The sequence below is a fragment of the Rattus norvegicus genome, chromosome 1 (genome assembly GCF_021556685.1).
Source record: "Rattus norvegicus strain SHRSP/BbbUtx chromosome 1, alternate assembly SHRSP_T2T, whole genome shotgun sequence".
NCBI classification, from domain to species: Eukaryota; Metazoa; Chordata; class Mammalia; order Rodentia; family Muridae; genus Rattus; species Rattus norvegicus.
The window spans coordinates 113,411,332-113,483,420 of record NC_141534.1 but is presented as its reverse complement, the minus strand read 5'-3'; the positions used below and the strand labels follow the sequence as shown (position 1 = coordinate 113,483,420).

Here is a 72,089-nt window from a genome sequence, read left to right as displayed (position 1 = left end):
TGGTGTGTGTGTGTGTGTGTGTGTGTGTGTGTGTGTGTGTGTGTGTGTGTGTTTCCCCAATTTTGATTTGCTGGTGTCTGATCATTTATTCCTGTGTTTTCTTAGGTATGCTCAAGCGCTATACTTTTGCTTCTAATACTTTTTGTAGGGCAGGTTTTATTGTTAGATATTAACAAAAAGTTGTTTTTATCACATAATATTTTATTTTCTCCATCTATTTTGATTAAACTTTTTTTCTGGATTTATTATTCTGGCTGGCATCTTCAGTTTCTTAAAGTCTGTGTAACATCTGTCCAGGCCCCTGGCTTATAGAATCACTGTTGAGCAATTGAGTGTAATTTTTTCTTTCTTTCTTATACTGCAGATTTTTATCCCCCCCAGTCCACTCTCCTATGACTATTCCACATCCCATACCTCTTCCCTGCCCTTTGTCTACGTGAGGATGTCCCTACCCCACTCACCCCACCAGACCTCTAATCTCCCTAGGGCTTCCAGTCTCTTCAGGGTTAGGTGCATCTTCTCTGACTGAACCCAGACCCAGCACTCTTCTGCTGTATATGTGTTGAGGGTCTCATATAAGCTGGTGTATGCTGCTAGGTTGGTGGTCCAGTGTCTGAGAAATCTCAGGGGTCCAGGTTAATTGAGACTGCTGGTTCTTTTAAAATGTTGCCCTCCTGGGGCTGGGGATTTAGCTCAGTGGTAGAGCACTTGCCTAGGAAGCGTAAGGCCCTGGGTTCGGTCCCCAGCTCCGAAAAAAAGACCAAAAAAAAAAAATGTTGCCCTCCTCCTGAACTTTTTCCAGCTTTTCCCAAATTCAACCACAGGGGTCAGCATCTCCTGTTTATTGATCAGGTGCTAATTCCTGCACCTGACTCTATCAGCTGCTTGCTGGGTCTTTCACAGGGCAGCCATGATAAGTACTTTTTTTGGGGAGTGCTCCAGAGCTTCAATAATAGTGTCAGGTCTTGGGGCCTCCCCTTGCACTGTATCCCACTTTGGGTGTCCCTGGACCTTCTTTTCCTCGGGCTCTTCTCTATTTTCATCCCTGCAGTCTTTCAGACAGGAACAATTATGGGTCATAGTTTTGATTGTCGGATATCAGCCCCGTCCCTCACTTTCTATTGGAGATGGGCTTTATAAGTTCCCTCTCCCCACTGTAGGGCATTTTTCATCTAGGGTCCCTTTTTTGAGACCTGAGAGTGTTTTACCTCTCAAGTCTCAGGTACATTCTGATGGGTAGTGTAATTCTAATAGTTATTACTTTATATATCACTTGTCGTTTTCTCCTTCAAACTTTAATATTATTTCTTTGTTCTGTCATTTAGTGTTTTGATGGTTATGGATGGTCACTTTCTTATCTGGTCTATTTAGTGTTCTGTATGCTTCCTGTACCTTTATAGGCATATTCTTTATGTTAGAAATTTTTTCTCTATGATTTTATAAATGTATTCTCTGTGCCTTTGAACTGGGATTCTTCTCCTTTTTCATTTCCTATTATTCTTAGTTTTGGTCTTTCCATACTGTCCCAGGTTTCCTGAGTGTTTTGTGCTAGGAGCTTTTAGATTTAACATTTCTTTGAAGTGTTCATTTATTTTATTATATCTTCTATACTCAGGATTCTCTTTTCCATAATTTGTATTCTCTTGATGAATATAGGCATTGATATCTGGTCTTATCTTTGTTGGATGTGTATTTTTTCCTCTGTTTTTGCTTTCTCTTTTGATTGTAGGAGAGTTCGTTTTGCTTGATCAAAAATTCTTCTAAGATCCTGTTAGGATCCATATGTGATTTTAGGTATTGATAGTTGACATTTAGGAATGGGGATGAACCAGGAGGAAGAGTGCCTGAGGGGCTCTACTGAGGGATGAGGAATTCAGAGTGTTCTTCGGGATCTATTTAGAAAGAATGTATACCACTGGCTGGGCAGGGGTTCCTGTGTCCCTTGGGTCCCAGGGGTCCAGGTATGCAGGGCACTGGTGCAGAGGTTGAGGCTTCACCTGAGATTCTACAGTCAGAGCTCCTGGAGTCAAGCTTCCTCTGGGTGCTGTAGGAGTGGGGAGCCAGAGCGCAGGGTTTGGTCTGGGCACAGGTTCAAACTGGTTCGTGTGTGGATTTTGAGTATAAACAGCTTCCTGGTGGTCAAATAAGGATCCACTAGCTGGGTAAAGGTTTCTAAATGGACTCTTCTATGTGTGTCAGTAACAGAAAAGCAATTGTCCTACTGAAAGTGAAATGTCTGGTAAAGATTCTGAACCAAACACTTGTAGAGGTATCTACCTTTTCCTTTCCAATATGTGTGTGTGTGTGTGTGTGTGTGAGAGAGAGAGAGAGAGAGAGAGAGAGAGAGAGAGAGAGAGAGAGAGAGAGAGAGGGAGACAGAGACAGTGAGAGAGAAACCGAGAGACACACAGATAGGGACAGAAAGACAGAGTCTCATGGCATTTAGTTAAGTTGTCCTACATGGTCATGAATGGGGGCTGGCTTATTTGATCATAGGTTAAGTTTAAATACTAGAATACAGTTTACTATCACACAGCAAATTCAAAATATGTAATAACATACTTTGTGTGATTTTCAGTTTGTTTTCATTGCCATTTTGGCCGAGAATGAGATCCCAAGATTGAATTCAAGGTTCTAACTCTGGCATAACTATCCAGATGGCAGTTTCCATCCACTATTGCTCAGAGTCTTAGTCTTGGGAAAATAATTCATCTGTCTTGGATCAATTCTTATTATCCTTGAAGTTTTAAATTATTAGTTTGTGAATTTTTCTCCATGGGCCATGGTCTACATTAGAATAAAAAGAGAATAATAAATAATTCAAAATGACAATTCAGGTGACAGAAGAAACTGGGCTATGAGAAAGCACTTTTATCAAAAACTTGCTGTGCAATCATTTCCATGATTTTTTTTCATGGTTCTTAAAGGCTAATGGTTATTATTAGCCTAGTACAAGCAACACCAATAACACAGTGGCATTGTGTGTGTATAGGACATAAATAGTTATTTCTCTTTACTTCAAGAAAATGAAAATTCCAGTAAAATGCACATTTTGAACTCTAGTTTAAATCTTATTATTACATTCTTCCTCCTGGAATGTGGACATCACTTATATAAACCCATCTCTATCTATTGTATTTCCAGAGGAATTCTTTTGTTTTAATTGTACTTTTGGAACATGCTTGCCTAGCCAAAAATTAGAGCAAATACAAGATCTTGTGATCTTTCTTATCTCAATTACTTTTTCTGACAATGCACCTTTTTTAAAGAAGAGATAACTATTTAATTTTATTTCTCCAGGCTATTTTGGTTTGAAATAATTTCACAAGTCTGAAAACTAGATCTCCTTCAGTGTTTACTCCTTATGTTGGATAAATATTACATTGTCAAAGACAATTACATGACAGTGTAAACTGAAGAAGGCAGAGAATGTGGAGTTGGTGATTGGAGTCCATGTTTACAGTAACTGGCAGTTGTCTCTAACGACAGTGGCAGGTAATTTACAGAGTCAACACTGGTAAGGCTGACAGGGGCAGAACATAATTCTCTCCGGCTGGTTTCTCTGTGATCCTTGAGAAACTCTGAACTCTTTTAAAGTCTTAAGGGCCTGGCAAGAAAGAAAGAAGAGAGACAGGAGGGAGGGAGGGAGGGAGGGAGGGAGGGAGGGAGGGAGGGATTAAGTTACCCATGCTGCACATCCAAATTTTGGTCATCCTTCTTCTTGAGCTTCATGTGGTCCATGGATTGCATCTTGGGTTACTCGAGCTTTTAGGGCTAATATTCAATTATCAGTGAGTGCATAACATGTGTGTTTTTCAGTCATTGGGTTACCTCACTCAGGATGATATTTTCTTGTTCCATAAATTTGCCTATGAATTTTATGAAGTAATTGTTTTTGATAGCTGAGTAGTACTCCATTGTGTACATGTACCACATTTTCTGTATACATTCCTCTGTTGAAGAACATCTGGGTTGTTTCCAGCTTCTGGGTATTATAAATAAGGGTGCTATGAACATAGTGGAGCATGTGTCTTTGTTATATGATGAATCATCCTTTGGGTATATGCCCAGGAGAGGTATAGCTGGATCCTCAGGCAGTTCAATGTCCAATTTTCTGAGGAACCTCCAGACTGATTTCCAGAATGGTTGTACCAGTCTGCAATCCCACCAACAATGGAGGAGTGTTCCTCTTTCTCCACATCCTTGCCAGCATCTGCTGTCACCTGAGTTTTTGATCTTAGCCATTCTCACTGGTGTGAGGTGAAATCTCAGGGTTGTTTTGATTTGCATTTCCCTTATGACTAAATATGTTCAACATTTCTTTAGGTGAGCCTCAGCCATTCAATATTCCTCAGCTGTGAATTCTTTGTTTAGCTCTGTACCCCATTTTTAAATAGGGTTATTTGGCTCTCTGGAGCCTAACTTCTTGAATTCCTTGGATATTTGGATATTAGCCCTCTATCAGATGTAGGATTGATTAAGCTCTTTTCCCAGTCTGTTGGTTGCCTTTTGTCCTAATGACAGTGTCCTTTGTCTTACAGAAGCTTTGCAGTTTTATGCGGTCCCTTTTGTCTATTCTTAATCTTAGAGAACAAACCATTGGTGTTTGGTTCAGGAAATTTTCCCCAGTGTCCATGTGTTCAAGACACTTCCCCATTTTTCTTCTATTAGTTTGAGTATAACTGATATGATATACAGGTCCTTGATCCACTTGGACTTAAGCTTTGTACAGATTGATAAAAATGGATCGATTTTCATTCTTCTACATGCCAACCTCCAGTTGAACCAGCACCCTTTGTTGAAAATGCTATCTTGTTTTCATTGGATGGTTTTAGATCCTTTGTCAAAGATTAAGGGACCATAGATGAGTGTGTTCATTTCTGTGTCTTCAGTTCTATTCCACTGATCTATCTGCCTGTCTCTGTACTAATACCATACAGTTTTTATCACTATTGATCTGCAATACTGCTTGAGGTCATTGACGGTGATTCCCAGAGACGTTCTTTTATTGTTGAGTATAGTTTTAGCTATCCTGGGTTTTTTGTTGTTCCAAATGAATTTGCAAATTTCTCTTTCTATCTCTGTGAAGAAATGAGTTGGAATTTTGATGGGGATTGCATTGAATCTGTAGATTGCTTTTGGCAAATGCCCATTTTTACTATATTAAACCTGCCAATACATGAGCATGTGAAATCTTTCTGTCTTCTGAGATCTTCTTCAATAGGTTCAGAGACTTGAAGTTCTTGTCATACAGATGTCTAACTTGCTTAGATAAAGTCACACGGAGGTATTTTATATTATTTGCAAGTATTGTGAAGGGTGTCATTTTCCTAATTTCTTTCTCATCCTGTTTATCCTTTGAGTAGAGGAAGGCTACTGATTTGTTTGAGTTAATTTTATACTTAGACACTTTGCTGAAGCTGTTTATCAGGCTTAGTAGTTCTTTGGCATAATTTTTGTGGTCTCTTTAGTATATTATCCTATCATCTGCAAATAGTGATATTTTGAGTACTTCCTTTCCAATTTGTATACCTTTGACCTCCTTTCGTTGTCTGATTGCTCTGGCTAGGACTCTGAGAACTATATTGAATAAGTAGGGAGAGAGTAGGCAGCCTTGTCTAGTCCCTGATTTTAGTGGGATTGCTTCAAATTTTTCTCCATTTATTTCGATGTTAGCTACTCATTTGTTTTATATTGCTTTTAATATTTTTAGGTATGGTCCTTGAATTCCTGATCTCTCCAGGAATTTCATCATGAAGGGGTGTTGAATTTTGTCAAATGCTTTCTACACATCTAATGAAATGACCATTTGTTTTTTCTCTTTGAGTTTGTTTATATAGTGGATTACTTTTATGGATTTTCATATATTTGAACCATCCCTTCATCCCTGAGATGAAGACTACTTGATCATGATGGATGATCATTTTGATGTGTTCTAGGATTTGGTTTGTAAGAATTTTATTAAGTATTTTTGTGTCAATATTCATAAGTGAAATTGGTCTGAAGTTTTATTTCTTTGTTGGTTCTTTGTGTGGTATAGGTATAAGAGTAATTGTGGGTTCATAGAAGGAACTTGATAGTGCTCTGTCTGTTTCTATTTTGTGGAATAGTTTGGACAGTACTAGTATGAGGTCTTCTATGAAGGCCTGATAGAATTCTGCAATAAACCCATCTAGTCCTCTGCTTTTTTTCATTGGAAGACTTTTAATGACTGCTTCTATTTCTTTAGGAGTTACAGGATTGTTCATATGTTTTATCTGTTCCTTGGTTAACTTTAGTCCCTGATATTTGTCTAGAGAATTTCCATTCCTCCAGATTTTCGAGTTTTGTTGAATATAGGCTTTTGTATTAGGATTTGATGATTACTTGAATTTCTCAGATTCTGTTGTTAAGTCGCCCTTTTCATTTCTGATTTAGTTAACTTTGATATACTCTCTGTGCCCTCTGGTTAATCAGGCTAAGTGTTTATCTATCTTGTTGATTTTCTCAAAGAACCAGTTCCTGGAATCAGAGAAAGAACTGGAAGAGCTTGAAGGGGCTCAAGACCCCATATGTACAACAATGCCAAGCAACCAGAGCTTCCAGGGACTAAGCCACTACCTAAAGACTATACATGGACTGACCCTGGACTCTGACCTCATAGGTAGCAATGAATAAGAGCACCAGTGGAAGGGGAAGCCCTGGGTCCTGCTAAGACTGAACCCCCAGTGAACTAGATTGTGGGGGGGAGGGCGGCAATGGGGGGAGGATGGGGAGGGGAACACCCATAAAGAAGGGGAGGGGGAGGGATTAGGGGGATGTTTGCCCAGAAACCGGGAAAGGGAATAACACTCGAAATGTATATAAGAAATACTCAAGTTAATAAAAAAAAAAAACAAACAAACAAAAAAAACAGTTCCTGGTTTTGTTGATTCTTTGAATAGTCCTTTTTGTTTCTACTTGGTTGATGTCAGCCCTGAGTTTGATTATTTCCTGTCTTCTACTCCTCTTGCCTGTATTTGCTTCCTTTTGTTCTAGAGATTTAAGGTGTGCTGTCAAGCTGCTGATATATACTCTCTCTTGTTTCTGCAGAGACTCAGAGCTATGAGATTTCCTCCTAGCACAGCTTTCATTGTGTCCCATAAGTTTGGATATGTTGTGCCTTCATTTTCATTAAATTCTAAGTATTCTTTCATTTCTTTCTTTATATTTTCCTTGACCAACTTATCATTGGGTAGGACATTGTTCAACTTCTATGCATATGTGGGCTTTCTGTCATTATTTTTGTTATTGAAGGCCAGACTTAGTCCGTGGTGATCTGATAGGATGCATGGGATTATTTCTATCTTCCTGTATCTGGTGAGGTCTGTTTGTGGTCAATTTGGTTAAGGTACCCTCAGGTTCTGAGAGGAAGGTATATCCTTTAGTTTTAGGAAGGAATATTCTATAAATATGTTAAGTCCATTTGGTTCACAACTTCTGTTAGTTTCTCTATGTCTCTGTTTAATTTATGTTTCCATGATCTGTCTATTGATTAGAGTATGGTGTTGAAACCTCCTACTATTATTTTGTGAGGTGCAATGTGTGCTTTGTTCTTTTGTAAGGTTTCTTTTATGAACGTAGATGTCCTTGCATTTGGGGCATATATATTTAGGATTGGGAGTTCCTCTTGGTGGATTTTTCCTTTGATGAATATGAAGTGTCCTTCCTTATCTTTTTTGATGACTTTTGGTTGAAAGATGATTTTATTCAATATTAGAATGGCCACTCCAGCTTCTTTCTGCTGACCATTTAATTGGAAAGTGTTTTTCCAGCCTCTTACTCTGAGGTAGTTTCTGTCTTTGTCTCTGAAGTATGTTTGCTGTGTGCATCAATATGCCAGGTCCTCTTTACATATGCAGTCTGTTAATCTATGTCTTTTTATTGGGTAATTGAGTCCATTGATGTTGAGAGATATTAAGCAATAGTGATTGTTGCTTCCTGTTTTTTCGTTGTTAGAGATGGAATTGTTTGTGTGTCTCTGTTTTTTAGTTTTGTTGCAAGGAGATTACTTTCTTGCTTTTTCTAGGGTGTAGATTCCTTCCTTTTTGGGGGGGGGGGCTTTTCCATCTATTGTCTTTTGTAAGGCTGGATTTGTAGAACTTTAGTGTATAAATTTGGTTTTGTCATGGAATGTCTTGGTGTCTCTCTCTATGTTAATTGAGAGTTTTGCTTCATATTGTAGCTTGGACTTGCATTTGTGTTCTCTGAAGGTCTGTATGACATCTACCCATGATCTTCTGGCTTTCATAGTTTCTGATGAGAAATCTGGTATAAGTCTGATAGGTCTCCCTTCACATGTTACTTGACCCTTTTCCCTTACTGCTTTTAATATTCTTTCTTTGTTTTGTGTATTTGATGTTTTGACTATAGTGTGACAGAGGGAATTTCTTTTTTGGTCCAATCTATTTGAAGTTCTGTATGCTTCTTGTATTTTAATAGGCATCTCTTTCTTTATGTTAGGAAAGTTTTCTTCTATAATTTTGTTGAAAATATTTACTGACCCTTTAAATTAGGAGTCTTCATTCTCTTCTATACATATTATCTTTATGTTTTATCTCACCGTGTCCTCGATTTCCTGTATGTTTTGGGCTAGGAGCTTTTTGCATTTTACATTATCTTTTATGGTTGTGTCAGTGTTTTCTATGGTATTTTCTGCCCCGAGATTCTTTCTTCTATCTCTTGTTTTCTGTTGGTGATGCCTACATCTATGACACCTGATCTTTCTCCTAGGTTTTCTGTCTCTAGGTTTGTCTCCCTTTGTGCTTTCTTTATTGTTTCTTTATCAATTTTTAAATCCTGGATGCTGTTGGTCAAGTCCTTCACTTGTTTGGTTGTGTTTTCCTGTCATTTATTAATGAGATTTTTGTGTTTACTCTTTAAGGGCTTTTATTTGTTTACTGTATTTCTTTAAGGTTGTTATTTATGTTTTTCTTAAAGCCCTCCATCATCATAAAATGTGATTTTACATCTAAATCTTGCTTTTCTGTTGTGTTTAGATATACAGTATTTGCTCTGGTGGGAGAACTGGGCTCTGATGATGCCAAGTAGTCTTGGTTTCTGTTGCTTAGGTCCCTGTGCTTGCCTCTTGCTACCAAGTTATCTCTGGTGTTAGTTGGTGTTGCTGATTCTTCAGTGGCTTTCCTCTCCTTTAGCCCTTAGTGTCAGCACTCCTGTAGACCCCTTTTCCTGTTTTCTTTCATCTCATTCTCGGAAGAGAGAGCTCTGCTCACAAGTGTGTAGGCACCCCTATTGACTGGGTTTCAGTTCTCTCTGTAGGCAGAAACCTGAAGGGCCCTGCCCCTGTCTGCTCCTAGGTTCCTGTGCCCAGGGGGCACAGATGGCACTAGGCAATTTTCTCTTGGGTTGGGAACGTGGGCTGAGAGTAGTGTCCTCTGCTTTATCAGGAGTGTCTGCACTTCTGAGGGTCCAGTTCTCCCTCCCATGGGATTTGGTTGCATGGAGCTCTTTGATCAGTTCAGTTCAGTTCCATTTGCAGACCTGGACTGTGGTTTCCTGCTGCTGACTGCTCCTATGTTCCTGTGTCCACAGGAACTTTCCTCTTGGGCCAAGGATGTGGGCAAAGGTGGGCAGAAGTGGCAATCTGTCCTGTGGCCTCAGGATTGTGTGCGCTTCTGAGTGTTCAGTTCTTTCCCCTACAGGATTTGGGTAGTATTTTTAATATAATAGAATTGTCCACTCCTTGTCCTGTCCTTATTTTATCATGATGCACACCTATGGTTTCATCCTCAGACCTGAATTAGAATGAATTTTCTTTTGATCACTAATTTATTTCAAACCGATTTTTCTTCCTAGTGCAATTTACCTGCTTGTAGTACATGAAAGCTCATTGAACTCCTTTTTTAACTATTCAGCCTTTGCTATTTTGGAGGAGCATGCACATTTCAATTTTTTAAACATTCTATCAACTATCTTAACCTCTTAAAATTATTTGAATTAAATTAAGAATTCTGTTAAAATCTTCGGCAGGAATTGTAAAATCATTCAGTTATCAAAACAACATCATTTCATAAAAATTCATATTCATGTTGATCTTCAGAAAATTTGCCCAATAGGATGGGCTAATATCCAATAATTGATCATAATAGACAGCAAGCAGAAAGAGTCTTTCTTTGCTCAATTGGATCATGTGAGAAAAATGAGGAATACAGGAATGACAAATACAAGATTTATCAGCAGCAAGAAGAAATACTGTAATGAAGCTTCTGAGGCCTTGCATTTTCAGGATTCAACTATTGCAACAATGCAAAGCAGTGGACCATTTCCAGGAAGCTCATCTGACCACTGCAGACCCTCCTGTATGGTATGTGCCATTATACAAAGCAATATTATTATTGCTGGTGTTTTGGGACTGATATTCCTTCTGAGATAGAGGGTCAAGTAACACAGGCTTTTCTTGGGCTCTCTATGTAGCTAATGATGGTCTTGAAGTCTTGATGATCTCTCTATCTCCCAGAGGCTTTTACTGCCATAGGTAAAGGGAATATAGGCCTGGGAAATTTTACTGAATGAACAAAATTGACTACTCTTAAATTCAGTTTTGTTTATGTGCCTGTTTCTTACTCTCAGTTCCTCTCTGTTTACATATATGTGTGTGCATGTGTGTGTGTGTGTATATATATATATATATATATATGTGTGTGTGCGTGTGTGTGTGTGTGTTGTGAATGTGTGCTTACATATATGTATGTTTTCACATAAACACACACACACACACACACACACACATGTCCCTTTGTCTCCACCATCATCTTACTCTCTGTATTTGTTTCTGTCTTCCTGTTTTATCTTTCCCTTTGCAATATTTTCTTTCTGTTTTGTTCTCTTTACTTTAAGAAATGATGGGAACCAACAAGAGAAAGGGTAGGTGAAAAATTAGAAGAGAGCAATGGTTAGAAGGAACCTGATTTGAATAAAAGGTTCGTGAGTGATCAGTGAGGTTAAGAGACAAAAATACCAATAATCATGAGAAGAGTCTTAGACTATTCCAATCTGACCTACCTGCACTTGGGTAGGTCCATTTCTCTATAATGAATCTGAGGTTGGCATAAGCTTTACTGAGCTGGTCAAGGTGGTGTGTCCAGTTCCAGATCATAGGGGGTGGAGGTGGAAGAAAGAAGGATCAGGAATTCAAGATGATTAGGGGTTTTGTCACAGTTTGAAGTCAGGAATGAAAATACAAGGGCCTGTCTCAAAAGCAAACCAAAGAAAGAATTAAACATTTTGCTAGTATCTTATGCTTTAGTAATGTAATGGCTGCATTTTTATAAATAAGTATGTAATCAAGTGTTAAATAGTGCCTGTGTACTTTGTCTGTATAGACGTAAATAGAGTGAGCCTTTCCCTGTGAGAACATAGAGGTTCTCTGTTCAGTATGTGCCCAAGGAAAGCTAGCAGGCCAATTAAAACAGGAAAGAAAACTGCTGACTTTGTTGGTTCTTTAAAATTCTCTTTAAAATTTGCATGAACTTTTCTTCATTTACAAATAAACAAGTTGTAAACACTAAAAACCATTATTATTAGTGGAAATTCACAATAAACATCCAAGGCAATGTCACTTTTCTTTTTTTTTTTTTTTTTATTTTTACAGATTTTTTTTTTTTATTAACTTGAGTATTTCTTATATACATTTCGAGTGTTATTCCCTTTCCCGGTTTCCGGGCAAACATCCCCCTCCCCCCTCCCCTTCCTTATGGGTGTTCCCCTCCCAACCCTCCCACCATTGCCGCCCTCCCCCCATAGACTAGTTCACTGGGGGTTCAGTCTTAGCAGGACCCAGGGCTTCCCCTTCCACTGGTGCTCTTACTAGGATATTCATTGCTACCTATGGGGTCAGAGTCCAGGGTCAGTCCATGTATAGTCTTTAGGTAGTGGCTTAGTCCCTGGAAGCTCTGGTTGCTTGGCATTGTTGTACTTTTGGGGTCTCGAGCCCCTTCAAGCTCTTCCAGTTCTTTCTCTGATTCCTTCAATAGGGGACCTATTCTCAGTTCAGTGGTTTGCAATGTCACTTTTCAAATGTGCATCCAGAACAATTCAACATGATGATGGTCAGATTTCAACTTTGTTTTTCAATGTTCGAGGATTCATTTGTCAAAAGTGAGATTTAATTAATCTGAGGTTCTATAAGAGTTTGATTTAATTCTTGTTTTGTATGAAGAATTTGTTATAGTTAAATTCCTTTATTTTAATTATACAGAAAAATAAATGCTGTTCTTTTGAGAAGGATTTTACAAATATATTGAGTATTTACATTTAGTATGTTTAATAGGTATTGGAATTCTAAACTAATAGTTTCTAAAACACAAATCTTTTTCAATTCAATGAGAACATTTTGTGGGCCTAACTATATGGATTCTTTTTTCAATACAAACCATGCTACTGTGCTTGTTAAACACCTAAATGATTATAATCTTGACAAATAGATATTTTTGTAATATTTTAATCATAGGGCTGATTAGGTCAAAGGGAAAGAGCTATCAATGAATAGACTTTTTCAATATGAGTGTTTCTCCAATACATGACTTAGATGAACTACAACCACTGCCTAAAATCTTAACCATAAAACATCACCAAGCACTACCTGAAACACTCATGGGACACCTTTCCTTTGAGCATGATTAACTGACTAGAGGTAGCATACTTAAAACAAAACTCCATCTCCCATCCAGATATTTATCAACTTTCCATAGCTCTTCAGGAAGGGTGAAGTGTCATAACCACTTCCTAACCCCCCTGGAATTTTGTTGGATTGAGTTTGTGTATGTCTTCTGCATTGGAGTTCATATGTTTAACTACCCTACTGTGTCAGGAAAACACTATTTGTATATAGTTATCAATTAACTATAGCACTGAAATTGTATCAATGTCCCTAATCTCAAACTGTAATACAGAGTGAAAGTAATAAAAACTCATGGTATTGATATGGGAACAGACAAGTTGACCAACGGCTTCGAATTGCAGACTCTGAATTAAACCCACAGCTACAGACTTGATTTTTGGCCAAGAAGGCAAAACCATATGATGGAAAAACAGAAAACATCTTCAAAATATGGTGCTGGTCTAACTGGATATCTGGATGTAGAAGAATGCAAATAGATTCATGTTTATCACCTTGCACAAAACTCAAGTCTAAGTGGAATAAGAAATCAACATAAAACCCAATACACTAAATCTCATGGGAAAGAAAGTAGAAAATAGTCTTGAACGCATTGTTATAGGAGACAACTTACTGAACTAACATCAATGGCTCAAGTTCCAAGAGCAACAACTGTTAAATAGGACCTCATGAAACTGAAAAGCATCTATAAGTCAAAGGACAATTTCAATAGGACAAAATAGGAGCCTACAAATTGGGAAAGGATCTTCATAAACCTTATATCTGACAGAGGATAATCTATAAAATGTATAAAGAACTCAAGAAATTAAACACCAAGAAACCCAATAACCCAATTAAAAATGGGGTAAAGAGGTAAACAACACATTTTCAACAGAGGGATTTTGAAAGACCCAGAATTACTTAAAGAAATGTTCACTGTCCTTAGTCATCAGAGAAATGCAATTCAAAATGACTCTGAGATTTCATCTTATACCTGTACAAATGGCTACTAGACACAAAGATGCCGCCAAAACATCTAAATACTGTGTTTATAGCTAGGTTCTCTTGCAAGTTTACTTCAAAAGCCTGTGAGTGCTCTACAAGAATAAAGGGTAGTTTTGTACCAGGAAATTTTCATTTATAATTATGTATTTCCCCATCCAGTCCTAAATATGAATATTATCTGTAGCATTTTTAGTGGAAATTGCTCTGTGGTTACAATCTTATGTCAACAGTTCTAAAGACAACTGCTGGGCAGGCACTCATTCCCCTATTTTCGTGATATCATCAGGCTGAGCGGATCTGCCTGCGTTGCACTTTCTGACTAGACTCTAACATTACTCTGCTCGATGGCTTTCATTTAGTTTTGTCAGATGCTTAACTGCTATGCTACAGTTTTCTTTAGGAAACTATTTCCCTCTTAAATTTACATCACAAAAGAAGATGCTAGCATGCCAGGTAAAAGTAAAACTTACCATATGAAGGCAGTGGATAGGCATATTTTATAACTGTTACTTTTTGATAAAAGATGATATGTCAGATGACATGTTAGTGTCATCTTTCAGAGGACCAAACATCCAACTGCAAACAGCACATATAGAGAATTGCTTGAGGGTAAAACTGCTTATGTAACATAAGCAGTAAGAGAATTTATTTACATATCTTGCAAAGGACCTGAGTTCAATTCCCAGGCTCCAGACAGCTCAAACTCCAGGGGATTCTGATCCCCTCTTCTAGCCTTCATGGGAAGAACACCCATGTTCAAAACTCCACAAAGAACACATACATAATATATACATACATTAGGAATGACACTGTCTGCCCCCAAAGGCTAGATGTTTCAGGATTTTATTGAAAGCTTCAACTTCTATATGGTTGTTAGTAATATTTATACTTTTAGTTTCTTATTAAGATCAGAAGCATGTGATGGATAGTGAATTATCTTTCAACTAATCTCAAGAGTTGAAGTCTTAATAACACATGTGACTCTATTTGGACATGAGTCTCCAAGGAACAAATTATACTTCCACAGGTGGGTAATCTAATAAAAAATAGATTTTTCTTAGGACAAAAAAAATACCAGGAAACCAGGAAGAGGGTGTTGGAAAAGCAACCCTGCTGAACTACCTGGCTTCCAGACAGTTCTCCCAAATCTGATACTGTTTTCTACCACCACCGTCACCACAACAACAAAGAAAGGAAAGGAAAGGAAAGGAAAGGAAAGGAAAGGAAAGGAAAGGAAAGGAAAGGAAAGGAAAGGAAAGGAAAGAACAGGAAAGGACAGGACAGGAAAGGAAAGGAAAGGAAAGGAAAGGAAAGGAAAGGAAAGGAAAGGAAAGGAAAGGGAAGGGAAGGAAAGGAAAATTAGAAACACTTTCTTCAATGTTTATTAGAAAAAAACTGGGCATAAAGATCTTCTTAACATTCTATTTACTTCACCTAAAATTTAGAGTTGTTTCTCCCCTAAATAATAATTGCGTTAGGGCGGTTACTAATAAGATTTCTTTCTCTGGATTTTTCAACCAAATACAAAGCCAAATCCATTCCTCAGAATTATCTGTGAAGAATATCCTGAAAATATAAACATCTAATTATCAGTCTTCTAGCTAGAGGGGAAACCCAATGGATGGACAGCAAGCAAACATGACACAATCATATCAAGAACAACAATAAGCAAATACACACAATCCTTCCCTTGGAAGAAGTTGGATGCGCTTCACTAGGTCCCGTGGGCACCCAGTGCTTTCTCCCCTGAAAGCTTTCCCTGTGCTTCACAGAGATGTGCTTAGACTTCTTCTCCTTGCTACTATCAAAAATAAAGGGATCCATTTTTGTTGAACCCCATCCTGTGCAATTTTATATGACAGAATTCAAGGGATCCAGACATGCAAATCCAGGAAGAAGAATTAGCAAGTTTGATTATGTTACAGTATTTGAAGAGGACAAAGACACAGTGAAAACAGCTATGGGTGGAGGAAGCTGCAGTTGTGATGGTTATAAGATATCAGAGAGATATCTGGATCATTGGAAAGCACAACAAAACCCACAGATGTTTGCACAGTAGATCTCTGAGCTTGTGTTCCCTGGAGATATTCCTGAGGGAAGGATTCAAAAGCAAGCAGCTCCTTTAGGAAGTGGATGAGAAGAAAAGATTATTATTTCATGCTACTTATTACTGTGAGTGACAGGAGTTCCCCATGAGGAACTTGAGAAGTTACTGATGCACACCTCCCAAATTGTGAAGGACCTGAAGTTTTTGTGGACTGGCTTCGCTGGATCTTGAGATTTGAGGATATTTATGCTCAGTAGTTGTATTCTACAAGTCAGATAGGCAGAGTCTTCTGTGTGAGTCATGTATAGGAAGATAATGAGGTTTTCAGGAGAAGGACTGTAAATGTCATAAGAGAACGTACCATACAGCACACAGCACACAGCACACAGCATATACACAGGATACCTTTAGAGTAAACTGTAGTGAGCTTCTTTATGTAACCTTATCAATAAGAAGGCTTACAGATCTTGGAAAGGACCAGTGTTCAGTTCCCAACATACAGACAACTTCATCTCCAAGGGAATCTGGAGTCTAGTTATTTCTTTTTTTCCCATGAGCACAATATGCATGTGCATAAACCCATGGAAAGAGCACATGATATACACATAATTAAATGCAATGTATGTTTAAAATCCAGTTATTATAAATAGAGGTTATTATGTCTATTTGTTTGTCTGCCTGTCTGTCTGCCTGTCTCCCTCCCTCTCTATCTCTCTCCATATATATTAGCACTTCAAAATCTTCCCCCTCTTGTTTTTTAATTTTTCATGAAGAGCAACAAATGGAGACATTTTCAACAATTTTTAAAACATTACACTGACAGTGAAGTGAGAGATTGACTCAGTTTTAAACTGCCAGGAGATATAAGGACTTTTCCCTTTGCAATCTACACAATGCTTCACACAAATCTCTTCCAGAACTGCTTTTCATGATGCTTCAATTGTATAGCAGAGCCCAGAGCTTTCTCTCCTAAGCTATGTGCAGTACTAAACAGGCTCACACTGAGATATGCAGTAGATCAGACCTGACCTGTGTTTGGCTATTTGACGATCATTTTGTCAAAGATATACTAACTTGTTAGTCATTTATCTTCAAAAGAGTTTTGATTTATTATATTAATAAACTGTCATAGAATTCAAGAAGAGCAGTCAGCAATGAGAGGAAATGTCATCTGTATTATTTGAAATGTTATAAAAACCAATAGACTATATCATATATTTCGAACTTAATTTTCTATGAGTCCAATATTACCACAGAAATTATTTTGTAACAAAGTTTCTTAAAATCTGATTCTTTCATATTTCAAAGATATGGTCAGTTTTAAAGTATAAAGCAAATAGCCTTTCATCTTTACAAAAATGCTTTTAGGTATTTCCTGTAGCTCTTTATTTCTGTTCATCATCAAAAGATGATAAACCTGCTTCCATGGTGCTTGAATTCTAGTGTGCCATAAACTGAGTAATGAAAACAAATAAAAGGCAGTCATGAGCTGTATAGTGCCATTTACCTTAATGACTCAGCACTCCTGTGATGCTGGTGTAGTAGATCGCATGCCCAGTGGCTCCAAAGCCATTCTGGATTGAAAACGTATACTCGGTGATGTCTTTGTCTAGGATAAAATTGCTTGTAATGCAGATCTCTGGGCATAGCCCAGTCATTTAATTACCTCAAGTAATATGAGAAGCTAAGGCAGAAAAGGAAGAGTGTTTGGTGTTTGTTTTGAGGAGATAGTTGGAACGTCTCAATTGGGGATCCAAAGAACTCATTGGATGCGGGGGAACAGTAACATTAGCAGTTATGAAGTTTTACCCTGGACAGAATAAACTGGCCTGGAGGGGCCTGCAGCAGAAATCTCAGTCCTGTACGAAGGAGTCAACACAGACAGAGACAAGACTGACTCAAGGAACAATAACGAAATTCCAGTTGTTATAGGAACCACAACAACTTGAACATTATACTAGTGATGCTGCCATCTGTGGAAAAGAAAGACATAGGGGCTGGGGTGTTTCTTTAAAGGAGCAGTGTGCTGTGACCTCTGAGAAGAGTGACTTCTGTGACTGTCTGAGAAATAATATGGAAACACAGTCAGATAGGAAGCAAAGTAGAAAACATGATAATTCCATCCAGAAGCATTACATCCAGAACCAGTTGAAATACATACAGATTTTCAGGACAGGTGGTGGAATTCAATCAGAGGCAATTTTATGTCTGAATAAAGGAGAGGCAGGAGAGTGACCTGAAAGTGACCTGAGCAATGAGGAACAAAGTTTCAGCAATAACTGAGGAACTGTAGGAAGAAATGAATATAAGTGACACCAGTCACTCAGAGTTTAATTTTGAGAAACCTATTGGCTGTCTGAGAATTATATTATCAGTTGCATATATGGGTGTGGGACAAGAAAGAGAACTGGGAGGAATTACATTTCATCAGCAGGGAGTGATGAGATTCATGGCTTAACCTCATGCAGCGTTTTTGGGGACCAGAGAGAATACTGGGTAACAAAACACAAATGCACATTTATGTGGAAGAGACTCTGGCTTTAGATGTATATTTGGTGGAGAATATAATGGTGAGATTCATGGTGATAGAGAATCACATCAGAAGGGAGGCTTACAAGAATAAACTGCTTTCCCCCTCAATTCCCTGTATCCTCTCTTAAGTTTATTGTTTGCCAGCACGGAGTGCGGTGAATACCTCCCACTGTGTCACACATCATTGAATAGGATTTTTACTTCACACCATAACCTGAAGCCATTTAGTGTTTGATCTTACCTAGAAAGTGGAGCTGAATAGCTTGTGTTTTAAAAAAAAATCTGTAAGCTTCTCTCAAAGAAGTCTGACCCATGTTGTGGGTGAAACACAGACCTAAAACCCTCAGGGCTGTGGAGACCCTTCTGGGAAATACACTTTTCTCCGTGTGCTCTGCCTGTGGTGTTAACACATTCTGATGCTGTGAATTTCACACCTGGGGGCCATACCTGGCTTCCTGATTCATCCCATGCTTTGTGTCCAAACACACATATTACCTACCAGTCTTTCTTATCATTTTTCCACTCAGTTCTTGTCTCTATCATCATAACCTGATTTACTATGAGTGTATGTCACATTTCCCCAGTGGCTCTTGGGATGAACTCATCAGATCCTTCCATTTCTTGCCATTTCTTACTCCATGATTGTACCCACATATCCAAACCTTCTCTGTCACTATCCCAAACACAAACTTTGCTGGGGCACACTTTTAAATCTCCAAAATCCTAGTTCTGGTCACCCATGTATTGCAAATGTGAAATCAACCTGCAATGCCTCTTCTTACAGGAGAGGCAACAGAGTGAAGGTGGCTGAAGGAATGGCTTTAGAATGAACATGCTTCTAAGTTCTGTCCTTTCCCATTTATGTAGATTGAGCCTTGTATCTTCATCACCTAGTAGAGGTAATATTAGCTACACTATAAAACAGTCGTAAAGGTTAAATGAGCCAGTTAATGCATTCTGAGCATTTCTATAACAAACCTTAAATTGCTCACTTTCTTCATATTCTTTATTTTCAAATTCCAGAAATCTACCTGCCTCTGCTTCATGAATGCTCAGATTAAAATTAAGTACATCCTAGCCAAACTTTTCTTGTCCATTGTATGAAAAGACTTATTGTATAGTCTAAGTAGGAGACTATACTTTGTCTACAATCACCAGATAATAGATTAGTATTATATGCATTTGATGTTATTATCTATTTACATAATCTGTATGAAAAATCACTTCTGAATACAGGCGTAGGCCTCTGTTATTTTGTAATTCCCATTTTAAGACATATTCCCCAAACTGAACATATGTTTCAGAAATGTGTACTGGGGAAAACACGAATGCACAGTCATGTTGCATCAGTTATGAAATATTTGAGAGGTTAAAAATGTGAATTTCTCATAAATGTGTCTAAGCAAATATTTAGTTGGATTAATACAGTGGACCGTTGTCATTATTATGATAATTTCATTTAAAAATAAATCTGGAGGCTGGAAAGATAGCACAAGACTGAGAATGCATACTGCTTCCGCAGAAGACATAGGTTGGTTCCTAGCAACCATGGAGTCTCATAAAAAATGTAACCCCAGTTCTAGAGGATCTGATGTGCTCTTTTGACCTCTGTGGTCTCTAGATACACTCGGGATGATGCACACACATAAACAAAACAAAATAAAATAATTTTAAAATACTTTTAATACCTTCAAATAAGTGAATGACAAAAAGCTCACAGAAGGAGTGTGGAGATTAATCAGTGGTTCACAGTAATTGTTACTTTTATGGAGAACCAGTGTTCAGGTCTCAGTATCCACAGGCAGTTCACATATGTTTATAACTCCAGTCTTAAATTACCTGATACCCTCTTTGAGCTTTCATAGTCATTATAAACATGAAGTAAACAGACATTCAAAATTACCCATAAAAATAAAAATAAGTTAATCTTTGAAAATCAGTGAAATATGCGACCTTTAGGTGATTGATGATAGAAAAGGACTCTCCTCTATTCTCAAAAATACAACTGTGCTTTTGCATCACATTTGTAAATAACTTTCTGGTAGGAAACATATTTTCTTTGCCTAAATTTTAATTTTTGAGAAATTTACTTTTTATTCTTTAGACACAAATCTAAAATGATTTGGCTTGATAAAAGTCCAAACTCTGGCAATAACTGTCTCAGGACAGAAAGACAGGAGAAATACAATATGATGTGGATGTGAAATAGTCCCCTCACCTTTCGTTGACCATTCTTGCTCGCTCAAGCCAGATTCTATACATACAGAGAGATTGTAGCAGCCTATCTATTTCCTATCCCATCTCCATCTTGATTATAAACATCTATGCTTACTCATGGCATTGAAAAATAAACAAACAGCAAAAAAGTAGAAAAATCAGTAAAATTATCAAAATAAAAAAAGAGCCTTTTCTCTCTCTTTCTCTCTTTCTCTCTTTCTCTCTCTCTCTCTCTCTCTCTCTCTCAAACACACACACACACACACACACACACACACACACACACACACACACACACACAGATGTGGAAGACGTATGTTTTGTTCTGTGCTGGCCAACAACTATGCATGTAGAGAAATGCAGATTCAGGATCATTTACTGCTGGCTTTTCATGTGAGTGTCGCTTCTGTCTCCGTCCAGCAGAAAGGAGTGACACCACGACATTCTTCTCAAAGCAGTTTATTCAGGAACCTTTCTTTCTGCATGCAAGCAGCAGTCTCTCTTTTCTTCCCTTCCTTCTTCTTGCCCAGCCCCCGAGCACACGCCGTTATATCCTCCCTCAACTCCACCTCATCTGTCCAGACTGTGTAATCTCAGTTCATAGATCCACGTCACATGGCCTGATCTTGCGTCATGGTGCACCTGCACAGCTCTCACCATGGACGTGGCTAGTTTCAGGTGTGTGAGGAAGTCAGGTGCTAGTCATGAGACTTAGCTGCAGTCCCGGGTGCCATCTTGGGACTGCCGCCACACCTGCTCCCCACATCTCCCTCTTCTTTATGTTTTTGGCAGAAAGAATGCCTGTCTTAGGTTGTCCTCTACAGCAATGCCCCTTACTCATCATCGGGAGACAATCAGCTTAGGTTTGATCCCTGTCTTAGGTTGGTGACACGCCCAGGAAGTCTTACCTATCATTGACTACTTCTCTAGCATGCCAAGCCACACTTGAGGAGACTGTCCCGTCTCCACCGCAGCAAAAGCCTGTATCATTAAGGCTTGAGTTCTGCACTGACAAAACTGTATACAGCACATGCACCAAAAGGCCAGGACACTAATAAGTATCAGGCATAGGGCAAGTCCAGCAAATCCAGCCCATTCTTTCAGCTGTGAGGCAACACTGGCAATCTAATTGGTCAGTTCTCCAGCTAAGGACATGGTCTGTGTCAGCTTGAATCATCCTTTGTGGTGTGCTGCTAAAGTTCTGCTCCACTGCCTTGCCGCCTGTGAGTCTGGAAGCTTCAGCTGTTAGGAACCAGAGGCTGGTTAACTTTGAAGCTGTGGAGGGCTCTTAGTGAGAATTCTTAATTGTACAAAAGATGAGGGGAATCCTCCTTCTTCCTCCAAGGGCACAGGAATGATTCCAGGAACCCGAACCACAAGAGCTGAATCTTCATGCTCCCAGGATCAGCAAGTCTCACCAGCCACTCTGGCAGCTGGCACATTCCTGGAGCATCCTGTGGCAAAAACACAAATATACCCTCTTCCCATAAAAATACCTGAACAGGATCATGCCAATATGTGGATCTTTCTATTTCACCTAGGCAGAAGTATGCCTAGTTGTAGGGTGCCATAAACACTCAGAGTGTTCCTTGGCATCTAAATTTTAAAATTGAAATAAAAAGAGTATTATTAAATAATTGTATAGCATGCAGGGATACAACTCCCCCTTTTACTTATTAAGATATTGTTAAGGTATTTTTTATTAAAGTAAGTCCTCAAGAATTAACACCATTATGTGACACAGGAAGAAATTGAGGACACTGAGCACTTGTATTTATAATTTGACTTGTATACCAAATTATTGTCTCCAGCATTATTATTTTAGTGATATAAAAAATGAGATTGTTTGACTAATTGTTCCTATGTAAGGCCTATAAACTGCCTGGTGATAAATTTATTGTGGCATTGCCCTTTCTAGAGGGTCCAGACAATCCACTTTGAGTTCTTAAATGGCCTATAAAGGAACAGTACTTAGGAACAGTACTTAGTGCTCTTAACCACTAAGCCAACTCTCCAGCCCCTCACAAGCTTTATTTATCTAAACATAAACATTAATTAGAAATGCCAAATCCTGTAAATATCATCCTGATTCAGCCTAGGAATCCGTGAGCCAGCAGGGTGAGGCTGGGAGTTGAGTGTAAGCAAATGTAGTCTTCCTCTTTTCGGGAGGGTGTGCTATCAATCCCATTACCATTTAAAAATACTTTTAAGACTCTAGCCTATAATTCTGTATTAAGCACCATTTTGACTTTTCTAGCTGTGATTTTAAGAGAAGCACCTTGTCACCTGCTAAGTCTAATAATCAGCTCATGCAGACGCTCACCCCCGACAGCTTCTCCAGCTGACCTAGGCTCCTAGCTACAGGTGCAGGGCTACAAGGGCCGATTGAAACTGTTTTTTATTGATTTGTTCCTTTTTTGAAACGAGGTAAAACCAAATCAAGGTGTGAACGACCAGCAGATAAAGTTTTTACCATTTTCTCTTTTGAACATGAAACATAAAGCATTTAAGCAACGGAGAAACAAAATCCACAGACATAAACTGACAGACATGGACAGCTTGGAGCACCAAGGACAGACAATAGACATAGAAGGGAAAAACTAGATGGTGCCCCACCGAAGGAACCCAGATATCCTACCTATAGAACCCAGAACCAGAAATAAGCATAGGAGCCAACAGAGAGGTAGGATTTCCCCTTTCCCACCACTTCCACGGTGACTGTCCACTCGAGTGAAGTTGATGTGGACGATGGATTATGTCAATTCTTGGACTAGTCCATCAAAGTGTTGAGACCAAATTCCTGTAAGATAATGAGATATATTACAGGATATCTGAGCAGCATGACTGACATTAACAAATGGTATGGAAGTGACACACAGTCCTGAGTATTTCCACTCACAACCCAATTGCATTAACTCTATCATAATTGCTGCTTGTTCCTGGAGCAAATCGACCCTTTGATACAGCTGCAAAATTTCTGCTTTCAACTGACTATTAATATTACCCTGAACATCTAAAGCTTCTGCAACACCTGCAGATAGATTACTTACAGCTGCCGCAGTCTGTTCTATGGAGGTAAGGGACACCACAGTACTGGTATTACCATCCCCGAACTACACAAAAAACAACTTAGACATAAAGTGGCCAAATGGCTACCCTCAGAAATTAATAAGAGCTACGATTTATATTACATGACCACAGCTATTAAATGCTATATTCTCATGCTGTTTGAAAAATAGAAAGAACCAACAGTCTGACAATATGAGCTTCTATTATAAATTTTCAATTATTAATTTTATTAATATTTAAAATTTATTAATTATCAAATTTTAAAATGAAAAAATTTCCATTGCTAGAATGGCACATAGTTATGACAAATACTAACAAATACTACTCAAACAAATTACCTGCATGGAGAAATGTTTGTATACTGTCTGCATGTATGGCCTTTAAATCTGTTAATATGACTGTCACATGCCTGGGAAATGCACACATGGTCTGTGTCATGCCTGATATAACTCTATTTTTCTGTAAAGACCAATATTAATTTAATCAGCAACAATGTCAATTTATCCCTAGAATAAGGGCTTATTTACCATTTTTACTTCTAACATTTATCTTCATGTCAATTTCCCCACTGACTAATAGGACAAGGATTACACATGGGAAAAGCAGGGTGGGAGATATCAGAAGAATTCCAGGGGAAGGGTGGTAGACATTCAAAATGTATTATGCTCATGTATGAAATTCTCCATTAAAAGGAGGCATACTGTAATAGTTGGGAGGGAGAAGAAAGAGTAAAAATCACATAAATAGAGTGCGCATATATGAAATTTTTAAGAAAGAATTAAAAGTATTTCGTAGTAATAAAGACTTTTAGCCATCCCTTATCCCTTCCCCAAAAGGAATAAAAGTAAACAAAACAGAATAAACAAATAAAAGCACCTCAGAAAAAGTCATATCTATAGACTTTAGAGGAGGTGAATGACCATAGTAATATGAAACATATGTCCAGAAACTGCCAGACTTCTAAGCCAAAAATCAGTGAAAAATTACCTCCTGATTGTGGTATTGGAGAGGTCAGAGGGTACTCTTCACTGGATTGCCCTCAGGAGAAATTATCAATCAAGTCCCAAGCTTTATGACATTATAAGAATCAAGCTGAGCAGAAGGAAAGGAAATGCCCAGGTCTAGTAGTTCCAATCAGCTCTGTGAAAGATGGGACACTCAACTCCAGGTTTATGAGCCACAGACCCATGTTTAGGATGAGATATGCTAAACTCTAGGACACTGTGACTGGCCCAGGTGTTTGGTTAAGAAATAGTCCTAAAGGTCAGTGCAGAGAATAGGCTGAGTACTGCACCTTTAGAGAGAATTAGAGTGCTTCTCCACCTTGCAACATTTGACTGCAGGCTCTATGTCATAGCTTTTATCTTTGTATCATGTCTTACAGTGAATAAATTTATGAGGCAAACCAAGACAGAAAACACAATTTGAGTGAATCAACATATTAGAGCTAGATATAATAAGTATTTTTGGAGTCATTAAGGTGATAATTTGATACAAACAAGCATCACTAACAGGCTAAGAGATGTAATAGACTAAAGTGAACTCCATGAAAGGACTAATGGCAATGTGATGGGACAGTGACAAAATCAGGGGCTGAAACACGCCACCAGAAATGAAGAGAGCTTCTGAAGAGGGAATCTATTGTCTATAAATAGCAGAAAATCTGTGACCTACAGAAATTCTGAAAACTTAATAGTGGGGGGGTGCTAAACACAGAGTACAATATCAAAGTGTTGCACAACACTACCCAAACCGCTACATGAGGATGAGAAAGGTTGAGGAGGAATAAAGAATACACAGTACAGAGAGGCTAAAACATAATAACTGAGAATACCATTAATACCAATATAGAACTGTAAACTACATACTCAGAAGGGCATTGGATGCAGGATTTTAGCAGAATGAATGAATTTCCTAAATCAGTGGTTCTCAAACTTTATAATGCTGAAAATGTATATTTTTCATACTGGGGTGACACACACCACAAAATTATTATTGTCCTGCCTACTTTATAACTGTAACTTTGCAGCTGTTGTTGAATTGTAATTTAAATTTCTAACTCATGAGATATCTGATATTCAGCCCCTGTGAAAGGCTCATCAAACCCCCAAAGGAGTAGTCACCCACATGTTGCAAACCACTTCCCTAGATTAAAAAGCAAAAGTAAGTGTTACCTTTTCTAGTCCTTCAGGATGCTGCAAACAACTGCCACAATCAACTCACATATGTGTCTTATAGTTCCAGAGGATGGGAGCTCCTGAATCAGGCTTCAGAAGATGGGGATGCCTGTTCTTTCATAGAAGAACTCTCATTGATTTCTAATGTGGAGGAAAGAGCCATCAGCTCCATTAGGTCTATTCCATAACACTGACCCATTCATATGTGCTCTTTCCTCATGTGTTTCCCCCCATACAACCACCTATGTTAGGGGTAGTCATGCCTCTGTGACGCTACCTAAAATTTTCTATTTCCCTATGGATCCCTTGAGCTGTATGTGTGGTGTGTGCTTGTATGGTTTGTCTCTATGTGTGTAGGTATGTTATGTGTCTTTGTGTGTGGTATTTAGTATGTGTGTATGTTTGTGTATTATGTCTGTACACAAGTATATGTGTATGAAACATGTATATGTATGTTTAATGTATAGTATAGATATTTGTGTAGTGTGTATTGCACCTGTGTAGTATGTTCTCTGTTTATGACTTTGGGTATAATTGCATACATATGCATATGTATGTGGTATATGTATTTATCTGTGCCATATCTATATGTATGAATTTGCATAGATACTTAATTCTAAATGAAATGAATGCAGGAATAGTTCAAAGTGTGAGCAAGAGGGACCAAGTTAAACCAAGAAGACCACTAGTCAACTGAGTCCTAAACATTTACTATCAATAATATACTCATTTTCATTCAACTATGATATAATTAACAGATACAGGCTATGAAATAATCAGTAGCTATTGTTGTGGTATAAAACATACCTACTACATATCAAATAGCCAGGAGTATACATTTTTCTCAAATTAATGAATTATTCAGCAAGTCAGAACGTATTAGAAGCCATGACGTTTATCTTCAAACTTTATACCAGGAAGAAGTATATAACATCTGCTTCTGGAACATGGGTATAGGAAAATTAGACATCAACAGCAAAAATAACTGAGTGACCCCAAGACATTAATATTGAACATTGAACATCTATCTACTGTTCGGGAATGGATGTCTGCATCTGTGTCTGAGTATTTTAAAGATATATCTCCAATCAATCATCTGTCTTTCATTATACGGGACCACCAAAGCTTAAATCCAAAGCCATACAGGAAACAATTAGAACAGAAAATCAATTAAACCAGAAATAGAAGTCAATATAATTGATCAAAACCAACCAAACAAACAAATGAAACAAATGAAAGGGCCAGGTGATGGTGGCACATAGCTTTAATCCCAGCAGAGGCAAGTGAATCTCCAAATTCCAGGCCATGTTGGTCTACAGAGTGAATTTGCAGGACAGCCAAGTCTATGTGAAGAAACCCTGTCTTGAAAAACCAACCAATTAATCAATCAATTAACCAACCAACTAACCAACCACCACCACCACCACCACCAACAACAACAACAACAACAACAACAACAACAACAACAACAACTAATGAGGGTTTACTGAAATTACCAATAAAGTTGAAAATGTTTTAGCTAGGCCAACACACCATATAATTTATTAATATCAGATGTTGCAAATCTGAAAGTCTACACAACTGAACAAAATGGCTTCCTAGAATGGAAATGCTACAGAAACACTGAAAATAACATTAACTGATAATTTCTGGCAAAGAGTAGGGAAAATTGGTACACAATGTTGCTTTGGGTACAAAACCATTCTGATTGATACAACAGGTGACAGGTATAGCTCATAACATATTGAATGCAAAATGGTGGTCTTCATGTGACTAACACAGATGATTAGAGACTCAGCATTTTTAATGCTGATAATGGGAAAATATGAAATTTGGGGACAAGAGATAGTTTAGAAGTTTTGTGGTTTTATTATCTATGTGTGTAACTATATCTTTTGAAATTTAAACCAGGAAGTAGCATCTGCTTCTGGAACATGGATAGAGGAAAACTAGACATCAATAGTAAAAACAACTGAGTGTCTCCAGGGCATAAATATTGAGTATTGTACATCTACATAGCACATAGACCAATGGAAAAATATCACATTTAAAAAAAATTGAATCAGGAGGAAATGATAAGACATATGTGAATACATGGAGTCAATATAATAAACTAGAGGGCCCCAAAGAACCACTTACACACTCACATATGCACACACAACAGAAAAAATATAGTTAAAAACAGCTATTATATGGGTGATTTTTTGAGAGCATTTTAACTACTATAATTTCAACATTATCAATAATACAGTATTTATTCTCAATTATATTTGAAATTCTAAGATTAGATAAATCTAATTTGCTTTGTCCTCCTAAGATCCTACAATCCTTACCCATTTCCATGGTTGCACTGACTAAGTAGAGACAGTGCAAGTTCTTTTTGCTAAGGTCACTAAGCATGGAGTAGATGTTCCTAAGTTAAAAACCTTGTAATACCAACAAACCTATGGGCTAGCTAGAAGGTTTAGTTTGTAATAAAATATGAGGGTAATTCAATACTAGCCTCAAAGAAGTTCTTGCTACATAATGGTGTTGTTTGCACCAGACTCAGACAAATGAATAGACAAATAATCATAATGAATTGAAAAGGGAAAGAAAACTGCATCTGTGAACTCAAAATAATTGAGTCATGATCTTCCCACTGATTCAGGAAATTTGAATATATTTCAGAAAGAAGTGGGTAGAGGCCACTCAAAACCAGGAAAATGGTGTCTGCTTGAGCAGGGACATCAAGGTGCAGTTGCCAGGAAATGAAATAGCGAGCTGTGTCTACTGTGGCTTAGTTTGGAATTTAGAAACTATTCTATAAATGTCAAAGACATACCTGAGCAGGCCAGCTGCAGGTCCCCAGCATGCGGGCTACCACAATGAAAGACAAGGAGGGATGCCTTCTGCATCTGTGGTTTACTACCCGTCTTCCATGTTTGTGTGTTAGATGAGGATATGGGTAAACAGTAGACCAGTTATACCTCATCTCCTGAAAACGTCTTGACAGAACATGTCATACCTCCAGGTTCTGGGGAAGTCTTGACCAATTAGTCAGATTTCTTACTTCTGAGGAATTCATAATATATTACTCATGCCTGTAGAATCTGAGAAGTTTCTATCAGATGAGTCAATCTGAGGGAGTCTTAACAGAGGAAAAGGATTGATGGGAAAGAGTTGCTTTGTTTCCCAATATTTTCTAGTAATGATAGAAACAACCACAAATTCATCATCACTATTACAGAGATGTTTTGCACATTGATGACGGAAAGTGCTGCTTGTATGTGGCAGGTACTGCGGCTTTCCTCAGGAAGCAGAGATTTTGGCCATTTCGCAGAGCGAAAATGTCTCAGCAGTTCAGCAGTGCCTTCTACTGTGGTTGAAGAGGAAATATTTAGGCTCCAATCTGGACTTGCATTGTTCACCATAACTGCTATTTGACGTATCTTAGAATTTAAAAGCAATTTTTATTCACAGGTACACAAGCATTTGCAAACTCAAAATTTCCAGACTCCTACATAAAAATTCTCCATTTTATACCAGGGCACAAGAAAACAATCAAGTAGAGATTTCTAATGAAGGAAGACAAATTTTATGCCCATTTAAAAATATTTTCAGTTCATTTCAAGTCCATGCAACTGTAAAACTTGTTAAATCATCAGCTATGAGTCCCGATGGCAATCTGTAGTAAACTGAACACAGGGGACAAAGTATTAACTAATCACAGTTAATAATGCAGTCATAGGTGATTCTTGGATTATGAAATTTTTTGACATTCTTCAAAATGCTATATTTTATTTTAGTTTTAGAATGAAGTATTGTATCTATATCAGTCTTATTCATCCTTCCCTTTTCTAACTGTTTCTGTATTATTGCTACATGCATACATAAGCCCATATATATTCAATAGAATGAGTTCATATTTATTTTGCAAATAAACAAATCTGAAATTCAAAGAGTAGAAAGGAATTCCCCAGGTATATCTGAAAAGAACACATCTAGGTTACTGAACCAACAGAGTTGTTAAACAGCTAACTATTAGACAGCAAGAATGCACACAAAGCATAAAGTCACACAAAGTACACTTAATTTTCACATTAGAGACACACAGACATGTAAAATGAAATATTTGATGGCAATTGTGAGTCATTTTCTTCATTCTGCATTTTCAGTATAGTTTGCGTCGCATTTTAACAATGTTGGCAATATGACCGTGTCGATATTGTATTTGAGGCAATATGACTGAAAACCAGGTCAGTTAAACAGGTCCGTGGACAAGTGAGTTGTATTAGTCAGAGTGAAACACGAATATTCTCTATACTGAGGTAAATCTTAACATAAGGATGATCTGCATTGCTTTTTAAACACTGCAGAAAATTATTTCTCTCTACATAGTTGTATGACCGGGTTACCAATCCAGCTTTTTAAAAGGCAGATTGCAAGACTTTTTTCAACAAATTACTTTTTTTATTTTATTTTTGTTTATATTATCAACACTCATCTTGTTTGGTGAGAGATGGAAGGGTTGCTAACAGGGCATTTTAAATGGTTCTGATTTTGTTTTAATAACTGGCCTTCTTTTATGGAGAGGAAAACATGTGTAGGTCATTTGAAGTGCCCCAAGTTTTAGATCTAGTCAGTGCATATTAGTGACCTGCCCAATACAGCTAACTAAATTTAATCCTTGATGTTAGAGTTTAACAGGGTGGCTCAGAAATACAGCTTGTAACTTAATGACTCACAGCAAAACCGTGATGCATAAAGAGGCTCCTGCCCAGCAGTGCCACTGCCCTGATTTATAATTTATACAGCACTTACATCCTGAAAGGATTTATAATAATATACCATAAAATATACATGATCAAGATTACCAAAAAAGGAACAGAGTGTGACTTTCAAGACATTACATACTTTAGATTTCACCCATACGTTATTCACTGGATTGAGTAAAACCAAGGGAAGTCCTGAGAGATTTCTCAGCTGATGCTTTCCAAGCTCACTTTCCAAATTGCCTATCTTGGAGGAAAGAGAGAATAACTATGTTTTATGTGTAGCATAGGTCCCTCGTTTGCCTACTTTTATCTGTAAAATCATAATAAGTATTTAAGACAAAAATGGTAAACCAATTTTATACCATGAAACATTTGTTAAAATAGCAGTTCATAGATACCATGGCTTTTCTTCCTGAAAAAATTCAGGCTGAATTAGAATACAAAATTGTGACATGGAAGGAGACAGAAGAGGAACAAGAATATGGGACTCTAGGAATTTCAACAGAGACCTTGACTACATAATGACGGACCTGGAGATCTGAATTCTGTCCTATTCCACTGACTTTACTCAACTGTTGAAAAGATAATAAAATGATAGGTGTTTTATTTGCGTGAGCATCTTGCATCAAAAGATCATGTTACCTTTCTCTTCATGGCTTCAAAAGCTCCATAACTGATTCCTGCCCACGCTCCCTACACACTCTCCCTTTAAACCTCTTGCTTTTCATCCTCACTGAACTTGTTGAGAATCATTTGACTTCTCTCTGAAGTGCGAAATATCTCTTCTTTCCTCTGTGTTTTTCCCAGAGGCTTTCAGACATATCATCTTGTAGGTTATTCTGTAAAGAAAATGTTACCTACATTTAAACTGAAGAGTTCAAAGTTTCACGAGAGAGAGGGGGGGGAGGGGAAAGGGGAGGGGGAGGGAGGGAGGAAGAGAGAGAGAGAGAGAGAGAGAGAGAGAGAGAGAGAGAGAGAGAGAGAGGTCATTTCTCAAGAATGAATATTCCAAAAGCTGAGTCTAAATGAAGGCATCAGAGTTGGCTAATACATGATGTCTCTGAATTATAATTTTATTGGTACTGCAATCTTAGCTAGGTTCAGAACCTCAGTTGCCCTGGCTAAGGCTTTACCTGTACAGGAGGTGTTCCTCTTGCTCTGTGCTTGCTTCACACAAAGGCCTGGTCAGTGAGGTTACATGAACACAACAGACTGTTGTTAATAATGAAAGAAAAAATAGAAATTGGCACACAGATTCTGCCTCTGCTTGTTAAGAACTGTCTTTGCATCCTTACATAATTCAATTCTCCTTTGGCTCAGGTCAGAATCTACATATTATTAACTTTAATTACATTTGTTAGTGAACATACTGAACATGATGCATAAAATTAATGTAGCATAGGTCCCTTGTGTGCTGCTCCTGTTATTGTTTACAGTGTCATTATTACTAGTACTTTTTCCCAGCTTTTCTTTTTAAGATGACACATGGAGTCAGTGCAATCAGATTAATTTTCAAAACACCTTGTAGACTTACACACTGTCCAATGTAATTAAAATGGTTATATGATTAATATATCCATTTATTGGTATAGCTTAGAGAACATATTCGTTAATCCACTAAACTATTTAAACCTCATTAAAAACTTTTGTTTGAAAAAGGTAAATTTTAGGATGTTAATTTACTGGCTTCTCAAAATCTGTGGATTCTGTGAATAAATAGGGATTAAATTTCTCTCTGCTCATTGGACTCTGCAGTGGCAGGCACCCATGAACTTAGATATTCTAATTATAAAGCCTATGAGTATCTGAGCGTGTGGGAAAGAGACTAAAAATATTGTTGAGTGAAGCCTGCAAACTGACTGCTTTTAGAAGAGAGATTAGCCACAGAGTTCTGAATGCCTGCGCGACAACTTTAATCAGCCCAATAACTCTAAATCACCAAGAACAGAGCCCAAAGTGAAGCCTTTAGGAGACAGTTAGGTAATGACCCACTAACATTGGTGAGATTATCATCCCAGGAAAGAGCCTGTCCAGTGATGGGCTCCTTCCACTATGAAGAAGCTGACAGGCAGTGGCCCCTCCTCTGAATTGTCTTCAGACACTTATGTTGCTTTCTGCCAAATGTATGGCCATCTAGCTATTCCCTTTCTAGATTTGAGTTGGAACAACTAATGTCTTGGAAACTGGTTTAACCTACTCATCCCTCAAAATTCAAAGTTAAGCCCATGATTATACGGAGAAGATATGTGCTAAGAAGCATGTAAACTTGGAGTTTTCATATATATATGATATATGTCACATAAATGCAATGATCACTTGTAAGTATCCCTTGAGTATGTCTATATTGTGGAAGCAGGAAGGGTATATAACTGTTCGATGGATCCTGTACCCTTCACAATCAAAATAAGTATACATTTTAGTTCACTTGGGTTTGGCTGTGGGTCCACCCAGGCACACAAGGAACTACTCAGTGTGTTAGAAATTTTGTACCCTCCAAATGTATAGCACAAAATCCAGAAAGCATTGGAGTTACTTATTCCAGTGATGCTCTCCAGTTACACCAGTGATGCTCTCCAGTTACACCAGTGATGCTTTCCAGTTACACCAGTGATGCTTTCCAGTTACTCCAGTGATGCTTTCCAGTTACTCCAGTGATGCTTTCCAGTTACTCCAGTGATGCTTTCCAGTTACTCCAGTGATGCTTTCCAGTTACCGTGCTTTCCAGTTACTCCAGTGATGCTTTCCAGTTACCGTGCTTTCCAGTTACTCCAGTGATGCTTTCCAGTTACCGTGCTTTCCAGTTACTCCAGTGATGCTTTCCAGTTACACTAGTGATGCTTTCCAGTTACTCCAGTGATGCTTTCCAATTACACCAGTGATGCTTTCCGGTTACTCCAGTGATGTTTTCCAGTTACCGTGCTTTCCAGTTACACCAGCGATGCTTTCCAGTTACTCCAATGATGCTTTCCAGTTACACCAGTGATGCTTTCCAGTTACCATGCTTTCCAGTTACCGTGCTTTCCAGTTACTCCAGTGATGCTTTCCAGTTACTCCAGTGATGCTTTCCAGTTACTCCAGTGATGCTTTCCAGTTACACTATTGATGCTCTCCAGTTACTCCAGTGATGTTCATTCTGTGATCCCTCCCCATACTGCTTACAACCACAGAAGTCTGTTTGTTACATGTTCACTGAAATTAATGGAAATCTTGTAGAGAAATATTGATGCACCACTGTGAAGTGATAATTCAGTCAGTAAAGTGGCTGCTATGTAAGCGTGAGAACCTGGATTTGGATCCTGCAGTACAAAAAAAGCTGAGTGTGGTAGACCAATATTCCAAACCCAGTGCTTTGTGAGGCAGATACTGGTGGATCCCTGTAGCTCATAGGCCAGACAGCCTAGCCAATGTGATGTTCTCTGAGTTTAGGGCAAGTTCCCATCTCAGGAAATAAATTGAAGATAAATGTTAAGGAATACATGCAGTGTGGATCTCAGACCTCCACATGCACATGCCCACATACATTTGCAGATACACTTGTGTGCATTCCCATGACAACACACAAACTCTCCACCACCACATATAAGTCGATGACTGGTCTAATTTACTCATACTTTAAGTTTTCTTTCAAAGGAATTATTTTCTTCATAACAATTATGGCTGTTATTTAAAATAGAAATATGAGATGTGGATATGAGGTTTGCTGTCTTGTACATGATAGGCCTAAGGAGTGAAGTCTAGGGGGATTCTAGACTCCAAATCTGAAGAGTGTTGTTGTTTTCTGTTGTTTTTTGTTTAATGATGCCTCTCAGAATGTTGACTCTCTACTTCTGATTCTGCTTGACTGGACTTCCTTTTGTCTCATGAAAATTATGTCACTCTCAGAACTGTTCATGATTTACCCTTGGAACTTCAAAGCAATGACCTAAGTTATATTTGAGGTACTATTTAAGGAGAATTGTCTGTATTTGAAAGGGATGCAATGTATAGTACTCAACATGACATAGACAACTGGTGACCAATGAAGACCATATCATTAAATTTTTTATCCATACACGTATCTAAAAACACTAATGCATTACTTATATCCATTCACATTCAAATAACTTTCTCAATATAACACTCTGTAATATAGGTTCAAATAAAAAATTATAGGGAGAAAAATAAACTAATATTCTTCACTGTCCTTTTTACTCATTTTCTCAGATTGCCCAGTCTTTATGAGATTTACATTCAAACATCACAGATGGAACAAATCTTCCCCGAATCTCCAAACTCCTACAACAAACCCACTGAAGCAAGCATGTGAAGAGAAACTAATTTAAAATTTAAAATTTAAAATTTCCAAAGAACCCAGCACTTAGCTTAAGACAGGAGTACCACAAGCATCAAGAATATCCAGGGGTACACAATGAAATTCTATACCTTAAAAAAAGCAATTAAAATTAAAAATATAACCAAAGCCTTATGCTAATGACCCCTGTATTGCTGATGTTTTTCTGAGATGCTTTAATGTGACTGAGATGATAGCAAACTTTACCATTGCAACACAAACCTGAGGTAATCAATTTACCAAAATGAACAGTCAATATTAGGTCACTTTGTTGTAGGTTCCAGTCTATGACTGAATGATTGGTCTGCTATTTTAACCCTTGGTGAGGAGAGACACACTGTTCAGGAGAATGTGGTAGAGTAGGTTGATCATTTCATGGACACTGGGTACAGACAGAGAAAGTGAAAGAGAACAGCATCCCGCAATTCCCTTTAAGGAAGATTCTCCAATCATCTAAATTCTCCCACCAAGCCCCACATTGAAGGTTTCCAACTCTCTCCAATGCTCCATCTGAAATCAAGATATCAAGTCTTTAAAATAATGTCTTTGGGGCCTGGAAGGATGTCTTAGTGGTTAAGTGCACCAGATGCTCTTACAGAAGGGCTGGGTTTCATGCACATTACTAACATTGGAGCCCTCAACTGTTTGTAGTTCCAGTACCAGGAGATCTTCTGATTCCGGGGATGATTTTTGCATGCAGAACACAGATATATGTACAGTCAACTCCCATATACATATAATAATCTTTTAAAATATTTGAAAAGATAACATCCTGATCAGTCTGTGTCATTTGTTTGCTCTCTGTTTAGTTCATATTTTTGAAACTCTGCATGTAATTGAGCCGCCTTCTATGTTAATCTTTAAAGTCTCCAAATAGAAAGTCACAAATGCAGAACTGTCATTTATTTACTACATCTGCTCCTGAAGTGCCCAGGTTGATCACTCAATTTCCTTTCTCTTTATGAGGCTTATTTCAGACTATGGATATATTCAGATAGCCTTTTGGCCTTTGGCTTAGACCAAATACATTACTGTATTTAGAGTAATGAATGAATATTGGACACAACTCCAGAATTGGGTTTTATAATGACATTTGGGAAAGGCTAATGTGACTGGTTTTTTGTTATGTACATTTCACTAGAAGAGAAATGTTTAAATATCAGACACATAAAGAAAAATCTGTGGCTCACACTATAAACCAGAAAAGTCACACAGAAGAGAAAGTACATGAGCTGTGTCCTCAAAACATGAGTATCAAATGTGATCAGAGCAACACAAGATTGATGATGTATAAAAAAATTTAATTATCACAAGTTGTTGAAACAGAAAACAGAGACACAGTGAAACTAACAGAAGTTATGATCCAAACGGATTTAATAGACATCTACAGAACATTTCACCCTAAAACCGTAGAAAATACCTTCTGAGCACCTCATGGAACTTTCTATAGAATCAGACACAAAACAAGCCTCAACAAATACAAGAAGATTGAAACAATCCCATGTATTCTTTCAGATTTCCACAGACAAAGGCTGAACTTCAATAAAAGCAAAAATAACAGAAAGCCCACATACTCACTGAAACTAAAGAACTCTGTACTCAATGATAACTTTTTCAGGGAAGAAAGACAGAAAGAAATTAAGGACATTTTAAAATTGAATGAAAATAAAGGCATAGCATACCCAAACTTAGGCTACACAGTGACAGCACTGTATAAAGATACTCACAGAAAAAAAGTCACATATTCATCTCATTAGATTCTAAAAGTCTTTTAAAACTTCAAAACCCCTCATGCTAAAAGTCTTTGAGAGATCAGGAATACAAGTCATATACCTGAACATAATAAAAGCCATGTAAAACAAACCAACAATCAACATTAAATTAAATAAAGAGATTCCTGAAGCAATCCTATGAAATCTGGGACAAGACAAGGGTGCCCACTCTTTATCTCTTTAATATAGTACTTGTTGTCAATAAGACAACAAAAGGAAATTGAGGGGATACAAATTAGAAAGGGAAAAGTCATGGTCAGTATTTGGGGACAATATGATAGTATACATAAGTGACTCTCAAAATACTACTAGAGAGCTCCTTCCACTGATAAACAACTTCAGCAAAGTGGCTGGATATAAAATTAACTCAAACAACTCAGTAGCTTTTCTTTATGCAAATGATAAGTGGACTGAGAAAGAAATTGGGGAAATAACACCTTTCAGAATAGCCACAAATAGTATAAAATATCATGATGTAACTCTAACAAAGTAATTAATTACCTTGATATGGTAATAGATTTATTGCTATATATACATGCCCACATAAAAAATTGTGTGACTTAAATATGCATAGTTTTCTGTATCACCTATAACCTAATAAATTGTCAATTTATTATGTATAACCCTGAGTAACAGAACATAGACTCCAGTTCTCAAAGGAAGAATGATCCCATACTGTAAGATTAATACTTATTAAGTTATGCAAGAGTTCATCTAAAATCAGTCATCTACATGAAAGTAGAAGGGGTTCTTTTACAAGATGGGAGGTTACTCAAGTAGGGGAAAAGAACACAACATGGCATAAATTGTTAAAAGTATATCCTATACTAGAATAAAATGTCATTATGAAACCCATCACTTGGGGTTGGGGATTTAGCTCAGTGGTAGAGCGCTTACCTAGCAAGCGCAAGGCCCTGGGTTCGGTCCTCAGCTCCAAAAAAAAAAAAAAAAAAAAAAGAAACCCATCACTTTGTCCAATGAGAAAATACTAATGGAATATTTTTTTAATTTCAAAAATGGTGTGCCTTATTGGTGCCATCGTTTATAGAAACATGATTTTCTACCTTTTCTCTCACAAAAAGTATTTCACTCTCTAATAGAAAACATATTAACATCTATTATTACAGGACTCTTCCCCACAAAAAAGTATCAGTTTTGATGGCCCCATAATCAGTTTCAAGGATCAACATCACATAAGAATAATCAGGTACTGATGTAGATGAAGCTTTAACTCTGAGTGTGACAGTGGAGATTTTGAGTCCAGTTCTCTCCTCCTGAGAACTTCTGGGCTAAGGATACGGTTCTATGCTTCAAAACCTTCAATGAATGGACATGTACATGGTAAAGTGTGGGTCATGTCACTAGGTCATGCCAAAGCCAAGTTCAATTTATACAATGTTGAGCAGGATGGATAGGGAGACACTGACTGTGAATTAAGGGATGCTGGCTTGTGATGGCAGTAAAATGCAGATATCTTCCCCTGTACATGACACATGATGCCTGCCACATTGTGCATTAGAGTTCAACAGTGCTCATCCAGAGATGAGAACTGCACACATTCAACCTAAACATACTTGAAGCTTCTTCATATTTAATTCCTGTCTTATGTTATTATTGCCTCTTCCTGGTGTTTATATGAAGAAGCCACCCTGGGAGGCTTTGAGGATGCTTCTGGAGAGATACCTTGTTTCTCTGAAGAAAAAGGTTGGAGTACATAATTCAGGAAAATGAAGAATTTTAAAATTAGTCATTAATTTAGGTGAAATCTTTCACATTTATTGTATTTCAGACTTTAAATTTCTATTATAAAACAAAGACAAAACAAAACCATAAAGAAGTTTGCAGCACATGACACAATTAAAATATATGTTGTTGAGCTCTTTTTCTTCCAATAGGAGGTCATAAAATCTCATTTACAATGAAACTAATGAATTTTCAGTCCTTAATCTAATGGACAGAACATGACAGATCAATTCTGCCTCTGAACGTATTCTCACAGCTAGTGATCCTTAGGAAATCTCTCATCTTCAGGTCAGAATAATACAGTATAATCTGAGGGCTGCAAGAGGCACTTGTGCTGCCAATGTAAAGACCAATAGTTAATAAACCATGATATATAATTTTTTGAATTGGTGTTTGAAAAGAGAAGTAAATTTTTTATTTTACTAGGGTAATTATAGTCGCAGGCAGGAGACTTGAAAGTCAACTCAAAAGTGAAAGCACTTATTTCTGATTTTATATCAGAGTTAAAGAAATGAATTGAAAATAAGATCAGTAATTATACATTGTGTTCTTTGCTCGTACACATAATAACTCTCTTTCTTAGAACTTTCTCAAATCAAGAGAATGTTTAGCCACTAACATTGACATTTCAGGAACAAATCACCATAGCAAAACTCTTTCTATTCAGGAAACATTCCTCTATTCTGTACAAATTACAGCTCATATTATTCTGAAACAAAGTCATTTTGTAAAAAGAGATCAAAAGCATGACTATAGTGTTAGATGTGGAAAGTCAGTCTCAGGGAGATCACACCTTTGGAGAGGAACAAAGGAAAGGGAAATCTTAGCACATTTGGGAGGAAGAAGTCTTACAAAAGAATATGTAATGTAATGTGTTATTTAACAGAAATTATTCTTTTCTACAAATAGTTGACAAACTTACAGAATGGATGACAGAAGGATAGATACACACATGATACAGATAGGTTGGTAAATAGGTTGGTAGATGATAGATATATAGATGATGCACAGATAGACGGTAAAGAATAGATTATATATATGTAGAGAAAGATGACAGATAGATATATGACAGGTAGATAGATAAATAGATAAACAAACAGGAGATAGGTGATAAATAGATACACGTGTAGCACAAGAGGATAGATAATTGATTATGATAGGTAAAGATAGATAAATAGATGATGCACAGTTAATAGGCAATATATTTATAAATACATCACAGATTAGTAAAATGTGATTTAAAAAGTCATTTTCTGGCAAAGGAAGTAGAAAATAAAGAAGAAAGTATAAATTTATTTCCTTGGTGTAATTGTGAAATTATCCACAATGACGTTTAAGTATATCTGCAATACACTTGGGACCAACAGTGCCTTCAGTCCAGTGTCAAACCACAGCCTTTCCCACTGTGTTCCAAATTGGATGCCGGTGTTGCAGCTAAGTAACTGTCAAGTGGTCACCCATCTGATCATCTTACAATCCATATTATCTGAGATGGATGGCAATGCACTTTGGGGAAACATAATGCACTATATCCAGCCTCATGCTCAAAAGAAAAAAAAAATCATGTCCTACTGGTTGTTCAGACTCTCAAAGTGTGCAGAAAGGCAATTTTCCTGAATTCTGGTGAATAAAAATTTTCAGCAAGTTCCAGGACAGTCAGAGCCACTCTGGAGAAGTGTTGTCTTGAAAAACATAAATAAAAAAATAAAAGAACAAAACGAGAAAAGTTTCAAGAGCAGAAATTCCCACAACAAAATGTAGAGTCAGGTAGGGGTCACCTTTCATTGTATAAGGCACGATGGCAAAGTGTGCATCTTTTTCTATTTTAAAATAACTTCACTGATTTTCAAAGATTCACTGATTTTTTTTACTTAGCTTGTGTATTCTCCATGTTTTTGCTTATTTGTTTATATTCTGTTTTATAATTTTTATATCATAGTCCTGATACCCATGTCAGATGTGGTATTAGGGCTCTCTTGAGTAACAGAACTGACATAGAGAGGAAGGAGATTGATTAGAATGACTTACAGGTGGTATTCCAGCTAATCCAACAATGGCTGGCTGTGAAAGCGAAGTCCTAGAATACAGTAGTTGCACAGTTCATAAGGCTAGATGTCTCAGCTGACTTTCAATAGATGCTGGAATCACAAAGAAGAATGTTCTATTAGGGTCTGAAAATTTATAAGGAAGACACCAGATTCAGATAATATGGAAAGACAAGAAATATTTAATCTTCAGAAAAAAAATAAAAGAGCATGTGGGTGTCAACCATTTTTTGAAATGGCAATCTCAGACAAAAGTTCACACGCCTACTTATAGGGAACTGGAGGAACTCTGTAGAAGGATTAGGTAATTTAAAATTTCATTGGTGAGTGCTAAGGGGTCCTAGGTGGTCAGTGATCTGCATTCCTATGTCATGATCGTTTAATCATAGGTTAAAATAGGGCTGCCCAGCATAGATAACCCATTCTGAGATAAGATATTTCCCCATTTATGTGGTTATCCCCAGGCTGCTCTTTGAGAGTAGATTTTATGATCCTGTTTCTGAATTTTATGGTCTGTTCCTGGAGCTTGTGCTTTATAGCTTTGTTCTGTTCCTGGAGCGGGTTCCTTATCGCCTTCTTTTTGAAATCAGGCCTGGTCCTTAAATGTAGGGCTTATGTCATCCTTTCAGTTCTAATGCCAATGAAGGAACAGGCAGGGACAGTATTCACTTTCCCCATCAGAGAACTGTAACCCCTATTTTGTCAAATTGGACTGAGGGAGATTTTCAGTCTTAGCTGGGTGTCAGCAGGGTGTCAGAATCCTTGCTTTGTTCTAATCATACCAGGCGAGCTGCTTACTTACTGATGCCTGTGTCATGCACTGTTCTATTCTTTGCAAACTAGTATGAGTTTGTTGAGTGAATCTTAAAAATAATAATTTCACTATCAGTACTTTTTAAATGACACAATATTTTCAATGTAACCTTTAATCTTCAGTCAGATAATCTTAAGTAATTTGAATGTATTTACAGTAGCAACTTAAAGTTTGCATAGGAATTAGCCTAAAAAATTTAGCAATTTTTTTCTTTAGACTCTGTTGATCACTGTGGATGAATTTCCCCCTCTGTCTGGCATTGACAACATTCGGAGAGCAGGAGGACCATGTGCATCTTCCCCTACTGAAGTGTCCACACCGTTATCATTACAAACGTTAATCAGTAAGAATTGGACACTTGGCTAAGGGCTTCCATGTCTGGTGGTGTAAGTCACGGATGCCTCATAAATCTCTTATCTGCCTTCTTTTCTGGCTCCTCCTCACAAATCTGCAGGGGTTTTCCAGACATCGTGCAATGTTCGTCCATAAATGCCATACCCGCTGACACCAGTCTGTGACATCTCAAGAACATGTCCTGCAGGACACTACGGAAATCTTCCAACTGAGTTTTCCTTTCAGATTTTGTCCGGAGTTGAGTTTGTCCCATTCAATATTTCAGCATCATCAGCTGTGTTGTGAGACAAATATAACTGATTAAACTATAGCAAGTTATATTTTCATAAAGACAGAAATTTAAAGTGGGTCAAAGAAAATATTTTGAGTAGGGAGTTTAGGGAACTGAAAGCCAAGCCAAATGGTTAAGTAATCTAGGGAGGTAAGACACTGAATTCCTCCACAAAATGTTTCCTTGTTTTCAGTGGCAAAGCAATTGCATTTTTCTTATTTTGGGTCTGAAGCTCTCAGATTTCAAACAAACCAGTAGTTAGAGAGGAGGGAAAGGTTGTTATCCAAGTTCAGCATCATAAATCTTACTGTTCTCATCTCTTAATCAGTTTTAGAGTATTTTATATGTTTGATTAATTTTCATAATTTTGAAAGTTTTGTTTTATCAAATCCTCCAATATTCCCATTGCTTTCCTGGAATACTATTTTGAAGCCATAACCCTGCTGTCTTGAAAGCTGCCAATGGCTTTTTATCTAGGCCATTGAGGCTTGAAACACTGGCATAAGAGGACAGAATGGAGCCAGTTTCAATACTCTTTTAAATTTGTACAGTTAGGAGGAAACCAAATCTGAGTGATTTCTCGCTTTTATTCATTTCAAGACATCATGCCATGCTGCCCACATCTGGTGTAGTTTAACTCCTTAGTCTTCTCTGGAATACATTCCATGGGAAATGTGTCTTCTAAATGATTCTAAATCCAATCAACATTAATTATCACTTGTAGAAAGCATTGTGTATGGGCTTTTATGGAATCCCTAAGTGTTCAAAGGAGTGCATCTCTGGGTCTGTATCTATTTCTTATGGCTTTTCCTTGGTGCTTCTGCTATTTGTTTTGTTTTATTCTGATGTATGTTTTTGTTTTATCTTCTTTTAATTATCTTATAGAAGCCAGTTCATTTTCTAATGACAAATAGAAAGTGGGTGGAACTCACTAGGAGGGAAGGTAGTGAGAAACTGCTTACATGAGGGGGCCATAGATCATATACATGATTAAAAAATAATATATATTCTTTTTAATCATTCAAATCTTTTATTTGAAACATATTTCTATTTTAGTCTTTTTTATTGATTATTTTATTTATTTATATTTCAAATGTTATCCTACTTCTCGGTATTCCCTTCCCAAACCTTCTATCCCATCCCTTCTCCCTCCTACTTCTTTGAGGGTACTCCCCTATCCACCCACCCACTTGTGCCACACTGCACGAGCATTCCCGTACACTGGTGCATAGAGTGTCCACAGGATCAAGGGCTTCTCCTCTCATTGAGGCCAGATAAGGCATCCTCTGCTGCATGTGCAGCTGGAGCCATGGTTCCCTCCATGTGTACTCTTTGGTTGGTGGTTTAGTCCCTGGGAGCTATGGGGAGTTGGTTTATATCATTGTTCTTCCTGTGGGATTTCAAACCCCTTCAGCTCCTTGAGTCCTTCCCCTAACTCCTCCATTGGGATCCCCGTACTCAGGCCTATGGTTGGCTGTAAGCTTCCTCATCTGTATTTGTCAGGCTCTAGCAGAGCCTCTCAGGGGATAGCTATACCAGGATCCTGTCAGCAATCACTTTTTGGCATCACAATAGGTTGGGGTTTGGTGTTTGCAGATGGGATGATCAACAAGAGAAAAAAATCTATTTTTGATGAAAAATATTTTTAATTCTAGAAATTAAAATATAATTAGATTTTCCCCTTCCTTTTTCCCTCCAACTCACTTTACCTAGAGTCCATCTTTATCTCCACGAATCACCCAGGTAAAAGAAAACACTACACAAATTATGAACAGTACACATATTCCTTCTTTGGACACAGCGCTAATTCAATGTTTTCATAACTTATAGATTTAGGGTAGAACCATTTTAGCTTATCATCAAAGAAATAAAAAGCCAACAAATGTGTACAAACACAAATACTTAAAATCATATACACACAAACCACACAAAGCATGTATTCAGACACATAAACCCATGCATATAATGCATTCACAAAACATACACAGGTATTTATATATTTATGCAGGCCTAAGAACACACAAACATTAATCGCCACACCCAGATATATTCACATGCACATAAATGTGCATCAATATTATTAGACATACATGAGATGATCATATTCAAACATTCATACACATTTGCACAGTTATGCACATGTTTTGCCTCTGATATAGTTCAATTTACTGACTGGAGCCTCTTAGTGTGTAGGAGGCCACAGAAACACCTCTTCATTTGTCTCTGAGAATCTGAGAAATCTGAGGTATTTCCAAAATCGGTAACTCAGGGTACCATTTACTCAGTGTGCTTCTTACTCTGAAACTTCCGTGGTCACTTTGTGAGTTTTAACAGATGTTGAACAAAGATTGACACCTGATGCTGTGAAGTCCAGAGAAGACACTGACAAATTTCAAGAGATACTTTCACTGAGGAGAGACTTTGCACCCTTCTTTACATGAGACAAGTAAAGAAGCTGAATTTGAACTTTCCATTCTATATCAATTTTCTGATTCTATTTGTATAACAATCCCTGTATGTGTGCTAACACTGTCTTACAAGAATGTATGAGTCCAGAGTATAGTCATGGGACATGGATTTTAAATTCAAATAAAAAATGAGAGTTCTATTGGTAGCAGGAGCAGAGAGCAGACCCCAGAGGGCCCTGAGAGTCCCACCGCTGCCACCAGCCTAGTCACCATCACACCCGGCCATCAGTCACCATCACTGAGCAACTAGGCTGAGACCCATCAGCAGCCCACTGTCCCTGCCGCAGGCCTCAGCGCAGCCAACACCAAGCACAGTTCCACGTACGCGGGTAGTGGCAGCTCCAGCAGCCTCACGTCGGAGGTCGCCAAGGTCACCACAATGGAGGTTTTGGAAGTAGTAAAATAGTTCAATATAAGGAACAGATATGATTTCATCAAAAGGAAGAACACCAAGGAAGATGTATTTGTACAACAGATTGCCGTAAAGAATAACCCCAGGAAGGACCTTTGCAGTGTAGGAGATGGAGAGACTGGAGTTTGATATCCTTGAAGGAGAAAAGGGTCTGGAGGTAGCAAATGTTACAGGCCCTGGTGGAGCTCTATTTCAAGGCAGTAAATAAGCAGCAGACCTTACCATTATAGACGCTATCTAGATGGTAGGGGTCCTCCACGCAATTATCAGCAAAATAACAGAATAGTGAGAGTGGGGAAAAGAACGAGGGATCAGAAAATTCCCCTGAAGGCCAGGCCCAGTCACGGGAGAAGGTTCCCATCTTACTACATGAGGAAACCCTATATGCACATCGACCACAGTATTTCAACCCCCTGTGCAAGGAGAAGTGATCGAGGGGTGCTGACAGCCAGGGTGCAGAAGAGCAAGGTAGACCAGTGAGACAGACTATGTATCAGGGTTAAGGACAACGACTCCGCAGAGGCCTTCCTCGCCAAAGACAGCCTAGAGAGGATGGCAATGAAGAGGACAAAGAAAATCAAGGAAATGAGACCCAAGGTCAGCAGCCACCTCAACGTAAGTATGGCCACAACTTCAGTTACCAACACAGACACCAAGAGAACGTTAAACCACAAGATGACAAGGAGACGAAAGCAACTGATCCACCAGCTGAGAATTCGTCCGCTCCAGAGGCTCAGCAGGGTGGGACTGCGTAAATGCCAGCTTACCATATCTACCATCATCCAGTTTGGTCATCCAATCAGAAGAAATGAATATGAAATTCCAGCAATAAGAAATGAACAACGATTGGAGCTGAAGACCTTAAGTGCCTGCTTTGTGCCCATTGACCAGATCCACTAGAACTGTCTGCATTATCTATGCAGTTTGGGGGTCTTCTTATTTTTACCTAAAGATGTCTCTTTTTGATAATGACAAACGTGTGTGTTTGTTTGGTTGGTTTTTTGTTTGTTTTGTTGGTTTGTTCTTATTGATATATTTCTTTACTTACATTTCAAATGTTATTCCCTTACCCGGTTAAGAAAAACAAAAGGCCTGTTTTTTCTCCATACACGTTTAAATGGTGTTTAAATTGTTTCATATATGGTCAAGTTAAGATTTTTAAGAACTTAATTTTTAATTTGTAATAAAGTTTACAGCATGACGTATTAAAAAAAGTCAACAAACTGCAAGCACCTGTGAATAAAAATTTAAATAATAATAACAGTAATAATAATAAATAAACATGAATGGGAAAAATAGTCACATGTGTAGTGGGAATAAGAGAAAGCTTTGTTGAGCTTGATGGTCAGTAGTTCACCAGAACGGTCAGTAAATCCTGCCACTAGGGGGTGCTAAATGCAGAGAAAGGAATGGGGATGGAAAGAAAACATTGGTCTTTGGTTGGTTGGTTTGGATTTTAATAAAGCAAGTGAAAAAAACTTAATAACGGTTAATGACACCTCTAGATATCTAAATAAGTAGTAGTAGAGGAAATCCCATTTGTTTACAATGATCTTTGAAAAAGTCCTGTTTCACCCAAATCCCGTGGGAGGGAGAGCTAAACCTTCAGAGAGCCAGACAAGCCTGGGAAACCAGAAGAGACTGCACTCTGCACACATCTCTGACGCCAGAGGAAAACACCAAACGCCATCTGGAACCCTGGTGCACGGAAACTCCCGGAAAGGGCAGCGCAGATCTTCCTGGTTGCTGCCAACGTGGAGAGCTCGTAGGCAGCACCCCACGAGCAAACTTGAGCCTTGGGACCACAGGTAAGACCAACTTTTCTGCTTCAAGTGACCTGCCTGGTGAACACCAGACACAGGCAAACAGGAACAGTTGAAGACCTGTAGATAGGAAAAACTACACACCCGAAAGCAGAACACTCTGTCCCCATAACTGGCTGAAAGAAAACAGGAAAACAGGTCTACAGCACTCCTGACACACAGGTTTATAGGACAGTCTAGCAACTGTCAGAAATAGCAGAACAAAGTAACACTAGAGATAATCTGATGGCGAGAGGCAAGCGCAGGAGCCCAAGCAACAGAAACCAAGACTACAAGGCATTATCAGAGCCCAATTCTCCCACCAAAGCAAACACGGTATATCCAAACACACCAAAACAGCAAGATCTAGTTTCAATATCATATTTGATCATGATGCTGGTGGACTTCAAGAAAGACGTGAAGGACTCCCTTAGAGAACAAGTAGAAGCCTACAGAGAGGAATCGCAAAAATCCCTGAAAGAATTCCAGGAAAACATAAATAAACAAGTAGAAACCCATAGAGAGGAGTCACAAAAATCCCTGAAAGAATTCCAGGAAAACATAAATAAACAAGTAGAAGCCCACAGAGAGGAGACACAAAAATCCCTGAAAGAATTGCAGGAAAACACAATCAAACAGTTGAAGGAATTAAAAATGGAAATAGAAGCAATCAAGAAAGAACACATGGAAACAACCCTGGATATAGAAAACCAAAAGAAGAGACAAGGAGCTGTAGATATGAGCTTCACCAACAGAATACAAGAGATGGAAGAGAGAATCTCAGGAGCAGAAGATTCCATAGAAATCATTGACTCATCGGTCAAACATAATGTAAAGCTGAAAAAGCTATGGGTCCAAAACATAAAGGAAATACAGGACTCAATGAGAAGACCAAACCTAAGGATAATAGGTATAGAAGAGAATGAAGACTCCCAACTCAAAGGATCAGTAAATATATTCAACAAAATCATAGAAGAAAACTTCCCTTACCTAAAAAAAAGATACCCATAGGCATACAAGAAGCCTACAGAACTCCAAATAGATTGGACCAGAAAAGAAACACCTCCCGTCACATAATTGTCAAAACACCAAACGCACAAAATAAAGAAAGAATATTAAAAGCAGTAAGGGAAAATGGTCAAGTAACATATAAAGGCAGACCTATCAGAATCACACCAGACTTTTTGCCAGAAACTATGAAAGCCAGAAGATCCTGGATAGATGTCATACAGACCCAAAGAGAACACAAATGCCAGTCCAGGTTACTGTATACTGCAAAACTCTCAGTTAACATAGATGGAGAAACCAAGATATTCCATGACAAAACCAAATTTACACAATATCTTTCTACAAATCCAGCACTACAAAGGATAATAAATGGTAAAGCCCAACATAAGGAGGCAAGCTCTACCCTAGAAGAAGCAAGAAACTAATCATCTTGGCAACAAAACAAAGAGAAGAAAAGCACACAAACATAACCTCATATCCAAATATGAATATAACGGGAAGCAATAATCACTATTCCTTAATATCTCTCAACATCAATGGCCTCAACTCCCCAATAAAAAGACATAGATTAACAAACTGGATACGCAACGAGGACCCTACATACTGCTGCCTACAGGAAACACACCTCAGAGACAAAGACAGACACTACATCAGTTAAACAACTTTCCAAGCAAATGGTCAGAAGAAGCAAGCTGGAGTAGCCATTCTAATATCAAATAAAATCAATTTTCAACTAAAGGTCATCAAAAAAGATAAGGAAGGACACTTCATATTTATCAAAGGAAAAATCCACCAAGATGAACTCTCAATCCTAAATATCTATGCCACAAATACAAGGGCACATACCTACGTAAAAGAAACCTTACTAAAGCTCAAAACACACATTGCACCTCACACAATAATAGTAGGAGATTTCAACTCCCCACTCTCATCACTGGACAGATCATGGAAACAGAAATTAAACAGAGACGTAGACAGACTAAGAGAAGTCATGAGCCAAATGGACTTAACAGATATTTATAGAACAGTCTATCCTAAAGCAAAAGGATATACCTTCTTCTCAGCTCCTCATGGTACTTTCTCCAAAATTGACCATATAATTGGTCAAAAAAAGGGCCTCAACAGGTAAAGAAAGATGGAAAAAATCCCATGCGTGCTATCAGACCACCACAGCCTAAAACTGGTCTTCAATAATAATAAGGGAAGAATGCCCACATATACGTGGAAATTGAACAATGCTCTACTCAATGATAACCTGGTCAAGGAAGAAATAAAGAAAGAAATTAAAGACTTTTTAGAATTTAATGAAAAAGGAAGTTACAACATACCCAAACTTATGTGACACAATGAAAGCTGTGCTAAGAGGAAAGCTCATAGTGCTGAGTGCCTGCAGAAAGAAACAGGAAAGAGCATATGTCAGCAGCTTGACAGCACACCTAAAAGCTCTAGAACAAAAAGAAGCAAATACACCCAGGAGGAGTAGAAGGCAGGAAATAATCAAACTCAGAGCTGAAATCAACCAAGTAGAAACAAAAAGGACCATAGAAAGAATCAACAGAACCAAAAGTTGGTCCTTTGAGAAAATCAACAAGATAGATAAACCCTTAGTCAGACTAACGAGAGGACACAGAGAGTGTTTCCAAATTAACAAAATCAGAAATGAAAAGGGAGACATAACTACAGATTCAGAGGAAATTAAAAAAATCATCAGATCTTACTATAAAAGCCTATATTCAACAAAACTTGAAAATCTGCAGGAAATGGACAATTTCCTAGACAGATACCAGGTACAGAAGTTAAATCAGGAACAGATAAACCAGTTAAACAACCCCATAACTCCTAAGGAAATAGAAGCAGTCATTAAAGGTCTCCCAACCAAAAAGAGCCCAGGTCCAGACAGGTTTAGTGAAGAATTCTATCAGACCTTCATAGAAGAACTCATACCAATATTATCCAAACTATTCCACAAAATTGAAACAGCTGGAGCACTACTGAACTCCTTCTATGAAGTCACAATTACTCTTATACCTAAACCACACAAAGACCCAACAAATAAAGAGTACTTCAGACCAATTTCCCTTATGAATATCAACACAAAAATACTCAATAAAAATCTGGCAAACCGAATCAAATCATCCACCATGATCAAGTAGGCTTCATCCTAGGCATGCAGGGATGGTTTAATATACGGAAAACCATCAACATGATCCATTATATAAACAAACTGAAAGAACAAAACCACATGATCATTTCATTAGATGCTGAGAAAGCATTTGACAAAATTCAACACCCCTTCATGATAAAAGTCCTGGAAAGAATAGGAATTCAAGGCCCATACCTAAACATAGTAAAAGCCATATACAGCAAACCAGTTGCTAACATTAAACTAAATGGAGAGAAACTTGAAGCAATCCCACTAAAATCAGGGACTAGACAAGGCTGCCCACTCTCTCCCTACTTATTCAATATGGTTCTTGAAGTTCTAGCCAGAGCAATCAGACAACAACAGGAGGTCAAGGGGATACAGATCGGAAAAGAAGAAGTCAAAATATCACTATTTGCAGATGATATGATAGTATATTTAAGTGATCCCAAAAGTTCCACCAGAGAACTACTAAAGCTGATAAACAACTTCAGCAAAGTGGCTGGGTATAAAATTAACTCAAATAAATCAGTTGCCTTCCTCTATACAAAAGAGAAACAAGCAGAGAAAGAAATTAGGGAAACGACACCCTTCATAATAGACCCAAATAATATAAAGTACCTCGGTGTGACTTTAACCAAGCAGGTAAAAGATTTGTACAATAAGAACTTCAAGACTCTGAAGAAAGAAATTTAAGAAGACCTCAGAAGATGGAAAGATCTCCCATGCTCATGGATTGGCAGGATTAATATAGTAAAAATGGCCATTTTACCAAAGCGATCCACAGATTCAATGCAATCCCCCATCAAAATACCAATCCAATTCTTCAAAGAGTTAGACAGAACAATTTGCAAATTAATCTGGAATAACAAAAAACCCAGGATAGCTAAAACTATCCTCAACAATAAAAGGACTTCAGGGGGAATCACTATCCCTGAACTCAAGCAGTAATACAGAGCAATAGTGATAAAAACTGCATGGTATTGGTACAGAGACAGACAGATAGACCAATGGAACAGAATTGAAGACCCAGAAATGAACCCACACACCTATGGTCACTTGATTTTGACAAAGGAGCCAAAACCATCAAATGGAAAAAAGACAGCATTTTCAGCAAATTGTGTTGGTTCAACTGGAGGTCAACATGTAGAAGAATGCAGATCGATCCATGCTTATCACCCTTTACAAAGCTTAGGTCCAAGTGGACCAGGGACCTCCACATCAAACCAGATACACTCAAACTAATAGAAGAAAAACTAGGGAAGCATCTGGAACACATGGGCACTGGAAAAAATTTCCTGAACAAAACACCAATGGCTTATGCTCTAAGATCAAGAATCGACAAATGGGATCTCATAAAACTGCAACGCTTCTCTAAGGCAAAGGACACTGTGGTTAGGACAAAACGGCAACCAACAGATTGGGAAAAGATCTTTACCAATCCTACAACAGATAGAGGCCTTATATCCAAAATTTACAAAGAACTCAAGAAGTTAGACTGCAGGGAGACAAATAACCCTATTAAAAAATGGGGTTCAGAGCTAAACAAAGAATTCACAGCTGAGGAATGCCGAATGGCTGAGAAACACCTAAAGAAATTTTCATCATCTTTAGTCATAAGGGAAATGCAAATCAAAACAACCCTGAGATTTCACCTCACACCAGTGAGAATGGCTATGATCAAAAACTCAGGAGACAGCAGATGCTGGCGAGGATGCGGAGAAAGAGGAACACTCCTCCATTGTTGGTGGGATTGCTGACTGGTACAATCGTTCTGGAAATCAGTCTGGAGGTTCCTCAGAAAATTGGTCATTGAACTGCCTGAGGATCCAGCTATAACTCTCTTGGGCATATACCCAAAAGATGCCCCCCAACATATAAAAAAGACACGTGCTCCACTATGTTCATCGCAGCCTTATTTATAATAGCCAGAAGCTAGAAAGAACCCAGATGCCGTTCAAAGAGGAATGGATACAGAAAATGTGGTACATCTACACAATGGAATATTACTCAGCTATCAAAAACAATGACTTTATGAAATTTGTAGGCAAATGGTTGGGACTGGAAAATATCATCCTGAGTGAGCTAACCCAAGCACAGAAAAACACACATGGTATGCACTCATTGGTAAGTGGCTATTAGCCCAAATGCTTGAATTACCCTAGATCCCTAGAACAAATGAAACTCAAGACAGATGATCAAAATGTGAATGCTTCACTCCTTCTTTAAAAGGGGAACAAGAATACCCTTGGCAGGGAATAGAGAGGCAAAGATTAAAACAGACACAGAAGGAACACCCATTCAGAGCCTGCCCCACATGTGGCCCATACATATACAGCCACCCAATTAGACAAGATGGATGAAGCAAAGAAGTGCAGGCCAACAGGAGCCGGATGTAATGTTTTCATCAATCCAACAGCAAAACTCAACCTGGATCCTTCCGGTGTCTGAAAAGGCATAACCATAATATTGAATCATCTAACACTTGCTCTCTGTGATTTATTTACATCTAAATGAGCATGAAGGAACTGTTCTGTATAAAGCTCTATTAGATGGAGTGGTGCCATCTAGGTGCACCTGAAAAACTTAGATGAATAAAATAAATTTTTTCTATGACAACATAAAGGATTTTTTAAATGACCACATAGAATATATGTGTATGTGTGTTTTTCTGTCTCTGTCTCTCTTTATATAATTCTTCAGAAATAACAATTATAGAAGGATTTTTATCCATGAAAATAATTCTAACAATACTGTTTTAAGTATATGAAACCAGTAAATAATATGTAACATAAAATATTAAACATAGTATAAACTTAGAATTCAAGTAAAGGTTGTGGGTTGCCTCTCACTGTATATTTTGAGAGCTTAACCCTTTAGAATGAGACCTTGGCTACATTTTTAAGGCATAATTTTAACCTGATCACTGCTGTCCATCACTTATTTAAGCTCTTCCCTAGCCCATGTAGCAGGAACTCCAAATGAGATTGCATCCTTGTGATGATTCAGTGTTATTCACCCAAAATGATGGAATTTCTACAAATAAGGAAAGTCGCTTTTTTTCTTCTAACTATCATATGCACTAGGAAGGGGATGTGTATTGTTAAATATATATCCACAGTTAACATATAAACTCTAAGTATATGTATCCTCAGCCAAAACAGATTACTTACTTTCTTTCTTTGGATTTTTGAGGTTAAGGCTGCCATGCCAGAGCATAAAATTTATTAAAACTGGAGAAGATAAGGAGGCATTCTTTGGTAAGTTACTGATTTTTGTCAAGATGTCTTAGGACAACAATTTTTAAATTAAAGACGTCCCTTAAAAATAATTGCCCATAACCTGTCAGTAAAATATTTATATCTTATTCAATCTCATTTTTCTTTTCCTAGTGATATTTTCACAACTCCACAGGCATTTGCTTCAAAGCTCTGGTTTTCTTAGAGGTATTTTATTTAAAAGCAGCTTTCCCTTCAGATTCTCCATAAAGAAGATTCTCATAGGAATAGCTCTTAACACTTCATTTGAAAGGGATGAAGCTGCTTAGCAACCATTTTACTTTATCATTCCCATCAGTTACAAAGACACTAACTCACATACGAAGACTGAAATAGAAGATGAAAATTAAAAGGGGAAATACCAGTGGCACATCCATGGCAAGTGGATGTAGATGCTGGAGACTGAATGTAGCACAGAAGTCCCCTTGTTTAAATTCCCATTACTAAAAATGCACACCAGGACCTTCAAAGGGAACTTCATCCTTTTTCAACCTCACAAAGTTTTTTGTATTAGCAATGAGAAAGAGGAACTCAGGAAAAACTGTGTGATGGCATGAGACTAAAAACATTGTCTTCCTCAATATAAAGAGACTGATAAACTATCCCTTAGAAACTACAGCTCTGGACAATAGGATTTTACCCAACTAGTCTGCTACAATTGCAAAAACTCAGAATTTGGAGAAGCAGCTAAAAGTTTCTTTCCCAGTTCCTGATATCATCTGGGAGAAATTCCTGAGTATTTAGAAGTTTCTTTAACCTCCAATGGAACAACTGGTTCCTTCACATGAGTTAATAACTTTATGAGTAATAGAGATTTATTCTGAAAAGAGTCGCCATCACAGGTTGAAATCTCTCAACTGGAGAAGGCCATTTGCAGAGTTGTAACCCAACCAACACTACCACATTACATGAGCCAGGTATATTTCCAGAGATGTAGGCCCTGTAAGGCTACCTCTGTTCAGTGATGGTCCCGCACATACTAAGTAGACTCAATGGGTTTAAAAAAAACAACCAAGTTTAGAGAGAGAAGTAGTGGGGGGATAGAGTAGGAGTAGGAAGGAAGGAATGAGGTAGATTGTATCTAACAAATTTTATGCCCCTCCATGACGTTCTTAAACTTTTAAAAGAATTATGAAGTGAAGACATTGACAAGAGTAGCAGAGGCACACCGTATTAGATGGGAAGACTTTGGTGTTTTCAAGCACACAAGAAAGAATTAAGGAAGCTGAAATTTGGAAGGTGAAAAACTGTCCTGTTGTTAAATCTATGTCAACCATCATAAAATAATCAGAGTTTCTCTCTAAGAATATAAACAAAACTCACAGAACAGTATAAGCAAGGGAATTTCCTACTCAAAAAGAAAATATGTATCACTTGAGTGGTGGGGATTAAAGGAATAGAGAGAAACACAGTAATTAGAATTATAGGAGAGAAATGTAACTCAGTGTTACATTTTCAGTGTTAGTGTTTTATAATATTCAAAATAATTTATCAGTTCATCGAGTGTTTCATATAATGTATTTTGATCATATTAAATGGCTCTTTCAAGAAACATTCTCTCTTCTCAACCAACTTGAATTCATGCCCCCTTTAAATATTCAGCAACAACTTGTTTTGATCAACAGATCTTGAATAAATGGTCTTCCACTGGAGAATGGCTTATTTTCCAGGGCCTACACTCAATTAGGGAAAACAAAACAAACAAACAAAATAATGGACTCTGTCACTACCAGAGCTGTTTGCTAGTATCTCCATGGTTTGGGATGGAATTTCATGCCCAACTCTTCTGTTAATGGTAGGACTTTGACTTGATTAGACTCACACAACATTTGTGTATGAAGGAATACAATAATGAATGGTCTGGCAAGAAATGCCTAGGGACACACTAGTGGCACAAACATCATGTATGTAATCAACCACTATTTGGTTGAATTTTACACAAATTCCACAAAGATAAAACCCCAACCTGGCACCATGTATTTGGCCATGAACCTATAGCTCACAGACCATAGACTTTGTATGAGAATCTAATAATTTTATGCTGCTTAGGTGCGTACAGTATTAAACTGTCTCCTAACGCTATATTGCTAAGCTTTTAAACACTTACAAACAGTATCTTATAAATTTAGTAAATGTTAGCACAGTGATGCAAAACTGGCAAAGATGCAGATAATAAGAGACTGCTGATGGCGAAGCCCTAAACAGAACATGTATGTAGCATCTCTACACCCCACTCAAGGCTCAGGAGTCATAGTGGAACATAAGAACCATAAGACCTAAAACTGGGAGGTAACTGCACGGCAATTTAACTATTGAACACTGTAGACTAGCTACATATATGATACTCTAAGGATAATAGTTACTCCAATGCAGGTGTATAGTTGACAGAGTATAATGTATTCAAACACTCTGTATCTCAGTCGAAAATAAGCTTGTTTTTCAATACCTAAAATTGCTAGTTCAATTAATTGGTTTCAGTTGTCTCTTTTAAAGAGTCCGAGGAGACAGCAATCCCACATCCCTACCCTTAGGAGAGAAAATTTGAGTCAAGATCCTATAGCAGTTCTTTTCCTCAGTAATATGTTTAGAACATTTAAGCTTCTGTTCCCTAGACATAAACATGGGGTGCTCACTCCGCATACTATGTCAGAATCCTAAGCTGATATTTTGATTTATTTGCACTACACTTAATTTAGGAAGTTTATTGCTAGTAAACCCAATTCCTTTGACCTTTACTAAATGGCAATGTGTTTAATCATCCTTAAGTTCACTGAAATATGCAACCTCTTTAAGCACCATAAGGTTTTTTTTTTATAGTGCAAAAATAGCTCCACAATATAGATTGTCTATAGATGTCACAGATGTTGCATTCAGATGACAATAAACAGGTGAAGTTCTGTAATACACAGTGGTTTTTTTTTGTTATTAATCAAACATAGTAGATGAGTCCTATTAGATGAATAGTGAAATAAAATGAATTCACCATTTCAGTGTAGTAAAGCCAATTTAAGTTTATCCCTGACTACTTCACAAATAAATAAGACTCAGACCATGGTTATTTTATTTGGGTTTGACAATTACTTGGGTTTCACCCCTAATCTATTCTTCTAATAGCTGGCCTGGCTATCTCATCAGTGGTATACTTGTACTTTCTCTTGACCATAAGCTTCTGTGGTTCCTCTCTCCTTAGGGTTCTCTCTCTCTCTCTCTCTCTCTCTCTCTCTCTCTCTCTCTCTCTCTCTCTCTCTCTCTCCCTCCCTCCCTCCCTCCCTCCCTCCCTCCCGCCCTCCCTCCCTCTCTTCCTCCTTTTTCCTAGTCTCACCTCCTATGAAATCATTCCAAATCCACCTAACTCTCATCTGATCTCATGTATAACAAAAGCTTGTAAACATGAGACCTCATTCATAGGTCTAGGACTTCTGGTACATATTTAGCATTACAATACATAGCAATAGACCAAATCTCAACAGTTCAGTAATGAATGACATAGGAGTAAAGTTACAGACTATTTTCTAAGTAATAGTGTGAAAACTAAAGGGCATATACAGGTTGCTTCACACACTTATGAACACTTGATCTTTGACAAAGAAGCCAAAATTATACAATAGAAAAAAAGAAAACATCTCCAATAAATGGTGCTGGTATAACTGGCAGTCTGTATGTAAAAAGATGAAAATAGATCCATATTTTTCACCTTGCCTCATGCTCAAGTCCAAGTGAATCAAGGAACTCAACATAAAACCAGATACACTAAATCTAGTAGAAGAGAAAGTGGGAAAGAGCCTTGAACTCATTGGCACAGGTGAAATTGCCTAAACAGAACTCCAGTGGCTCATGCTTGAAGATCAAGAATAGATAAATGGGTCTTCAGGTAGTACTATGCCCAATTTTCTGAGGAACTGCCAGACTGATTTCCTGAGTGGTTATACCAGCTTGTAATCCCACCAACAATAGAGGAGTGTTCCTCTTTCTCCACATCCTCATCAGCATCTGTTTTCACCTGAGTTTTTGATCTTAGCCATTCTGACTGGTGTGAGGTGGAATCTGAGGGTTTTAATCTGCATTTCCCTGATGACTAAGGATGTTGAACATTTCTTTAGGTGCTTCACAGTCATTAGATATTTCTCAGTTCAGAATTCATTATTTAGCTCTGTACCCCATTTTAAATAGGATTATTTGGTTCTCTCAAGGCTTTTTGAGTTCTTTATATATAATAGACATTAGCCCTTTACTGGATGGAGGATTGGTAAAGATCTTTTACTGGGTATGCATGCATAAGATGCCCTGACATATAACAAGGACACATGTTCCAATTTGTTCATAGCAGCCTTATTTTTTATAGCCAGAAGCCAAAAAGAACCCAGATGCCCTTCAACAGAGGAATGGATACAGAATATACAATGGAGTGCTACACATCTATTAAAAACAACGACGTCATGAAATTCTTAGGCAAATGGATAGAACTAGAAAATATTATCCTGAGTGAGGTAACTTAGTCACAAAAGAACACACATGGTATGAGGCTAATAAATGGATATTAGCCTCAAAATTCAGAATACCCAAGAAACAATTCACAGACCGTATAAAACTCAAGAAGAAGGAAGAACAAAATATGGATGCTTCAGTTCTTCTTACAAAATACTCACAGGAGGAAATATAGGTACAAAGAATGGAGCAAGGACTGAAGAAAATGTCATCCAGATACTGCCCTACTTGGGGATCCATTCCATAAGCAGCCACCAAACCCAGTCACTATTGTTGATATGAAGAAGTGTGGCTGACAGGAGCTAGATATGGGTGTCTCCTGAGAGTCTCTGCCAGAGCCCTAATGATACAGATGAGGACAGTTGTAGCTAACCATTGAACTGTGCCAAGGGACCCCAATGGAAGAGTTAGAGAAAAGATTGAAGTAGCTGAAAGGATTTGCACCATCATAAGAAGAACAATATCAGCCAATCAGACCTCACCAGAGCTTCCAGGGACTAAACCACCAACCAATGAGTACACATGGAGGGACCCATGACTCCAGTCACATATGTAGCACAGGATGACATTATCCAGCATCTATAGGAGGAAAAGTCCTGAGAAGACTCTTTTCCCCAATGTAGTGTAATGCTAGGAGTTCAGGTTGGAGTGGGTGGGTGGGAATGTGAGCAACCTCATAGGAGCAGGGGGAGGTGGAGGGGTTATGGAAGAGGGTGGAAAGGGGATAATATTTGAAATGTAAATACATAAAATATCCAAGAAAAATAAAATTAAAAAAAGAGAAAGCAATCACAGGAGGGAGGAGAGAGGGAGGTCTAGTGTCCTGCTCCAGCTTAACGGGAAGCCTCAAGGCCTGACACTATTATGGAGCCTACAGAGTGTTCACAAAAAGGGGCCTATCATGACTGCCCTCTGAAAAAATGCAACAAGAAGCTGAGAGTGTTTGATGCATATATTTACACCCAACCAATGGACAAAAGCTGGTGACCCCTGTGGTTCAATTAGGAAAAAGCTGGAAGAAGCTGAGGAGGAGGGTGACCCTGGAGGAGGGCCTGCAGTCCCAATAAACCTGGATCTCTGAGATCTCTCAGACATTGGACCACCAACCATGCAGCATACACCAGCTGATCTGAGGCCTCCAGCACATATACAGCAGAGAGCTGTGTGGTCTGGGTTCAGTCAGAGAAGATGCATCTAACTCTCAAGAGACTGGAGGCCCCAGGGAGTGGGGAGGTCTCCTGGGATGGGGGTGAGGGTGGGGACATCCTCATGCAGATGAGGGTGGAAGGTGGCAGGGAGGGAGGTATGTTATGTGGAACAGAGGGTGTCCCAGGATGTCTAGAGTGTAAAAAAAGATTAAGTCACACACACACATACACACACACTCTCTCTCTCTCTCTCTCTCTCTCTCTCTCTCTCTCTCTCTCTCTCTCTCTCACTCAGAGGTCCTGAGTTGAAATCCCAGCAACCACATGGCGGCTCACAACCATCTGTAATGGGACCTGATGCCCTCAAATGGTGTGTCTGAAGACAGCTACAGTGTACTACTCATATACATAAAATAAATAATTTAAAAAATGGTACTTGCTAGAAAACAAATGCAGAATGAATATATTGACAGGGAACACAAGAACTATCCCAAACCTATAGAAATCTTTGACTAATGAACTATGGAGACACCACTGTGTGATATCACAGGGTTTCTGGGTGACAATAAGACAATTTAAAGAGAGAGATGGAAGTGTTTAATGGTCACATCATAAGAAATTTATAACAAATATTGAGGAAGCTTATAGTTGATTTAAATGTTACATATATTAGAAAAACACAAGTGTAAAGTTATGTAATTCTTATTTTTAATAAATTTGTGCAATTATTATTTCAGTGTAACAGCTAAAATAAATTCATTTTACATTATGAACTGAGTAAAACATGAATTAATCTAACAGGAAGTATGTAAAAATATTCTTGAGTTTCTATGTAAGAGTAAGCAAATCTCATTCTTTCAGGCATTTAAAAAATGAACATGTAAATTGTTTTTCATTGTTAATTTTTTATTATATTTAACTTGAGAGAGAGAGTATGTGTAGGTGACCATATGATATGATGAAGCTGCTGATGTAGAGGTTAGGGGACCACTTGTGGGAATCCTTTATTCTTTTTACCTCTGGAACTTGAGACTCAAACTCAGGTCTCCATGCTTGGTGGATGGATTTCCCGTTCTGAAACTGTTTCTCACTCTATTATTCTTAAAGTCTCTTTGGTATTCAACAACTGTGTTAACTGTGTTAACAAGGCCATCTAAGTTATGATAAAACTGGACATCGATCACCAGCTACATTTCTTAACATCATTTCACCTGTTTCAGTACTTGTATTCCTTTATACTTCTTTTTAAAATTTTTTTTCTTCAGTCCTCTTTTACACCCCAGTATTCATCACCCTCCAGGTCTACCCCCTCCCACCACTCCCCATTCCATACCTCCCCTTACCCCTATCTAAGAGAATGTTCCCACCATCCAGACCTCCCCACACCTTTGGGCCTCAAGTCTCTCAAGGGTAATGTGACTCTTCTTTCACTAAGGCCAGACCAGGGTGTCCTCTGCTATATATGTGTCGGGTCCTTATATCAGCTGGTGTATGCTGCCTGGTTGGTGGCTGAGAGATCTCAGGGGTCCAGGTTAGTCTTCCTATGTAGTCACCCTCCTCCTAAGCTTATTATAACTTTCCCCTAATTCAACCATGGCTTCTGTCCATTGGTTGGGTGTAAGCATTTGCATCTGATTCTTTCAGCTGCTTGTTGGGCCTCTCAGAGGGCAGCCATACTGGCTGCTGTTTGTAAGCACACCATAGCATCAGTAATAGTGTCAGGCCCCAGGCCCTACCCTTGAGGTGGATGCCAATGTGGGCCTGTCACTGGACCTCCTTTCTCTCATGTTTTCTCCATTTTTATCCCTGTAGTTCTTTCAGACAGGAACAGTTCTGGGACAGAGTTTTTGACTGTGGAATGGCAAACCCATCCCTCCACCTGATGTTCTCTCCCATCACTGGAGATTGATTCTATATGTTCCCCCTTCCCTCAGTAGAGCACTTCATCCAAGGTATATCTCTTTGAGTCCTGAAAGTCTCTTATATCCCACGTCTCTGGTATATTCTAGGTGGTCCCCCACACCCCCTACCTCCTGAGGTTGCCTGTTTTAATTCTTTCTGCTGACCCTCAGGGATTCAGTCCGGTTTTCCCCTTCCAATACCTGATCATGTTCTCCTTTTCCCCTCCCTGTCCCCTCTCCCACTCAGATCCCTCCCTCCCTCTGCCCCCCCATTATTTTTTCTTCTCCTTCCAAAGTGGGATTCAGGCATCCTCACTTGGACCCTTTGGTTGGTTAACCTTGAATTCTGCGGATTGTATCCTGGGTATTCTCTATACTTTTGGCTAATATACACTTAGTACATACCATGCATGTCCTTTTAGGTTTGAGCTACATCACTAAGGATATTTTCTAGTTGAATCCATTATTTCCCTGCAAAACTCATAATCTCCTTATTCTTAATAGCTGAGTAGTATTCCATTATGTAAATGAACCACATTTTCTGTATCCATTCTTCAGTCATGGGACATCTCGTTTTCTTTTCCAACTTCTGGCTATAACAAATAAGGCCACTATGAACAGAGTAGAACATGTGCTCCTGTAGCATGGTAAGGTATATGCCCAAGAGTCGTATATTAGGTCTTCAGTTAGATCTATTTCCAATTTTCTGAGGAACCTCCAGGTTGATTTCCAAAGTGGTTGTACCAATTTGCATTCCCAGCAGCAACAGAGGAGTGTTCCTCTTTCTCCACATTCTTGCCAGCATGTGCTGACACTTAGCAGACCTGGAAGCTGGAACTCTAGGACTCATCTGGCATTGGCATGTGCCTTCTGACACAATCTGTAAGTAGCAACTGCAGAATGAAACCCAAGAAGCCTTTCAGCACTGGGTTTTTCCAGTTCAGCCTTCTTTCATTGAACATCATGAAAATATCTCATGTTCATAACCCACACCTCATCCACAGTAAAGGGTCTCTCTCCTGACCCTGTACCACATTTGGTTAGGAAGTGCTAACAGAGGATAACAGTTTTGGTCTCTTTAAACGATCATTTCTTCTCATGTCACTGTACACTCTGATGTACTTCTTGAGCTCTTGTAAAGATATTTTTTGTTTTATTATTTTATATTCTTTAGATAGTGTTCTCTGTTCCTGAAATTGTTTTTATTCATGTATTATTTTGGAACAGGAAGTTACTATATAGCACTGGCTGTAAGCTACCATCTTTGTAAACCAACCTTTTCTCAAGCTCACAGCAATGTTTTTTGCCTCAGCTTCCCAAGTTCTGGATTACAAATGTGTACCCAACACCTAGCTTTGGAATATTTGTTCATATTGATGATTTTACAAAGAGTTAATCACTAAAAGAGTTCATCCTGCCAAATTGTAATGTCCAAGAAAATATTAAACTATGAGCAAAAGTTTAGTGTATTTGATTGGAAATGTAAGATAATAATTATAGAAATGGATGGAGCTCCATTAATAAATATTAAATGTTGAATAATACTCTTTCAAATTCTGCCTTTGTTTCTGTAAAAGGCTTTGTCTTCATGCACATAAAAATACAAAAATAAAACTCTTACACATACAATTGCACTTAGAAAAAAGGAAAATTATAAAGAAAGGTAGTGATTAAATCTCACGATGTTAAGAAATCATTAGGATTTTCCTGGAACGATGTGCTAGAAATGACTCATTAATTTTGGACAAAGAAGGACTTTATAGAAAAAAGGCCGGGGATGGTGTTTAATGATTTCAGTAGCAACTTTTATGAAACAAAGGAAAGCTAGAATTGCCTTATTGACTCATCAGTGCACACACTGGAGTGGCTTCAGAGGGTTGTGTGTGGTCAGCATCAGCTCTGCATTTGTCTATGGAGTTACACATGCAGGAGTGAAAACAAGTCCCTAACTTCAGAAAGTCAAGTATTTCCTCAGAACAGAGGTACTGTGTTATCCATATAATGACATATGCTAGGATTGCAGATATTCTAGAATGAAAGAATGACATGCCACATAAGAAACATGTCGTTGCCGCTGTCAGAAAAGGCCAGATACTCAACTTGCACCTGCCACCTGTGGCTGAAAAAACAATAACAAAGACACTCTGTCTCTTTAAGTGGCCAGGACGTATGGTTTTATGATATGCCACGTTCTAAAAACCCAAATAATTTCCCTAGATTCCAAAAATGAAGGTATTATCCTATTTAAGAATACTAAATTTGGGGAATGGAGAACTGACCCAGTGTGTTCTTGCTGAGGACCTGAGTTCAGTTCCAACGCACCTACATCAGGTGGCTCTCAACTGCTTGTAATTTCAGCTCCAGGGAACCATTGACCTTCTGCATTTCTCATGTACCTGCACCCAAATGCACATTTCTAGATATACAAACACATATAATTAAAAACAAATTTACCTCCCATCACATAATCAGCTATCAAAACACTAGAATATATTAATAAAATTTTACTGTATTGAACACCTTCTCTATATAATTTAGAGTATACTGATGTCCAGCCTCAGTGGGATGAGGGTCCTGACAAAGCAGGGAATGGGAGTGGCACTGATTCAATAATACCTCAGAATCTGTAGTGGATTCGAATTCTCAGTTCAACTGCTCTTTCTTAGCCAAACATTCTCAACATTCTTCCTTCCTCTCCTTTCATCCTTCTCCCTTCTCATTTCTTTGCCTTCACCCTTTTCAGAGAGCCTGAACCCAGTCTTTTATTTACTAAAAGCCACAGCATCAAGGCTTTTATCATTGTTAATAATATTTTTAGAAATGCTTAAATTCACATATATTCTATGAGTCCTGGATCATTAATCCCAACCCCTGCTTCCTTAAAACAGAAACTAAACACAAAGCAAAAGTACATTTCCTTATAGGTTTTACACAGCTTATTCTTTATGAATACCTGGGCAAAGCTCTTGTGGTTTCCTAGTACAGGAGGCAGCATTCTTTAGTAATTACATTTATGTAAGAACAGAAAGGTGACAGACTATGAGGGTTAAAATGATTTCTTACAAATTTCTAAACTTCATGCAAATAAAACAGTTAGCTCTCTAATCCTATCTGTCTCTAGCCATTGTCATCTCCAATCCTCCAAGTAACTAGGGGACTGAAGGACTAACTTTTGCATGCATATATAGCATCTTTTAACTCTCTAAACTTTGTTTCCTATCTTAGTAATTCCATGACCTTATATTCTCTCCTTCTAATATTATTCATTTCTAGATTGTATACAAGCCTTTCTTCTATAAAATGAACTCACTTATCATTTGATTGTTTTTATAGCTTTTTTATAACTCTCTACCCTTGATGTCTCTAGTTAGCCAATTAACACAGTAGTCATTGAAACAAGGGGTGCATGTATCTCCTTATAAATATACATTCTAGGCCAACTCTCACAATGAACAATTTCTACAAAGGACCATGTATGCTTTATGGCCTTTGTGGTCATGTTATTTAGATCCTTTTCCATGACACTAAAGCCCAAACATAAGACATGTTCCTTGTCATCCAAAGGTAACCTCATGGACATCTCCATTCCTCACTCCTGAGAGCTGCATCTATTTCATTTATTATGGAGAGATTATCTCTGAGGAATGGGTGAAGTATATTCCCCAGAAAATGAGATTGAAAGTAAAACGGAAGACACAGTAGATCAGTTTCAGGACAACAGCAACCATCAGCAAATGTGGGGGTCAATGGCCTGGAAATGGTCCAGGGGCAGGAATTGTGTTACATCTCCCTTTATGTATCTGTACCTGATCCAGCAAAAATAAGAATCCCAAATAGCATCACTATATTTGTCAATGTTAATGATATTACTGTGGAGAAGATGAGAGATACTCCTGATCTTCTTGGATTATCACCTGTACCTATGAGCCAGGAGAGCCTGCCCTTATTTACTGATGGTCCTTGCAGCAAGTACCACATGTAATAACAGAATTAGATGAGATGCACAAGGGCAGATGTCAAATGTCTGCCCTTGTAAATGCCTCAGTTAGAGCTAAACATAATGAAGTCTTCCTGCTGTAAAGACTTGAAACTGTCAGCTTATATGTGTATGCTCGGTAGCAGAGTGTTAGTGAGTGGCTTCAGGTTTTTTTTCCTTCTGCTCCAATATTTATAATATAAACATTGAACAGGGCTTCTGCTGATAAATTTAGGATAACAGGCATGCTGGGAAATGCTTTAAATTTCTGAGAACTTTCAGACTTATCATGAATAACTTTATTTTTATGCTAGACTATTACAAACATAGAAGAATGTAATCTTCCCAGAAGAATATATCTTATCTGTAGGTAGTTACACATGCACCACAAGAAATGCAACCAAGACCCAAATCTATCTTTTGCGTAATATTCGTATAAAAATTTTCTCAACTTGATCTCTCCAAGGTCAGTCTCTATACCACACCCACATTTGTTGTCTGAGGATACATTTTAGGCAGAGTAATTTTGCACATCCAAGATGTTAGTGATTTCATGGTCAGACATATTATTGATAGAAATAGACAATTGGTTTATCAAATTTCTACTGTTGACATTTAAAAGAACAACTAAAATCTTTTTTCTTGTACTGTACAAATAACATCCCTTAATTTATTCCATTTATCTTCTTTGTAACTTCGTGTTATTTGTGACATTGAAATATTAGAAACTATTTCATAATGTATTAAAATGAATAGACACTGGAAGGAAACTGTCATTTTCTAGACCACGCATGTTAAGAATCACACTAGATTACTATACAGTGATTTATTAGTCTCATTTTTCTCTCATCTCTAGAAAATTCACTTTATTTATGGAACAAATATACATTCAGAATGACTTTTCTAAACCTCAGATACCTCTGTTGTCCATATGAGAATCTTTGAACGTATGTTTCCCATAGGAGTACTTTAAAGTATTAGAGAAAACACATGGAAGTCACAGTTAGACTATGGCCCCTGGGGTATTGATTACCCTTGCGCAGTACTATGAGAAAACATACTTCTTCCTCCTGCAACAGAGGCTTCCTGTGGGATGAACACATTTTTATAAAGGTGGTAGACAAGGTAAGAAAACAAACACAAATGTCTTAAGTGTAAGCACAAACAGAAAAATAAATCTAACACAAAAGAAGCAAATCCACATGAGACAAGAGCATCGCCAGTATGCCCTGGAGGTTAAGGTATAAAAAGGAAACTTGCCAGACAGGTCTTCTTACCTCTTCATGAGGGTCACCTACTTATCTCATAACATCGCCCATATGCCTCAAGTCTGCTGGTGATTTCTGTTGTAACATGTTTTCTCTATAAATCACAACACATTCTGGCTTCTATACACTGTCTTCTCCATCTTTTGCTAGGGACCCTCCTCTTCATCCCATCTTTATTCTTCAGGATTTGGCTGCTTGAATTTGTTCACCTATGCCCATATGTTCCTTCACATGAGAGACTTCCACTTTGCCAGTGTTATTTTACACTAATTAAAACTCTGTATTAAAGTTAAATAGATGTTCAATGTGCTCCAAATATTAAGAATACCATAGAAGGTTGCTATGAACATTGCCATAGATATTGAATTGAGAAGTCATATCTATTCTTAAGTGTCATTCCTTGAAGACTTTGCTTCATGTAAAACCTCTCTAGGCTTGCATGTTTGAAGACTTGGTCATAAGCTGGTGGTGCTGTCTGGGTGAGTGACAAGATATTTAGGAGGGTAGTGCCTTACTAGGGAAAATATGTCATGGAGGATGATTTCAAAGATTTTACATCTCACCAGCTCCTGTTCTCTCTGTCTCTATCCGTCTCTGTTTCTGTCTCTTTCTCTGTCTCTGTGTCTCTGTCTGTCTCTGTCTCTCTGCCTCTCTCTGTGTGTCTGTGTTTGTGTCTCTCGCTGTCTCTCTGTCTCTCTATCTTTCTATCTCTCTTTCTTTCTCTCTCCCTCTCTCTCCCTCCCTCCCTCCCTCCCTTCCTCTCTGTCTCCCTCACTTCCTTTCTGTCTCCCTCTCTCCTTTCTGTTTGTGGATAAAATTTAATCAGCAACCTTACTCCCCTGCCACCATGCAATGCCTCACCTATGACAGATTCTATCTGTCTGGTACCAAAAACCAAAATATACTTTCTTCTTTTTGATCATAATGTATTATCAAAAGAGAAGATAATGAGTATGCTTCAGTAAAATGAAATTATATTTATTAATTATAAATAGGTGCCTATTCAGAACTCAGAAATAAATGTAGGCTTCATTCTAAAAGTCACACATGTAAATTCTCATTTTATTTTTATTTTATTTCCAAAGCAACAGTAAATACTTTTAAATCTACTGAAATGTTCTCCACTATGATGTCTTTATGGCTCTTCTTGGTAATCAAGAACTTAGCATCTAAAACTCAGGTTGCCCTGAGTATGTAACCATCCAGGGCTATACAGTGAATTGGAGGGCAGCCTAAGCTGTAGAGTGAGAACCTGTCTTGAAGCACATCTCGAATCGATTTCTGTCATTAACTGTTTACCAACCATTAGATAGTTCTTTTGTTTCTCTACAGATCTATAGATCTTTGAGCTTTACATATATTCCTGTATCATGAAGCAAAATAATAGGAAAATAAATTACAGAATCGACAGAGCATATTATCTGAGCTACATTTATTAATGGTTTTATCATTTAATTATTTACTCAATTGTATCAGTGTGTTGCCACGTGTTTGAGAGGGCCAAGAACAGTTATTACTTTGAAACAAGATATAAATACACTTCAGTTAATAACATTTTCAGCCATATATATGGATGAAATATATACATATATATTTATATATGCAGTCATTATAAACAGATACATAGAAACATTTTAATGATGATGGGTAATCGCACATGCATATATATGTATGTGTGTGTGTGTGTGTGTGTGTGTGTTATTAAACGGCATCTTATGCACATCGTGATTGGTACTGTGATTCACATTGGGGATTGGTACCGCTTAATCCCATCTGTTGGTGAGTCTACTTCAAATGTGGTGTCTGACATTCTTTCCCATGCCTGGGACAATCATGCATGGAATACATCGAATAGTCAATGTGGCTGGGACGCTCTTACCAAGTCCTTTGATTGTTATTTAAATCTCTACTTCCTTATGTATAAATAATGGCCAATTCCCATCATAAAAATACTATCCTGGTGTAGTCTGACTGATGGTTATAACAACCTAAGACTATGTAATTAGGTAAACTTAGGTTAGTAATTCACAAGAACAACCAAATGCCTTAGGATATACCTCTTATCTCCGAGAATTCTCCCAGTGATGGCAGCCATGTCTCAGCATGGACATAGCATCTCAATGAACAGTGTGCAGTGAAGCTGTTTATTCAGACAGGTAACTTCTCTCATGGGCTTCTAGTTCTAATAGTGAAAGTATTGTCAGTAATGAAGAGAAACAATCAAAATTTTCTGTACACTTACTTGAAGCAATTCATTTCTTCTTTACCATCATTGTAGAATGAAAACAAACTTCTATTTGCTAAGGATCAATAGCACACAGATTTAAAGCATTATTTAATGGGGAAGATGTTGGTGTAATGTTTACTGTAACAATTGATGCTCTTAAACTATTATAACACATTACCAAGCTAGTAATTTTTCTTTACATGATAAAATGGATGTCTTTCTGGTTTATAAATGTTTAAGGCAGGTTGTACTAGCATTTCATTTTAAATTCTGATTCAAGAATGTTGGGCTTCTTCATTTTCTTCAACTTCTTAAAAAATGGAATAGGTTTTATTTTTGGAAAATATAAAAGAAATCTAATCATATCCCTACTTAAATGAAAACTGACTGTGCCCTAAATGGATATGATAGATTTTTATCTGGATTCAAACAGACGTGTTCATTTAATGAAACCAATTTAGTCACAGGAATAGGAAGATGACACAGAAATTTTGAAATATTTAGGTCAAGGGGATGAATGTGTAAAGTTAATCTAACTTCAAGTAAAATGGTGACAGCTTGAAAAGTATTTCCTTTCAGCCATCAAATGCTCTACAAAGAATGGAAAAATAAAATCCAGAGCACCCTTGAACTCTGTTTGTGAATCATAGCCCTTAAGGGCCTTAGGGTTACTTACATGTCTAAATTCAACATTGGAAAGGACAGTTTTGTGGTTAAGAGCAGATTCTTCCCTTACCCCCAGTGTCTGCACCAGGCACAACAGAAATCAGATGCCTCTTTCTTAATTCCATGGGCACTTTACTTGCATGCACATATCTACACACAGACCATACACATACACATAATTTATACAATGAAACAACAAAATCTTTTGGCGGTATTGTAGACACCATGGGACAGAGAACATCAGTGGGAGCAGAGCCAGAGGGGAGTGGATGGGCATGTTGGATTGTTAGAATTTGAGCATGGGACTTTTGAACCCAGGTTCTTGAAATGCATCGTGATTCCTGTCCCTTGGATTGTAAGGTTTATGTAGGTAATCTTGGAAACAATGGGAACAAGACTGAATTAGAACATGCTTTTGGCTATTATGGACTACTCTGAAGTGTATGGATCGCTAGAAACCCACCTGGCTTTGCTTTCTTCAAATTTGAGGATTCCCTGAGATGCTGCTGATGCTGTCCATGAGCTAGATGGTAGAACATTGGCTTCCGTGTAAGAGTGGGACTGTCCAATGGAGAAAAGAGAAGTTGAAATCATGCCCCCCTTAGGTGTCTTTGTCCTACAGATGATTACCTCAGGAGGAGTACTTCACCTCAGTGTAGATCCCCCAGAAGGAGAAACTTCTCTTGAAGACAAAGATCTCTGTCGTCATGAGAGAAATCACAAATCATCTCAATCTTTCTCTAGGTGTCATAGATAATCTAGGTCATATGAAAGGAAAAATAGCAGTTTGCAAACGTAGTGTACAGGAAATTACCTCATTTGTACAGGAAATTAAGATTCTGTTTGTGACTTCATAAGCTTGGTGCATTTTCAAGACTCTTAACTGTTGTTTTAACTATTCTAGCTGTTGTTTTAGCTGTTGCTTTGTCTCTTGGAACAGTGACACAATGTAATTCTGGATGGTTTCAAATGGATCATATGAGGCATGTGACATCAAGAATTGTTACTTTGCCTTTTCTAGGTTGTCTTGGCAACAAAACAAAGAGAAGAAAAGCACACAAAAATAATCTCACATCCAAATACGAATATAAGAGGAAGCAACAATCACTATTCCTTAATATCTCTCAGCATCAATGGACTCAACTCTCCAATAAAAAAACATAGATTAACAAACTGGATATGCAATGAGGACCCTGCATTCTGCTGCCTACAGGAAACACACCTCAGAGACAAAGACAGACACTACCTCAGAGTAAAAGGCTAGAAAACAACTTTCCAAGCAAATGGTCGGAAGAAGCAAGCTGGAGTAGCCATTCTAATATCGAATAAAATCGATTTTCAACCAAAAGTCATCAAAAAAGATAAAGAAAGACACTTCATATTCATCAAAGGAAAAATCCACCAAGATGAACTCTCAATCCTAAATATCTATGTTCCAAATACAAGGGAATCTACATACATGAAAGAAACCTTACTAAAGCTCAAAGCACACATTGTGCCTCACACAATAATAGTAGGAGATTTCAACACCCCACTCTCATCAATGGACAGATCATGGAAACAGAAATTAAACAGAGACATAGACAGACTAAGAGAAGTCATGAGCCAAATGGACTTAATAGATATTTATAGAACATTCTATCCTAAAGCAAAAGGATATACCTTCTTCTCAGCTCCTCATGGTACTTTCTCCAAAATTGACCATATAATTGGTCAAAAAACGGGCCTCAACAGGTACAGAAAGATAGAAATAATCCCATGCGTGTTATCGGACCACCACGGCCTAAAACTGGACTTCAATAATAATAAGGGAAGAATGCCCACATATACGTGGAAATTGAACAATGCTCTACTCAATGATAACCTGGTCAAGGAAGAAATAAAGAAAGAAATTAAAGACTTCTTAGAATTTAATGAAAATGAAGGTACAACATACCCAAACTTATGGGACACAATGAAAGCTGTGCTAAGAGGAAAATTCATAGCTCTGAGTGCCTGCAGAATGAAACAGGAGAGAGCATATGTCAGCAGTTTGACAGCACACCTAAAAGCTCTAAAAGAAAAAGAGCCAAATACACCCAGGAGGAGTAGAAGGTAGGAAATAATCAAACTCAGAGCTAGTGCCCTTACTAGGCAATTTATTGCTACCTATGCAGTTGGAGTCCAGGGTCAGTCCATGTATAGTCTTTGGGTAGTGGTTTTGTCCCTGGAAGCTCTGGTTGGTTAGCAGTGTTGTTCATAAGATCAGCTCGTGTGGTGGAGAGATAAGAGAGAAGAGAAGGGGTATGGTTTGTGTGCTGTAATGAGAGGTGGAAGGTGAGGTGCTATGGTGGTGAAGAGCAGCCCGATGTGTGAGACCCTCACTGCAACCTGAGGCCTTGGAGATGTTAGGTACTGTGCTGCCACTGAGGCTATGTCTGAGGCCCAGTGGTTTCTCTAGCTATGCTTTGCTAGGATTCCTGTGCTCTATCCTAGTTTCATTAGAACTTTCACCAGAAGAGGATAGTGTGGGGATATCAGGTACATCTCCTTATGCTGTGACAGAACACCTGACAAGATCTAAGTACTGAAGAGAAGGGTTTATCTTGGTTCACAGCTGGAGGATAAGGTCTGATATAGTGGGGAGTCATGGCGGCAGGAAGCTGAAGCAGCTTTTCACATTATATCCACAGTCAGGAAGCAGAGAGAGATGAATTCCTCTGCAGATTTAAGGCTTACTCTTTTTTATTAAGTATGGAAATCAGTTCATGTGCTGCCCACAGCATATGGTTTTCCCATTTCACTTAACTTAGTTAAGATAATCCTTCAAAGGTATGCCCAAAGGCTTCTCTCCTGAGTGAATTTATATCAACCAAATTAATAATTAAATCAGTCAAACTAATGAAGTTGAAAAATGAAACCACTATGCAAGTTGCTACTACTTTGTCCCTTATGCGCCCTGGGATTTCCCACCAGGAATTCAGTCAGTGTTCCTGGAGCATACTTCTTCAACACTTGTTTTCACACTGCCTCTCACCATCTCAGTCATCAACTTCACAAAAGGCAGCCAGAGACGCTACTGAGACACAGAACCAGACATGGCCTCAGAGATAACACAGACCCTAGTATCTGCAACAAACTGTGACAGGCCTTTTCCTGTACACATGATATTTTCCTGTGATTTATTTCTATATGAATAATGGTCTACTAAAACATCACTTGCAAGGTGAACATTAGGCTCTGTATTTCAGAGTTTGTATTGTTCCTCCAGAGGACATAGTTTGATTCCCAGTAGGCAGTTTCAGGAGTTTCTAAGTTCCTTGTTCTTCATCTGATGCCCTCTTCTGATCTGAGTAGGAAACTGTATTCATGTGCTTGTACACACTTATAAATGCACTGCACATACACACACATGTATACACACACACACACATACACACACACTACATACACATAATTTAAAATAAAAATAAATCTTTAAGAAAAAAGTTTCATTTGCTCCTTCTATTCTTTTCCTCTAATTTCACTATCAGCTTTCAGTTTAATTAAAAAATAAGCTAA

At 38.0% G+C, this 72,089-nt stretch overlaps 1 pseudogene; it reads left to right on the top strand.

Annotated features, from left to right (window-relative positions):
* Window positions 44,369–45,904, top strand: Ybx1-ps5 (Y box binding protein 1, pseudogene 5; annotated as a pseudogene).